Source organism: Neofelis nebulosa, chromosome X (genome assembly GCF_028018385.1).
Source record: "Neofelis nebulosa isolate mNeoNeb1 chromosome X, mNeoNeb1.pri, whole genome shotgun sequence".
Lineage (NCBI taxonomy): Eukaryota > Metazoa > Chordata > Mammalia > Carnivora > Felidae > Neofelis > Neofelis nebulosa.
In genome coordinates this window covers 68,483,420-68,555,508 of record NC_080800.1, presented here as the reverse complement: position 1 = coordinate 68,555,508, position 72,089 = coordinate 68,483,420, and positions in this window count along the sequence as shown.

The following is a 72,089-nucleotide window of genomic DNA, read 5'->3' as shown; positions in this document are numbered from 1 at the left end:
GGAATGTATCCCTGTTTCCAGCTCATTAAGTGAATAAAACATATTTTCATGTTCCAGTAGGCATCACTGTTCTGTAACTAATGGAATAATCTTTAGAAAAAAAGAAAAACAAGACATAAAGTGATAAAATAATTCCAAATAGAATGGAATGAAAATATGTTGCTAGAAACATCCTACCAAAATATTAAGATAAACTGGGAAAGATAAAACTGGGATGAGGAAGTGGTCTTCTTAAGATACTAAATCATTTGCTTATTAAAACCTACTAAATATGTAACAGGTGATCCAGTTGTTTTTCATGCTTTAATTAAATCACCCTAAATTTTTTTTACAAGGTATTAAAATGAAATCAAATAAACAAGTAGATATTCTTTTTTACCTTTTCTCTGTTTGATGGAAAATTCAAATAATTAATTTTGTTCTTTCTGAAAGAATTACCTGCCAGTCTACAAATAGACTAAATATTTTCAAAGATGTTGTTATCTAACCATGAGGCATTCTTGACCATCATCCAAATTCACACCCATTCATTTTATTCTAAGCCTTACTAATTAAGCTTCAGTAGCCTTTCATATATAATAAGAATGGTGCAAGAATGTTGAACCAGCTCAAACCTAAAAAGACAGACAACCAGGGACACTTGGCTGGCTCAGTCAGAAGGGCAAGCAACTCTTGATCTCAGGGTCATGAGTTCAAAACCCACGTTGGGTGTAGATATTTCTTAAATAAATAAATGAAAACTTAAAAAAAGATACAACCAAACATTATCTCCACTAGCCCACAGTGATGGTACCTCTTAACCAAAGGCTCTTTAAAAATCTGATACTAAAAACACAATAAAAACAAAAAAACAAAAACAAAAACAAAAACAGATATCTAGGAGAATGACCAAGAGCTCACAGAAGGAACAACTTCATCAATAGCACAAGATGTCTTGATTTCACTACTTGTTAGTAATGACTATAATAATAGTATCTTATATTTGTATAGCACACAGTACTTTTGCATACATTATCTCAATAGCTATGCAAATAGAAATCATGCCATACTTTTTCTATTCCAGGATTGATCTGTTTATGGAAATACAGCTGCCTGAAACAATGGACCACATTAACGATATTAACATAAGAGGTACATATTGAGTTAGAGCCTATATCTATATAAACTTTTGTCTCTGAAAACAAAAGCAAAAACTTTGTTAGAGCACAACAATGGTAGATACTACTGTATACCAAACAACCCATGTTTTTTATATGAACTATGGTCTGCTGTCCATATATTTATTTAAACTCTTTATGAAGCAAATTATATTTTAAGCCATATACCCACTTAAATATTGCAATGTAAAATATTTTCCCACTGGGTAAAGAAGTGGTTCTTGTATTTTTTTTTATTGCTAATGCATTCACATAAATTCAAACTCAGAAGGTACAAAAGAGCATAAAGTAAAAATAAGTCTCCCTCTTTCCCATTCCTTGTTGAAGCCACCTAGATCTCCTCCTTCAAGGCAGCCACAGTAATCTATTTCTTTTGTCACTTCACAAAGATAATCTGTGTATGTTTAAGCACCAGCACACTTTTTTTTAGTATAAATTCTACCAGCTTCATCATTCTGTACTTTGCTTTTTCCATTTAACAACATATCTTTCAGATAATTGCATTGAAGTAGGGAAAGAACCTACCTTACTGTTTCTTGTATCCAAATATAAATTTGTATACTATTTCTGTCTAAACAGTTGTCCCATTATGGTAGCCATTAGACATAGGTAGATATTGAACACTTGATGTGCTTGTCTGTATTGGTTTGTACTATAAGTGTAAAATAAAACAGATTTCAAAGAATTTGTATTAAAAAAGAAAGTAAAATATCTCAATATTTTTGTGTTGATAACATGCTGAAATATTTTGGATTTTTTGTTAAAAACATATAATTAAATTTTATTACCTGCTTGTCTTTTAATTATTTTAATGTGATTATTGGAAATTTTAAAATTATGCATGCAACTTACATTGCATTTCTATTGGATAGCACTGATATAAATGGAGTTTCATTTATTTAAGCAGTCCCTATTAGTGGACATTGAGAATCTTTTAATTCATTTGCTATTGCAAACAATACTGACATTATTAACATTTTTTAAGGTTTTACTTTTCTTATTTATTTTTGAGAGAGGAAGCAAGTGAGCAAGGGGCAGAGAGAGGAGATAGAGAGAATCCCACAAGGGGCAGAGAGAGAGGGGGAGAGAGAGAGAATCCCACCCAGATTCCACACTGTCAGCACTGGAGCCTGAAGCAGGGCTCGAGATCACCCAATGTGGGGCTTGAGTTTACCTTACATGGGGCTCAAACCCATGAACCGGGAGATCATGACGTGAGCCAAAGTAGGATACTTAAGTGACTCAGCCACCCAGGTGTCCTAACATTATTAACATTTTAAATTATCATTTTGTTGGGCAGATGAAATTCCTGCAAAAAAATGTATGCATATTTTATATTTTGCTAATTAATGCTAAATTGTCCTCTATAGAGGTTACAAAAATTTTCACTCCCATCAACAGTGTATGAGCATATGTTTTTTCCATACCTTGACAAAAATGATGTCATTATTTTTTTCATCTTGGTCTTTGTACTGTGACATTTGCATTTTTTGTGATTTGTTTTGTATTGTGACATTTACATTTTTTGTCGTATTAAGTTACATTTTTTTAATATTTTGAGTATGGTTAAACATTTTTTTCATATTTTAAGCATTTCATTTTATGTAAATTAATTCATTTATCAAATATTTATGGAGTGAATACAATATTCCAAATTTTTTATGAATTTTATGACATAAGAGTGAACAAAACAAAAATATCTCTTTTCATACTGTTTAAATTCTGGTGGAAAAAATAGTATATTAGAGGGAGAAAAATGAAATGGGAAAAAGAAAAACTATGGCAGATAAAACAGATTTCAAATGTAGTTTAAGTGGAGTATGACCTTTCTCTTAATTTTCCTTTTTGAAATTTTAATTATTTTTCTCTTAACTCTTTATAATTACTTCTTTCTAATAACATCACCCCTGTCACAAACGCAAACAATATACATAAGAATGTTCTTCCACACACACACACACACACACACACACACGTCTTGAATGCTCAAAAAAACTTTAGAGCAATATAAGTGGAACTTACCTAATAATTCTTCAGCCAGGAAGAAGAACTTGAGCCAAATTCTGAAGGATGATTTGAATAGATGGAAAAGAACATACATTATAATGCAGAGGATAAAATAAACCTCACATTTTGAAGAAAGATATGTCTAACCAAGACGAGGTAAAATTTTGGGGGAACAGTTAAAGGGAGGATTGATTAGAAAAAAATCAGGGCAAGACTCTGGAAGGCTTTATGGCTAAGGAATAGAGACTATAACTGACAATGGGGAGCCACTGAGAGTTTGTGTACTGTAAAATGACAGGTTAAGAACATTATGTCAGAATAATTATTTTAGTATTTTCTTAGTTATGGTTTATAAATATTCCAGTACCTGCTTTACTTTTTCATTTTCTAAACTTATTGATATCCTTGTATGTCTCCTAATGTAGAGCTCCAAACAGAGCTTCAAATTTGCTCATATTCTGATAGCCTGAGATAATGACTACAGTGTTCAATATATTTTAAAATACATGTTTGAGATTGAACAGTTTGAATTCCAACTTAAGGAAGATGGAGCTTCTTGATTATTATAGAAAGTAAATGTAATGACTTTTTCAGTTGCAACCATGAGAGCTTAATTTTTTCAGTAATAAATGCATCTATAAAAATATTAAAGAGATTGAAGAAAAAGATGTGTTTGAAAAAAATGAATTACTGAAAAAAATTAAATTGTTATGACTAAAATATTAAGTGTACAGTCATTTCAAAAAACGTAGAGATTCAAGCCTAAGGAATTTACTCACATTTGCAAGATGTCATATTGAATTTTTGATACTTATTCAACTCTTATTTTGCACATTTGACTTGTTTGAATTATTAAATGACTGTGTTATGTTCCAGTTTTATAGTATTCTGCCATATTCCAATTTCATATGCATATTCTGTATGTGCACTATTAGACTCCTTTTCTAAGGTATGATTAATAGTGTCTAGTTATCAATATTTAATGAATTGCTAGCAGAAGGAGAGTGTTGAAAAATTAACAGGAGACTAGATAGGGTCCTCTAACTAAAATGACTACTAATTCTACTTGCCTTTTCATTGAAACCAAGCTTGCATAAAAGTAAAAGTTTCCTACATTTTTGATTTGATGGCCCTGGAATATATTATCCAAGTTAGACTTCCTCATCTTATGTGAAACAGAACTTAAATTGGACTTCCTTTTCTGGGCTATTATTATAAATCCTGTGAAGCTATCAAATTCTTTCCAACTGTCAAATGTATTATTCTTGTTAACGTGACAACCTCTGCTCTAAAGATCATAGATAAACTAAATTGTTAATAGTCTTGAGCTCTGAATAAAGGAGATAATGCCAGGATTGAATAAGCCAGACATAGTGAGAAATATATTGGGTCAGCGACTAAGGCTTAAATATCCCTATAGGAGGAAACTTGGAATCTATCCAGCCAAACACACTTGCTAAAATTAATATCATAATGTAGCTCTACACCAAAGACTACAGGAATATGATGTAGGAATCATCAGATCATATTTTCTGAGAAACAATATACAATATCTATGCAGGAGAACCTTTTCGCTGGACTGGGGATAAATGGCTGTTTTACATTTTAAATCTGTGTACAATGTTGGTGAGATTGTAAATTGATATGGCTATTGTGGAAAATAGTATGGAGATTCCTCAAAATAAAAATGGAGGTAACATATAATTCAGAAATCTTACTTCGGGGTAAATACCAAAACAATTAAAAGCAGGTTATTGATGAGACATGTACACACACATGTTAATAGAATCACTATTCATAATAGGCAAAATATGTAAACAAACTAAATATCCATCAATGAATGAAAGAAAATACAATAAAATATTATTCAGCACCCCCCAAAAAAGAAGGAAAACCTGCCACTGGTGACAACATGGATGAATCAAGGGCACATTACACTAAGTGAAATAAGTCAGATAGAGTAAGAAGTACACCATATGATCTTACTTATATGTGGAATCTTAAAAAGTTGAACTGATAAAAGTAGGGTGTATTACGGTGGTTGCCAGGGGCTGAGGAATGAGAGACATGGGGAAATTTTGGCTACAGGGTATAAAATTTCAGTTGCAAAATAAATAAGTTCAGGAGATCTAATGCATAGCATGGTACTATAGTTAATAATAATTTTTTCATACTTAAGATTTACTAAGAAAGTATATCTTAAGTGTTTATCCAAGGAATAAATATCACTATAGACACAGGTTGCATATTCTGAACACTAAAGTTTACTCTAAGAGATTTCATCATGTGCAGGAGTAAAAATGTGATTAGCCAAAGCATATTGTGAATGTGGTCACCATCCAAGTTCCTCCATCCTGAAGGTATGCTGCATACAACTGCTATATATTTTAGTATATTTTATTAATACATGGACATTTCTTAACTATTTTTTACTAAATACAAGTGACATTACATTCTGAATTTTTAAATAAAACGTTGGAGTCCATGTTAGTGAAACACTACAATTAATTGAAGATAAACCTGTGCATGTAAATTATATGCTACTCTCTTTTTATGCTGCACTTGTTAATTGTGATCTTGTACTTAATATATTAGATTTAAAAATAATTTCAAGGAAATTTAATGTGATGTATAGCTTCCTGTCTGTGTGTGTCTATCTCTGTGTATACATGGATACATGCATATGTATCTGCATAAGATACAAAAAGAGTGATAGATGAATGTAATATACAATGAAAGAAGGAAGAGCAATGCATGTTCCTATCCACACAATACAAATACTTTAACAAAAATAGATCCTAAGAGTTTATACTATATAATCTGTTATCCAGATTATACTTATATTACTTACATATTTTTTGCACCAGGCACTATTCTAAGTAAACACTTTACCTGCAGACCTTAGCTTATTTCTAACAATACATTTATAATACATAATATTATTTCACCCAATTTAAAGACAAGAAATTTGAAAAATAAGGAGTTTATCTAACTCATCCAATATTATTTACTTAAAAATCATTGGAACCAGAATTTTAACTCAAGAAGTTTCAGCCTGTGGTTCATGAATGCTTCTCCAGTGCTTTTGCCTCACCCACTCCTTTTCTGTTATTGAATTTATCAAAAATTTCATTATGTTCTTATCCCCAAAAAGTGTAGAAATTTTCCATTTTATTTATTTTATTTTAGTGGTTATTTTATAGGCTTACATGTGCATCTTGCTTAAGAAATCCAAATTAATTCAGATTTCAATTATGTTCAGTTTCAATATGAGATTTAGAGCACTTTATTCTAATAACCGTATCCTCCTTAACTTCACTTAACATTATAGTTGTCTAATCAGACAACAAAAGGAAATCAAAGGCATCCAAATTGGCAAAGATGAAGTCAAGCTTTCGCTTTTTGCAGATGACATGATATTATACATGGAAAACCCGATAGACTCCACCAAAAGTCTGCTAGAACTGATACATGAATTCAGCAAAGTTGCCGGATACAAAATCAATGTACAGAAATCAGTTGCATTCTTATACACTAACAAGGAAGCAACAGAAAGACAAATAAAGAAACTGATCCCATTCACAATTGCACCAAGAAGCATAAAATACCTAGGAATAAATCTAACCAAAGATGTAAAAGATCTGTATGCTGAAAACTATAGAAAGCTTATGCAGGTAATTGAAGAAGATATAAAGAAATGGAAAGACATTCCCTGCTCATCATGGATTGGAAGAATAAATATTGTCAAAATGTCAATACTACCCAAAGCTATCTACACATTCAATGCAATCCCAATCAAAATTGCACCAGCATTCTTCTCGAAACTAGAACAAGCAATCCTAAAATTCATATGGAACCACAAAAGGCCCCGAATAGCCAAAGTAATTTTGAAGAAGAAGACCAAAGCAGGAGGCATCACAATCCCAGACTTTAGCCTCTACTACAAAGCTGTCATCATCAAGACAGCATGGTATTGGCATAAAAACAGACACATAGACCAATGGAATCGAATAGAAACCCCAGAACTAGACCCACAAACGTATGGCCAACTCATTTTTGACAAAGCAGGAAAGAACATCCAATGGAAAAAAGACAGTCTCTTTAACAAATGGTGCTGGGAGAACTGGACAGCAACATGCAGAAGGTTGAAACTAGACCACTTTCTCACACCATTCACAAAAATAAACTCAAAATGGATAAAGGACCTGAATGTGAGACAGGAAACCATCAAAACCTTAGAGGAGAAAGCAGGAAAAGACCTCTCTGACCTCAGCCGTAGCAATCTCTTACTCGGCACATCCCCAAAGGCAAGGGAATTAAAAGCAAAAGTGAATTACTGGGACCTTATGAAGATAAAAAGCTTCTGCACAGCAAAGGAAACAACCAACAAAACTAAAAGGCAACCAACGGAATGGGAAAAGATATTTGCAAATGACACATCGGACAAAGGGCTAGTATCCAAAATCTATAAAGAGCTCATCAAACTCCACACCCGAAAAACAAATAACCCAGTGAAGAAATGGGCAGAAAACATGAATAGACACTTCTCTAAAGAAGACATCCGGATGGCCAACAGGCACATGAAAAGATGTTCAACGTCGCTCCTCATCAGGGAAATACAAATCAAAACCACACTCAGATACCACCTCACGCCAGTCAGAGTGGCCAAAATGAAGAAATCAGGAGACTATAGATGCTGGAGAGGATGTGGAGAGACGGGAACCCTCTTGCACTGTTGGTGGGAATGCAAATTGGTGCAGCCGCTCTGGAAAGCAGTGTGGAGGTTCCTCAAAAAATTAAAAATAGACCTACCCTATGACCCAGCAATAGCACTGCTAGGAATTTATCCAAGGGATACAGGAGTACTGATGCATAGGGGCACTTGTACCCCAATGTTTATAGCAGCACTCTCAACAATCGCCAAATTATGGAAAGAGCCTAAATGTCCATCAACTGATGAATGGATAAAGAAATTGTGGTTTATATACACAATGGAATACTACGTGGCAATGAGAAAGAATGAAATATGGCCTTTTGTAGCAACGTGGATGGAACTGGAGAGTGTGATGCTAAGTGAAATAAGCCATACAGAGAAAGACAGATACCATATGGTTTCACTCTTATGTGGATCCTGAGAAACGTAACAGAAACCCATGGGGGAGGGGAAGGGAAAAAAAAAAAAAAGAGGTTAGAGTGGGAGAGAGCCAAAGCATAAGAGACTGTTAAAAACTGAGAACAAACTGAGGGTTGATGGGGGGTGGGAGGGAGGGCAGGGTGGGTGATGGGTATTGAGGAGGGCACCTTTTGGGATGAGCACTGGGTGTTGTATGGAAACCAATTTGACAGTAAATTTCATATATTAAAAAATAAAAAAAATAAAAAAAAAACATTATAGTTGTCTAGTATTTTATCATCACTTATTTTTTGTAGTACATCAAACAAATTTCAACTTTATTTTTAAACCTCCCCATATTAGTCACTGTTGTGACTATATAGCCAATGGTTATATAGATTTAACAATATGCTAAATAATTTCATTTTCACTGTTGCTTCTTTTTTATAAAATAGATTTATTGAGATGCAAATAACATATGATAAAACTCAACAATTTAAACTGTATAATACTGTAATTTGGGTATATTCACAAATCCATGCAATCATGACCATAATCAATGAGAGAATATTTCTGATACCCTGAAAAGGTATAAAAGAAACTGATTTTTACCAGCCAACTCACTATACTATACTCCCCAGCTCTAAGCAATCACTAATCTACTTTCTTTTTCTATAGATTGGACTATTATGGCCACTTTGTATACAAAGAATAATACAATATACATTTTTTGTGTCTGACCTGTTTTATTTAGCATAATATTTTAAATGTTAATCCATGTTGTAGAATATATCAGTATTTCATTCCCTATTGTTGTGGAATTATGCTTTATTGTAGAATTCCCCCTTATTGCTGAATTCCATTACATGGATATTTCCAGTCATCTTGTGATGCACACTGATGTCGTTGCCACTTTTGGCTGTTTTGAATAATGCTGCTATAAATATTTATGCACGAGTTTTGTGTGTTTGTGTGTGTGTGTGTGAGCATATGCTTTCATTTATCCTAGGTAGATGCTTATGCATGGAAATTCTCAGTCCTTTGGGAACTTTGTAATAAATTTTCTAAGAAACTACCAAAACTGTTTTCCAAATTGTTTGCATTATTTACATTCCTGTCAAAATATACGAGGGTTCCAATTTTCCCATATCCTTAACAGCACTTGATCTTGTCTGTTTTTTTTTCCCTAGCCACCATCGTATGTAAGAAGTGTCTTCTCTTTGTGCTCTTTATTTACCTTTTCCTAATGACTAATGACATTAAAAAACTTTTCATGATCTTTTTGATCATCTGTATATCTTCTTTGAAAGAAATATTTAGTCAGACTTTTGATTACTTTTTAACTGGGTTTTTTTATTTTTATTATTGCATTGTCAGAGTTTTTTAAATATTGTCTACATACTATTTCTTTATCAGATATATGATTTTCATATATTCACCCAACTGAGATTTCATAGGGATTGCACTGAATTATTAGATCAATTTGGAGAGTATTGACATGTTAACTTTTATAATTGAGGAACATGGGATAATTCTCTATTTATTTAGTCTTTCTTTTTTCTCAAATATGGTTTCTGGTTTTCAGAAACAAACTTTCCAATGTTGGTTATATTTATTTTAAATTATTTTGTTATTTTTGTTGATATTCTAAGTTGAATTATTTTGTTAATTTAATTTTCAGATTGTTCATGCTAGTGTGTGGAATTACAATAGAATTTTTTGAGAGAGAGAGAGTAGGGAGGGACAAAGGGAGAAGGAGAGAGATAATCCTAAGCAGGCTCCATGCCTAGCATGGAGCCTGATGTGTAGCTTGATCTCATGACCATGAGATCATAACTTGAGCTGAAATCAAGAGTTGAATGCTTAATTGACTGAGTCACCCAGGTGCCCCACAATAGATTTTTGTTTGTTGATCTTATATCCTGAAACCTTGATTCATCTGTCAGTTACAATAGTTTTTAGTGGTTTCCTTGAGCTTCTGTGCATACAAAACCATGTCATCTGCAAATACAGATTTACTTCTTCATATCCAATATGGTTGCTTTTTAGTTTTTATTGCCTATTCCCATGATTAAGACATTAAATATAAGGCTGAATATATGTGGGCAGAGCACACATCCTTTTTGTAAGATATCTGGCATAGAATAAGATGTTAGCTGTGGAATATCCTTTGATGACCACTTCAGGTTCAGGAAGTTCACCTATTCCAGGTTTGTTGAATTTTTATCATGAAATTGTGTTGGCTATGGTAAAATGTTTTCTATTGTCTCTGACATGACAGTGTAGGTATTGTCTTTTATTCTATTAATATAGTTTATTATAACATAATATTTTGTGTTAACCTTAACTTCCTGAGATTAATACCACTTAATGATGTCATACAGTTATTTTTATATGATGTTACCCTCAGTGTTCTAATATTTTTCTGTGGATATTGGCATCTATACTCATGAGATACATATTAGTACGCTATTTTCTTGTGGTATCATTGTTTGGATTTTATATCATGGAAATATTGGCCTCATAGAATCAGTTAAGAAGTGTTTTATCATCTTTATTTTTGGAAGAGTCTGTGAAAAATGGGTGTTATTTTCCTAATATTTGGTAGAATTCACTAGTGAAGGCATCCAGGAATTATGTGAAGTTTTGGATTGCTAATTCAATCTTATTATGGCTATAGGTCAATTTATTTTTGTATTTCTCATTTTGTCAGTTTTACTTTTCAATTGTTTCTTTGTAGGAATTTGTCCATTAACTGAAAGTTATATAATTTGTTACCATACAGTTACTTGTAGTATTCAGTTAAAAACTGCTGTGTTCATAAACTTGGTTGTGATGGTCACATTTTTTTTCCTCCAGATTTTAGTAGTTTTAGCCTTTTAATGCTTGGCCAGTCTAGAGATATGTTACTTTATTAATCATTCAAAGAACCAAATTTTCTTTTTATTTGTATTTTTTTTAATTTGAGTATAGTTCACCTACAAAGTTACATTAGTTTCAAATGTATAATATATTTATTCAAGTTCTCTTTACATTATGTTGTTGTCACAAGTGTAGCTACCATCTTTCATCATATACCACTGCTAAAATATCATTGACTATATTCCCTATGTTGTGCCTTTTATTTCTATGAATTGTTCAATCCATAACTGGTAGACTGTATCTCCAATTCCCTTCACCCGTTTTCCTCACCCCCCAACCCCTCTTCCCTCTGGCAACCACCATTTTGATCTTCATATTTACAGATCTGATTATGCTTTTTGTTTATTTATTATTTTTTTCAAATTTCATATGAGTTAAATTACATGATATATTTTTTCCGTCTGAATTATTTAATTTGGCATATTAAACTTTAAGTCCATCCATGTTGTTGCAAATGACAAGATCTCATTCTTTATATGGCTGCATAATATTCCATTTTATATAAGACTTCTTCCTTATCCATTTACCTATTGATCAGCATTTACATTGCTTCCATATCTTGGTTATTGTCAATAATGCTGCAGTAAACATGGAAGACATATATCTTTTTGGATTAGTGTTTGTATTTCACCAGGAAAACTGGATAGCTACATGAAAAGTAATATAAGTGGACCACTGTGTAACAACATACACAAAAATAAACTCACAATGGATTAAATACTTAAAAATTATATAAGAGAACACAAGCAGTAATGTCTCTGACACCAGGAATAGTGAAATTTTTCCAGATAGGTTCTCTAAGTCAAGGGATGAAAGCAAAACTAAAATATTGGGCTACATCAAAATATAAAATTTTGTACAACGAAGGAAACCATCAACAAAACAAAAACTTGACCTTCTGAATGATGATATTTGCCAATAATACATCTGGTAATGGGCTATTATCCAAAATATATGAATAGCATGTACAAATCAACACTAAAAACTATGATTAAAAAATAGGCAGACAACCTAGCAGACTTTTTTTTCTGAATAAAACATACAAATGGCCAACAGATACATGAAAAGATGCTCAACATCACTCATTATCAGGGAAATGTTAATCAAAACCACAATGAGATATCACCTTACACCTGTCACAATGGTTAAAATAAAATTTTTTAAAAAAGACAAGAAATAGCATCTGTTGGTGAGGATGTGGAAATAAAAGAAACCCTTATGCATTATTGTTGGAAATGTAAATTGGTAAGCCCACTGTGGAAAACAGTATGGAAATTCCTCAAAAACTTAAAAATAAAAATACCTGTGATCCTTTAACTCCACTACTAAATATTTACCCAGAGAACCAAATTTTAATTTTATTCATTCTATTGTTTTCTTAATCTCTGCTCCATTTATTTCCACTCTAGTTTTTATAATTTCCTTCCTTCTGCTTCAGTTGGGTTTAGTGTTCTCCTCTCACCTAAATGAAAAGACAAGTTTCAAATTTGCTGTCATTTTAAAGGTAAGCTGTAACATTTTAAAATGCAGCCCTAACTTTTCCTATAAGCGTTATTTTAACTCTATCCCATATGCTATTGTATGTTGTGTTGACCTTTTAATTCATTTCAATACATTTCCTCCTTTTTGTTAGAAAATTCTTCTTTGACTCATTGATTATTTAGGGTTGTATGATTTATTTTTAACATCTTTGTTATTTTTCTATATATTTACCTTACTAATTTCTTCTTTTATTTTTTAATGTTTACTCATTATTGAGAAGGAGAGCATGAGTTGGGGAGGGGCAGAGAAAGAGGGAGACAGAATCTGAAGCAGGCTTCAGGCTCTTAGCTGTCGGTGCAGAGCCCAATGCGGGGCTCAAACCCACCAACCATGAGATCATGACCTGAGCTGAAGTTGGACACTCAACTGACTGAGCCACCCAGGTGCCCCTATCTTACTAATTTCTAATTTTACTCTATTGTGATTATAGAACATATTTGTTATGATTTCAATCATACAATTTAAATTAGCAGTTTTATACCCCACTGCATATTTTCTGAAACATGTTACATATACACTTCAAAAAATGTGTATTTTCCTCTTAGTAGGAGGAATTTTCCATAGATGTCTATTAGGTATAATTGCTTTTTGGTGTCTTTGAGGTCTGTTTCCTTGCTGATGTTTTACTTCATGCATTTTGGATCCCTGTTGTTTGGTGCTATATTAGTTTCCTAGGGTTGTCATAACAAAATATCATAGACCCTAAGACTTAAACAAAATGAATTTATTATTTTGGAGGCAATATTTGTTTCTTCTAATGGTCATGATGTATGAATCTAATCCTGACCTCACTCCTTGGCTTGTAAATGGATGTTTTCTTCCAACATCTTTCTGTCTGTGTCTGTGTCCAAATTCATTTTATTTTTTATAAGATCAGCAGTCCTATGGTATTAGGGCCAAAATTGATGACATAATTTTAATTTTATTACCTCTTTAACAAATATTTCATCATATATGGCTACATTCTGAGATATTGGAGGTCAGGACTATAGCATATGAACTTTTGAGGGGATGCAATTTAGCACATAAAAGGTGCATATGCATTTATAATTCTTATGTACTCAATTAATTGACCATTTATTATTACAAATGCCCCTATCAGTCTCTAGCAACAATTTGTGTCTTAAGTCTATTTTCTTTGATATTACTATAACCACTCCTATACTTTGTTAACTACAGCTTGCATGGTAAGGCAGTCTCTGACTTTTTATGCAAAACTATTTGAGTCTTTCTGGATTGAATATACCATATGGGTAGATTTTTTTTTAAAAAATTATTCTGCCAATCTCTGCCTTTAGGTTGATGCTTTTTATGCATTTATATTTATTGTAGTTCCTCATATGATAGGGTTTAAGTCTAATATTTTTTATTTATTTTCTATATATCATGTATATTTGTTACTCTGTTCATCTATTGTTCCTTCTTTTGTTTTAATAGATGTTTTCTAGTATACCATTTTAATTCCCTTTTGATTTTTCCCCTGTGATTTTTAAATTATATTTTGTAATTATTTTCTTACAAGCTGTGCTGGGGATTATAGTTAAGTTTTTCCTGTATAAGAATCTCTTTTGGTTGGATAACAACTTAAATGCAAAGATATACAAAAAGTTTGTTCTATATAGCTCCAATCACTCCTTTCTTTCTTCGATTACTATCATAAACATTATATGTTTATACATTGTATGACAAACACTGGTTAATAACCATTGCTTTATGAAATTATTTTATAATGCACATAAGGGACAAAAGTATTACAAGCAAAAACTATGTTTATGTTCTCTTTTAAATTTAGCTATGGAAATACTTTTATGTTAAGATAACATATCATTTTTCATTTAAAATATTTTTTAAAGTTTTTATTTAATTTCCAGGTAGTTAATACACTGTATAATATTAGTTTCAATTGTATAATATAGTGATTCAACACTTCCATAAAACACATGGTACTCATTACAAGTGCCTCCTTATTTCCAATCACCTATTTAAACTGTCAGCCCTACACACCTCCACTCTGGTAATTAATCACTGCTCTCTATAGTAAAGAGTCTGTTTCTGGTTTGCCTCTGTCTCTCTTTTTTTTGCATTCGCTCTTTTGTTATATTTCTAAAAATCTACATATGAATAAAATCATCAGGTATTTGTCTTTCTCTCACTGACTTATTCCACTTGTCAAAATATTTTCTCACTCTATCCATGCCATTGCAAATGGCTAGAGTTCATTCCTTTTTATGGCTAAATAATATTCCATCATATATGTATACTGCATCTTTCTTTTCCATATATCAGTTGATGAGCACTTGGGATCACTCCATAATTTGGTTATTGTAGATAGTTCTGCTTTAAAAATTAGGGTGCATGTACCCATTCAAATTAGTTTTGTATTCCTTGGGTAAATACCTAGTAGTATGATTGGTGGATTTTAAGGTATTGTAATTTTAACTTTTTGAGGATCCTCCATGCAGTTTTCCACATTGATTGCCCCAGTTGGCATACCCAACTGGGGTATGCAAGAGTATTCCCCTTTCTCCACATCCTCATCAACACGATGTTTCTTACATTATTGATTTTAGCTATTCTGCTAGGTGTGAGGTGATGTCTCATTGTCGTTTTGAATTGCATATCCCTGAGGAAGAATCATGTTGAACATCTTTTCATGTGTCTGTTGGCCATCTGTATCTCATCCTTGGAAAAATGTCTATTCACTTCTGCCACTTTTTTTTAACGTTTATTTATTTCTGAGAGAAAGAGACAGAGGGTGAGGGGGAGAGGAGCAGAGAGAGGGAGACACAGAATCAGAAGCAGGCTCTAGGCTCTGAGCTGTCAGCACACAGCCCAATGCAGGGCTCGAACTCATGAACCGTGACATCATGACCTGAGCTGAAGTCGGACGTTCAACCGACTGAGCCACCCAGGTGCCCTTCACTTCTGCCCACTTTTTTGTTGTATTATTTGATTTTGGGTGTTGTGTTTCATAATTTCTTTATACAATTTAAAGACTATTCCTTTATCAGACAAGTGACTGCACATGTAACCTGTCTCCCATTCCATAGGTTGCATTTTAGGTTTGTTGATTATTTCCTTCACTGTGCAGAAGCTTTTTACTTTGAGGTAGTCCCAACTGTTGAATTTTGCTTTTAGTTCCCTTGCCTCAGGAGACATATCCAGTAAGAACTTGTGACAGCTGATCTCAAAGAAGTTACTATCTCTGTTCTCCTCTAGAATTTATATGGTTTCATTGTTCACATTTAGGTCTTTCATCCATGTTTAAATTCTTTTTGTGTATGGTATAACAGACTGGTCCAGATTAATTCTGTTGAACCTTGCTGTCCTGTTTTCTCAAAAACACTTGTTGAAAAAAATACTTTACTCATATTGAATATCATTCCCTTCTTTGTCAAAGATTAATTGAACATATAATTGTGATTTCATTTCTTGGTTTTCTACTCTGTTCCATTGATCTATGTGTCTATTTTTGTGCTAGCACACCATAATGTTTTGATTGTTATATCTTTGTACTATAACTTTTTTAAAAATATACTTTATTTTCAAATTGGTTTCCATAGAACACCCAGTGCTCATTCCAACAAGTGCTCTCCTCAACTCCAATCATCTAGTTTTCCATCTCCCCCACCTTCCATCAATCCTCAGTTTGTTCTCAGTGCCCGAGAGTCTCTTATCGTTTGCCTCTCTCCCTCTCCGTTTGCAACTTGTTTTCCCTTCCCCTCCCCCATGGTCTTCTGTTAAATTTGTCAAGATCCACCTATGAGTGAAAACATATGGTATCTGTCTTTCTCTACCTGGCTTGTTTCACTTACCATAATACCCTCCAGTTCCATCCACATTGCTGCAAATGGCCAGATTTCATTCTTTCTCATTTACAGGTAGTATTCCATTGTATATATAAACCAGATCTTCTTTATCAATTCGTCAGTTGTTGGACATTTAGGCTATTTCCATAATTTGGCTATTATTGAAAATGCTACTATAAATATTGGAGTACATGTGCCCCTATGCATCAGCACTCCTGTATCCTTTGGGTAGATTATTACCAGTGCTATTGCTGGGTCATAGGGTAGATCTATTTTTAACTTTTTGAGGAACCTCCACACTGTTTTCCAGAGTGGCTGCACCAGTTTGCATTCCCACCAACACTACAAGAGGGTTCCTGTTTCTCCACATCCTCTCCAGCATCTAGTCTCCTGATTTGTTCATTTTAGCCACTGTGACTGGTGTGAAGTGGTATCTTAGTGTGGTTTTGATTTGTATTTCCCTGATGAGGAATGACGTTGAACATCCTTTCATGTGTCTGTTGGCCATCTGGATGTCTTCTTTGGAAAAGTATCTATTCATGTCTTCAGCCCAGTTCTTCACTGGATTATTTGTTTTTCGGAAGTGGAGTTTGGTGAGTTCTTTACAGATTTTAGATACTAGCTCTTTATCCAATATGTCATTTGCAAATATGTTTTCTCATTCCGTCGTTTGTGTTTTAGTTTTGTTGATTGTTTCCTTTGCTGTGCAGAAGCTTTTCATCTTCATGAGGTACAAATAGTTCATTTTTGCTTTTAATTCCTTTGCCTTTGGAGATGTGTTGAGTAAAAAATTGCTGCAGCTGAGGTCAAAGAGGTTTTTTCCTGTCTTCTCCTTTAGGGTTTTAATGGTTTCCTGTCCCACGTTCAGGTCTTTCATCCATTTTGAGTTTATTTTTGTGACTGGTGTAAGAAAGTGGTTTAGTTCCACTCTTCTGCATGTTGCTGTCCAGTTCTCCCAGCACCATTTGTTAAAGAGACTGTCTTTTTCCCATTGGATACTCTTTCCTGCTTTGTCAAACATTACTTGGCCATATATTTGTGGGTCAAATTGTAGGTTCTATATTCTATTCCATTGGTCTATGTGTCTGTTTTTGTGCCAATACCATAATGTGTAGATGATTACAGCTTTGTAGTAGAGGCTAAAGTCTGGGATTATGATGCCTTCCGCTTTGGTTTTCTTCTTCAATATTACTTTGGCTATTCGGGGTCTTTTGTGTTTCCATACAAATTTTAGGATTGCTTTTTGTAGCTTCAAGAAGAATGCTGGTGCAATTTTGATTGGGATTGCATTGAATGTGTAGATCATTTTGGGTAGTATTCACATTTTAACAATATTCTTCCAATCCATGAGCATGGAACGTTTTTCTTTTTCTTTGTATTTTCTTCATTTTCCTTCATAAACTTTCAGTAGTTTTCAGCTTACAGATCTATTACATTTTGGGATAGGTTTATTCATAGGTATTTTATGGTTCTTGGTGCAATTGTGAATGGGATCAGTTTCTTTCTTTGTCTTTTTGTGTTTCCTTATTGGTGTATAAAAATGCAACTGATTTCTGTCCATTAATTGTGTACCCTGTGACTTTACTGAATTCATGTATCAGTTCTAGAAGACTTTTGGAGGAATATTTTGGGTTTTCCATGTAGAGTGTCATGCCATCTGAGAAAAGTGAATTTTTGACTTCACATTTGCTAATTTTGATGTCTTTTACTTCCTTTTGTTGTCTGATTCCTGATGCCAGGACTTCCAATACTATGTTAAACAAGAGTGGTGAAAGTGGGCATCCCTGTCATGTTCCTGATCTCAGGGGGAAAACTCTCAGTTTTCCCCATTAAGGATGATATTAGCTCTGGGCTTTTCATAAATGGCCTCTATGATGTTTAAGTATGTTGCTTGTATCCCGACTTTCATGAGGGTTTTCATCAAGAAAGGTTGCTGTATTTTGTCAAATGTTTTTTTCTGCATCTATTGACAGGACCATATGGTTCTTACATTTTCTTTTGTTAATGTTAATATCACACTGATTGATTTGTAAATATTGAACCATCCCAGCAGCTCAGGAATGAATCCCACTTGATCATGGTGAATAATACTTCTTATATGCTGTTTAATTCGATTTGATAGTATTTTGTGGAGAATTTTTGCATCCACATTCATCAGGGACATTGGCCTGTAGTTCTATTTTTTTGATGTGTCTTTGTCTGGTTTGGGAATCAAAGTAATGCTGGCTGCATAGAATGGGCCTGGAATTTTTCCTTCCATTTCTAATTTTTGGAACAGGTTGAGAAGGATAGGTATTAACTCTGCTTTAAATGTCTGGTAGAATTCCCAAGGGAAGCCATCGAGTCCAAGACTCTTATTTGTTGGGAAATTTTTGATGACTGACTTAATTTCTTTACTAGTTATGGTCTGTTCAAATGTTCTATTTCTTCCCATTTGAGTTTTGGTATTGTGTGGGTGTTTAGGTACTTTTCCATTTCTTCGAGGTTTCCAGTTTGTTGACATATAATTTTTCATAGTATTCCCTGGTAATTGCTATTTTCTCAGGGATTGGTTGTAATAAATGCATTTTCATTGGCGATTTTATCTATTTGAGTACTCTCTCTTTTCTTTGTGAGAAGCCTGGCTGGAGGTTTTTCAATTTTTTAAAAAAATTTTTCAAACAACCAACTCTTGGTTTCATTGATCTGTTCTAGTGTTTTTTGGATTCTATATTGTTTACTTCTGCACTCATCTTTATTATTTCTCTTCTGCTTGGTTGGTGGTGTGTTTGCTCTTCTGCTTCTAATTCCTTTAGGTGTGCTGTTAGATTTTGTATTTTTTTTTACTTGTTTCTTGAGATAGGCCTGGATTGCAATGTATTTTCCTCTCAAGACTGCCTTTACTGCATCTGAAAGCATTTGGATTGTTGTATTTTCATTTTCATTTGTTTCCATATATTTCTTTTTTTTCAACGTTTTTTTTTTTTATTTTTATTTTTGGGACAGAGAGAGACACAGAGCATGAACGGGGGAGGGGCAGAGAGAGAGGGAGACACAGAATCGGAAACAGGCTCCAGGCTCCGAGCCATCAGCCCAGAGCCTGACGCGGGGCTCGAACTCCCGGACCGCGAGATCGTGACCTGGCTGAAGTCGGACGCTTAACCGACTGCGCCACCCAGGCGCCCCTGTTTCCATATATTTCTTAATTTCTTCTCTAATTGCCTGGTTGACCCATTCGTTCTTTAGTAGGATGTTCTTTAGCCTCTATGCTTATGGAGCTTTTCCAACTTTTTCCTTTGTTTGATTTCAAGTTTCATAGTATTGTGGTCTGAAGGTGAACATGGTATGGTCTCAATTCTTTTACATTTATTGAGGGCTGTTTTGTGACACACTATGTGATCTATCTTGGAGAATGTTCCATGTACACTTGAGGAGAAACTGTATTCTGTTGCTTTGAGATATAGAGTTCTAAATATATCTGTCAAGTCCATCTGATCCAATGTATCATTCAATACCCTTGTTTCTTTACTGATTCTGTGTCTAGATGATCTGTCCATTGTGTTAAAGTTCCCTGCAATTACCACATTCTTTTCAATTAGGTTGCTTATGTTTGTGATTAATTGTTTTAAATATTCAGGTGTTTCTGAATTCGGTGCAAAGACAATTATAATTATTAACTCTTCCTGATGGATAGACCCTGTAAGTATTATATAATATGCTTCTTCATCTCTTGTTACAGCCTTTAATTTAATGTCTAGTTTGTCTGATATAAGTATGGCTGCTCCAGCTTGCTTTTGACTTCCATTTACCTGATAGATAGTTCTCCATCCCCTAACTTTCGATCTAAAGGTGTCCTCAGGTCTGCAATGAGTCTCTTGTAGGTAACAAATAGTTGGGTCTCAAGGGTTTTTTTTTTTATCCATTTTGAAACCCTATGTCTTTTGATTGGAGCATTTAGTCCATTTACATTGTTATCATTGAAATATATGGGTTTAGAGCCATTGTATTATCTGTAGGTTTCATGCTTATAGTGATGTCTCTTGTCCTTTGTGGTCCTTGCAACATTTCACTCACAGAATCCCCCTTAGTATTTCTTGTAAGGCTGGTTTAGTTGTGATGAATTCCTTCAGTTTTTGTTAGGGAAAACATCTATCTCTCTTTCATTTCTGAATGACAGGCTTGCTGGATAAATGTTTCTTGGCTGCCTATTTTTCCTGTTCATCACATTGAAGATTTACTGCCTTTCCTTTCTGGCCTACCTAGTTTCAGTAGATAGGTTTACTACTCCCCTTATGCTTCTACCTTTGTTTGTTGAGGCCCATTTTTTCCTAGCTGCTTTCAGTATTCTCTCTTCATCCTTGTATTTTGCTAGTTTCATTATGATATGTCATGCAGAAGATCGATTCAAGTTACATCTGAAGGGAGTCCTCTGAGTCTCTTGGATTTCAATGCCTGTTTCCTTCCCCAGATTGGGAAAGTTCTCAGCTATGATTTTTTCAAGTACACTTTCAGCCCCTTTCTATTTCTCTTCTTCTAGAATTTCTATGATACAGATATTGTTCCATTTGATTGTATCACTTAGTTCTCTAATTCTGCCCTCTTAATCCTGGATATTTTTCGTCTCTTTCTCAGCTTTCTCTTTTTCCATAATTTTATCTTCTAATTCACCTATTCTCCCCTCTGCCTGTTGAATCCACACGTGGCAACTCCATTCTATTTTGCACCTCATTTATAACATTTTTAATTCCACATGACTATGTTTTAGTTCCTTGATCACTGCAGTAATAGATTCTCTGCTGTCTTCCATGCCTTTTTCAGGCCCAGTGATTAATCTTGTGACTGTTATTCTAAATTCCTGTTAAGTTATGTTGCTCATATCTGTTTTGATACATTTTTTAGCTGTCACTTCCTGGAATTTCTTTTGTGGGGAATTCTTACTTTTCATCATTTTGGCTATTTTTCTGTTCCTTTTGAGTTTTAAAATTTGTTATGTGTTCTGCATCTACATGCACTGCTATATTAAAGGAGGATCATACACTGTCCATGCCCTGGCCCTTCAGGAGGTGTTTTTTTGGAGTGTTACTTGTTTTCTGTTGTTGTGACTTTGGTTATTTCATTTCTCTACTCATAGTGATATTTCAGACCCTCCATGAGGTGTGCTTTGATTTGTTCCTTGAAGTAGCCCTGGGACATGAAGGCTGGGCCATAGGGGACAGGGAGACAGGCTCTGCACCAAGAGATGATGCTTACAATGCTCCACTGTGCTGTCCCTCCATTCTGGGATCCCTTTGTAATATAACTTATAGTGTGCAACTATGATGGTCAGGTTTGCTTTTCTTTTTCAAGGTGGTTTTGGCTTTTCAGGGTCTTTTGTAGTTCCATAAAAAAAAAATTCAGGATTGTTTGCCCTAGCTCTGTGAAAAATGTTAGTGGTATTTTGATAGGGATTGCATTAAATGTATATATTGCTTTCGGTAGTATAGATATTTTAAGAATGTTTGTTCTTCCCATCCAAGAACACTGATCATATTTCCATTTATTTGTGTTATATTCAATTTATTTCATCAGTGTTTTATAGTTTTCAGAGTAAAGACCTTTCACCTCTTTGGTTAGATTTATTCCTGGGTATTTTATTGCTCTGGGTACAATAGTAAATTATATTGATTCCTTAATTCCTCTTTCTTTTGTTTCATTATAGGTGTATGGAAATTCAGCAGATTTCTGTACGTTGATTTTGTAGCCTGCAAATTTAATGAATTCTTGTATGAGTTCTAGCAGTGGTTTTTTTGGAGTTTTCCAGGTTTTCTTTATATATTATCATGTCATCACTTCTTCCTTGCCCATTTGGATGCATTTAATTTCTTTTAGTTGTGTGATTGCTATGGATAGGGCTTCCACTAATATGTTAAATAATAGTGATAAGTGTAGGCTCCCTGTCTTGTTCCTGACCATTGAGGAAAACCTCTCAATTTCCCCCCATTTAGAAGTATATTAGTTGTGGGCTTTTCATAGACAGTACTTATTATGTTCAGGTATGTTCCCTCTAAAACTACTTGGTTGAAGGTTTTTATAACAAATGGATGTTTTACTTTGTCAAATGATTTGTCTGCATTTATTGAAATGATCATATAGTTCTTATTTTTTCTTTTATTTAAGTGATATTTCATGTTAATCGGTGAAATTGAATAATCTTTGCAACCCAGGAAAAAAATCCCACTTGATAGTGCTGAAGGTTTTTGTAAATGTATTATTGGATTCGGTTTTATACTCTTTTTTTGATAATCTGTGAGTCTACAGTCAGCATGGAAATTGCCCAGTAGTTCTCTTATTTAGTGGAACCCTTAACAGATTAAGTGTCATGATAATGCTGGTCTCATGGAATGAATTAGGAAGTTTTCCTTTGTTTTCATTTTCTGAAAATAGTTTGAGAAAAATAGGCATTAAATCTTCTCTAAAGGTTTCATAGAATTCACCTATGTATCTATTTTGTCCTGGACATTTTTTTCTCTGTTCCTCCTAGATCTGGATGTTTGTTTCATTCCCCAGATTAGGGAAATTTTCAGCTATTACTTCTTGAAACAAATTTTCTGCCCTCTTTTCTCTCTTCTCTTCTTCTTGGACTGCTATAACATGAATGTTACTACATGTTATGGTGTCACTTAGTTCCTTATATCTATTCTCGTGTTGCATAAATCTTTTTTCTCTGTTCTTTAGCTTCATTATTTTCTGCTATTTTATATGTTAAGTCATTAATTTATTCCTCTGAATCTTGCAGCCTCTTATTCATTTCATAATGTGTTTCTGATCTGATTTATTGATTACTTTTTAAATCTTTTTACTGATTCTTTTTAAATATTTTTCTCTGTGGTAATGGTCTCACTGATGTATTTTTTTTCTCAAGCCTAGTGACTATCCTTATGATTGTTGCTTTAAATACACCATCAGGAATATTGCTTATGTTTGTTCACTGTGATCTCTGGATGTGGGACTTTTGTTGTTATCATTTGATATTAATTCCTCTGGTGTTGAATTTTGTCTAAGTCTATACCTTCATCTCCGTGTTAGAAAACCAGTTATATAACCTGTTCCTGAAAGTAATGGCCTTATAAATAAGTCATGTGTTGCCCAGAGCGTAGCACTTCAGGGAGTGTCTCTAGTGTGTCCTGCCTGCACTCTACTGTTGTGTTTTGGCTACTCTATCTTTCAGGCCTTTCCTCTGCAGATGATCTTGCCTACTTTGGGAAATATTTGGTCCCTGGCCTAAATGTGGTCAGTTTTAACTAGGTGTGCTCTGGTCTGCTTGTGAAATGAGACCTGTTACCTCTGCCCCCATACCTGAGGTCATGCAGAACTCTCTGGTTGGGAGATGTGTTGTAGGTAGGGTTTTGTGCTGATATTATGGGAAAGAGGCCCCTCATGCTAAGACTGAGGAAGATTTGATTGAGAAGGGCCCTTCCACCATAGCACAGGGGCATGGTCCTTGGTGTCAGCAAGAGAGGCACCCAGTGTCAGTGTTGTGCTTATTCCCACATGTGGCTCTCTTTTTTTCTGCTGAGGGGCAGAAGAGGGAAATGATACTGTTACAGAACCAGGCTGGATCACTGCTGGAAAAAAAAACAAGCAGCACTCTATCTTGGTGGATCAGAGTTTTATTTTATACCAGTAAGCTCAGAGGAGATCCTTCTCATGAGATCTGAGCCTGAGCACAAGCATGGGGGACAATTTATCATCTGTTACTTCTGCATTCCACGTTAGTAGTAATTTGGTGTACACAGCAAGCAGGGCAGGAAGAAGAACCCGGAAGAGGAGTCTCTAAACTAGGAACTAGAGCTTATGTTATTCCCTTCTGCCATCTTATGGTATATAACTTAACTTATTTTCCCAACAATACCAGACAGATCCTTTGTTCATAGAGATATATTATAGCAAATTTTGCCTCTCAAGGACACATTTTAATAAGAGGGAATAATCTCCCACTGTGTGCCCCAGGTACTCTTCACATCACTGTTTCAGTGCTGTTTGTCCCCTAGTGGTTTTCTTGCCTTCTCTCCAGGATCTGTGCAGTGTTCTCCAAGCCCACTGATCTTTAAAGCACCAGGCTTTGAGCATTGCTTAATGCAAGAACTCATGAAATTCAGCCCCTCTTGGCCAGACGGAGTGTGTTCCGACAGCAAGCGCGACTTAGCGTCTGGGAGGTCAGAAGTTAACAGCTCTGCTCAGAAAGCGGGAAGGCTGGAGGACAAAGGGAGGGAGAGCTGCTGAGCCCCCGGACGGACGGCAGAGCTCAGCTTGGCGGGGAACAAAGGCGCTCGCCAGCGCCATCTCCCCCGCCCATCCCCCAGCCAAAATCCCAAAGAGAACCAGTTCCTGCCAGGGAACTTGCTCGCTCCGCTCAAACACCCAACTCTGTGCTTCTGCGGAGCCAAACCTCCGGCAGCGGATCTGACTCCCTCCCGCTGCCACAGGGCCCCTCCTGAAGTGGATCACCTAAGGAGAAGCGAGCTAAGCCTGCCCCTCCTGCCCCCGTGCACCTTGCCTACCCACCCCAGCTAATACGCCAGATCCCCAGCACCACAAGCCTGGCAGTGTGCAAGTAGCCCAGACGGGCCACGCCACCCCACAGTGAATCCCGCCCCTAGGAGAGGGGAAGAGAAGGCACTCACCAGTCTGACTGTGGCCCCAGCGGTGGGCTGGGGGCAGACATCAGGTCGGACTGTGGCCCTGCCCACCAACTCCAGTTATACACCACAGCACAGGGGAAGTGCCCTGCAGGTCCTCACCGCTCCAGGGACTATCCAAAATGACCAAACGGAAGAATTCCCCTCAGAAGAATCTCCAGGAAATAACAACAGCTAATGAACTGATCAAAAAGGATTTAAATAATATAACAGAAAGTGAATTTAGAATAATAGTCATAAAATTAATCGCTGGGCTTGAAAACAGTATACAGGACAGCAGAGAATCTCTTGCTACAGAGATCAAGGGACTAAGGAACAGTCACGAGGAGCTGAAAAACGCTTTAAACGAAATGCAAAACAAAATGGAAACCACGACGGCTCGGATTGAAGAGGCAGAGGAGAGACTAGGTGAACTAGAAGATAAAGTTATGGAGAAGGAGGAAGCTGAAAGAAAGAGAGATAAAAAATTCCAGGAGTATGAGGGGAAAATTAGAGAACTAAGTGATACACTAAAAAGAAATAATATACGCATAATTGGTATCCCAGAGGAGGAAGAGAGAGGGAAAGGTGCTGAAGGGGTACTTGAAGAAATTATAGCTGAGAACTTCCCTGAACTGGGGAAGGAAAAAGGCATTGAAATCCAAGAGGCACAGAGAACTCCCTTCAGACGTAACTTGAATCGATCTTCTGCACGACATATCATAGTGAAACTGGCAAAATACAAGGATAAAGAGAAAATTCTGAAAGCAGCAAGGGATAAACGTGCCCTCACATATAAAGGGAGACCTATAAGACTCGTGACTGATCTCTCCTTTGAAACTTGGCAGGCCAGAAAGGCTTGGCACGATATCTTCAGTGTGCTAAACAGAAAAAATATGCAGCCGAGAATCCTTTATCCAGCAAGTCTGTCATTTAGAATAGAAGGAGAGATAAAGGTCTTCCCAAACAAACAAAAACTGAAGGAATTTGTCACCACGAAACCAGCCCTACAAGAGATCCTAAGGGGGATCCTGTGAGACAAAGTACCAGAGACATCACTACAAGCATAAAACATACAGACATCACAATGACTCTAAACCCGTATCTTTCTATAATAACACTGAATGTAAATGGATTAAATGCGCCAACCAAAAGACATAGGGTATCAGAATGGATAAAAAAACAAGACCCATCTATTTGCTGTCTACAAGAGACTCATTTGAGATCTGAGGACACCTTTAGATTGAGAGTGAGGGGATGGAGAACTATTTATCATGCTACTGGAAGCCAAAAGAAAGCTGGAGTAGCCATACTTATATCAGACAAACTAGACTTTAAATTAAAGGCTGTAACAAGAGATGAAGAAGGGCATTATATAATAATTACAGGGTCTATCCATCAGGAAGAGCTAACAATTATAAATGTCTATGCGCCAAATACTGGAGCCCCCAGATATATAAAACAGTTACTCATAAACATAAGCAACCTTATTGATAAGAATGTGGTCATTGCAGGGGACTTTAACACCCCACTTACAGAAATGGATAGATCATCTAGACACACAGTCAATAAAGAAACAAGGGCCCTGAATGATACATTGGATCAGATGGACTTGACAGATATATTTAGAACTCTGCATCCCAAAGCAACAGAATATACTTTCTTCTCGAGTGCACATGGAACATTCTCCAAGATAGATCATATACTGGGTCACAAAACAGCCCTTCATAAGTTTACAGGAATTGAAATTATACCATGCATACTTTCAGACCACAATGCTATGAAGCTTGAAATCAACCACAGGAAAAAGTCTGGAAAACCTCCAAAAGCGTGGAGGTTAAAGAACACCCTACTAACGAATGAGTGGGTCAACCAGGCAATTAGAGAAGAAATTAAAAAATATATGGAAACAAACGAAAATGAAAATACAACAATCCAAACGCTTTGGGACGCAGCGAAGGCAGTCCTGAGAGGAAAATACATTGCAATCCAGGCCTATCTCAAGAAACAAGAAAAATCCCAAATACAAAATCTAACAGCACACCTAAAGGAAATAGAAGCAAAACAGCAAAGGCAGCCTAAACCCAGCAGAAGAAGAGAAATCATAAAGATCAGAGCAGAAATAAACAATATAGAATCTAAAAAAACTGTAGAGCAGATCAACGAAACCAAGAGTTGGTTTTTTGAAAAAATAAACAAAATTGACAAACCTCTAGCCAGGCTTCTCAAAAAGAAAAGGGAGATGACCCAAATAGATAAAATCATGAATGAAAATGGAAATATTACAACCAATCCCTCAGAGATACAAACAATTATCAGGGAATACTATGAAAAATTATATGCCAACAAATTGGACAACCTGGAAGAAATGGACAAATTCCTAAACACCCACACTCTTCCAAAACTCAATCAGGAGGAAATAGAAAGCTTGAACAGACCCATAACCGGCGAAGAAATTGAATCAGTTATCAAAAATCTCCCAACAAATAAGAGTCCAGGACCAGATGGCTTCCCAGGGGAGTTCTACCAGACGTTTAAAGCAGAGATAATACCTATCCTTCTCAAGCTATTCCAAGAAATAGAAAGGGAAGGAAAACTTCCAGACTCATTCTATGAAGCCAGTATTACTTTGATTCCTAAACCAGACAGAGACCCAGTAAAAAAAGAGAACTACAGGCCAATATCCCTGATGAATATGGATGCAAAAATTCTCAATAAGATACTAGCAAATCGAATTCAACAGCATATAAAAAGAATTATTCACCATGATCAAGTGGGATTCATTCCTGGGATGCAGGGCTGGTTCAACATTCGCAAATCGATCAACGTGATACATCACATTAACAAAAAAAAAGAGAAGAACCATATGATCCTGTCAATCGATGCAGAAAAGGCCTTTGACAAAATCCAGCACCCTTTCTTAATAAAAACCCTTGAGAAAGTCGGGATAGAAGGAACATACTTAAAGATCATAAAAGCCATTTATGAAAAGCCCACAGCTAACATCATCCTCAATGGGGAAAAACTGAGAGCTTTTTCCCTGAGATCAGGAACACGACAGGGATGCCCACTCTCACCGCTGCTGTTTAATATAGTGCTGGAAGTTCTAGCATCAGCAATCAGACAACAAAAGGAAATCAAAGGCATCCAAATTGGCAAAGATGAAGTCAAGCTTTCGCTTTTTGCAGATGACATGATATTATACATGGAAAATCCGATAGACTCCACCAAAAGTCTGCTAGAACTGATACATGAATTCAGCAAAGTTGCAGGATACAAAATCAATGTACAGAAATCAGTTGCATTCTTATACACTAACAATGAAGCAACAGAAAGACAAATAAAGAAACTGATCCCATTCACAATAGCACCAAGAAGCATAAAATACCTAGGAATAAATCTAACCAAAGATGTAAAAGATCTGTATGCTGAAAACTATAGAAAGCTTATGCAGGTAATTGAAGAAGATATAAAGAAATGGAAAGACATTCCCTGCTCATGGATTGGAAGAATAAATATTGTCAAAATGTCAATACTACCCAAAGCTATCTACACATTCAATGCAATCCCAATCAAAATTGCACCAGCATTCTTCTTGAAACTAGAACAAGCAATCCTAAAATTCATATGGAACCACAAAAGGCCCCGAATAGCCAAAGTAATTTTGAAGAAGAAGACCAAAGCAGGAGGCATCACAATCCCAGACTTTAGCCTCTACTACAAAGCTGTCATCATCAAGACAGCATGGTATTGGCATAAAAACAGACACATAGACCAATGGAATCGAATAGAAACCCCAGAACTAGACCCACAAACGTATGGCCAACTCATTTTTGACAAAGCAGGAAAGAACATCCAATGGAAAAAAGACAGTCTCTTTAACAAATGGTGCTGGGAGAACTGGACAGCAACATGCAGAAGGTTGAAACTAGACCACTTTCTCACACCATTCACAAAAATAAACTCAAAATGGATCAAGGACCTGAATGTGAGACAGGAAACCATCAAAACCTTAGAGGAGAAAGCAGGAAAAGACCTCTCTGACCTCAGCCGTAGCAATCTCTTACTCGGCACATCCCCAAAGGCAAGGGAATTAAAAGCAAAAGTGAATTACTGGGACCTTATGAAGATAAAAAGCTTCTGCACAGCAAAGGAAACAACCAACAAAACTAAAAGGCAACCAACGGAATCGGAAAAGATATTTGCAAATGACATATCGGACAAAGGGCTAGTATCCAAAATCTACAAAGAGCTCATCAAACTCCACACCCGAAAAACAAATAACCCAGTGAAGAAATGGGCAGAAAACATGAATAGACACTTCTCTAAAGAAGACATCCGGATGGCCAACAGGCACATGAAAAGATGTTCGACGTCGCTCCTCATCAGGGAAATACAAATCAAAACCACACTCAGATACCACCTCACGCCAGTCAGAGTGGCCAAAATGAAGAAATCAGGAGACTATAGATGCTGGAGAGGATGTGGAGAGACGGGAACCCTCTTGCACTGTTGGTGGGAATGCAAATTGGTGCAGCCACTCTGGAAAGCAGTGTGGAGGTTCCTCAGAAAATTAAAAATAGACCTACCCTATGACCCAGCAATAGCACTGCTAGGAATTTATCCAAGGGATACAGGAGTACTGATGCATAGGGGCACTTGTACCCCAATGTTTATAGCAGCACTCTCAACAATAGCCAAATTATGGAAAGAGCCTAAATGTCCATCAACTGATGAATGGATAAAGAAATTGTGGTTTATATACACAATGGAATACTACGTGGCAATGAGAAAGAATGAAATATGGCCTTTTGTAGCAACGTGGATGGAACTGGAGAGTGTGATGCTAAGTGAAATAAGCCATACAGAGAAAGACAGATACCATATGGTTTCACTCTTATGTGGATCCTGAGAAACGTAACAGAAACCCATGGGGGAGGGGAAGGGAAAAAAAAAAAAAAAAGAGGTTAGAGTGGGAGAGAGCCAAAGCATAAGAGACTGTTAAAAACTGAGAACAAACTGAGGGTTGATGGGGGGTGGGAGGGAGGGCAGGGTGGGTGATGGGTATTGAGGAGGGCACCTTTTGGGATGAGCACTGGGTGTTGTATGGAAACCAATTTGACAGTAAATTTCATATATTAAAAAATAAATAAATAAAAAAAAAAAAAAAAAAAAAAAAAAAAAAAAAGAAATTCAGCCCCTCTTGTTTTCCAAGCCAATGGATTAGGGGAAAAGTTATCCGTGTGCATTCCACTGTGTGGTCCTCTCTTTCTCATTCTATAACCAGGGCTCCTTCCCCTCCATAGCACCCAGGATCCATTTCTTCCCTAAACCAGGTCTCCAAATTTCCCATCTTTTTTGATGTGACTTCTTCTCTCTTTAGTTTTTGAGTTTGTTCTTTCAGTCTTTGAGTCAATTTCTGGGGGTATTTAGGATGACTTTATAATTATCTAGTTGATTAGGATCTAATTAGGATTAGATGAGCCTAGGTTCTTCCTCTTTTGCTTCTTTCTGCTCCTATGTGATTTAATGATTTTAAACAATCATACAGAATGTATTTAAGATTGTGTCTATAATTGAGATCAGTTAAATATCATTGAATGCTTGCAACTTCAATTTAAAAAAGAAAAAAAGGAAAATTGCCATGTACCTATATTAAGCATAGAGATGATAGATTGTGTTCATTAACAAGGTCATGGATTGGAGGAACAAATATTGCTAAAATTTCTATACTACCCAAAGTTATCTACAAATTGAATGCAATACCTATCAAAATATGAACAGCATTTTTCACAGCACTTGAACAGATTCTCCTAAAATTTATATGGAACTAGAAAAGACCCCAAATACCCAAAGCAATTCTGAAAAATAAAAGAAAACCTGAAGCCATCACAATTGCAAACTTCAAATTATATTACAAAACTGCAGTGATTAAAACAGTATGGTACTGGGGCAAAAATAAACAGATCACAGGAACAGGACAGAAAACCCAGAAATAAACCCATAATTCCATGATACATTGATCTTTTACAAAGCAGGAAAGAATATCCAATGGAAAAAAACAGTCTCCACAAGAAATGGTGTTGTGAAAACTATTAAGTTACATACGAAAGAATTAAACTGGACCGTTTTCTTATACCATACACAAAAAAAATAAACTCAAAATAAATTAAACATCTAAATAAATTAAACATAAATGTGAGACTTGAAAACATAAAAATACTAGAAGTGAACACAGGCAGTAGCTTCTTTGACATCAGTCATAGCAAATTCTTTAAGACATGTTCCTGAGGCAAGGGAAATAAAAGCAGATATAAACTATTGGGACTTCCTCAAAATAAAAAGCTTCTGAACACCAAAGGAAACAGTAAATAAAACTAAAAGGCAACCTACAGAATGGGTGAATATGTTTACTAATGGCATGTCCTATAAAGATTTAGTTTCCAAAATATATAAAGAACTGATACAACTCAACACCAAAAAATATATAAAAAATAATGCAATTAAAATGTGATCAGAGCATATGAACAGGTATTTTTCCAAATAAGACCTCCAGATGGGCAAGAGACACATGAAAAGATGCTCAACATCACTCATCATTAGGGAAATACAAATCAAAACTACAATAAGATGTTGCCTCACACTGGTCATAATGGATAAAATCAACAACACAAGAAACAACAGGTGTTGGCGAGGATGTGGGAAAAAAAAACCTTCCTGCACTGTTGGTAATGCAAACTGGTGCAGCTACTGTGGGAGACTGTATGGAGCTTCCTCAAAAATTTTAAAAATGGAACTTCCCTTCTATCCAGCCATTGAACGAATGGGTATGCCCAAAGAATAGACAATACTAATTCAAAGGGATACATGCATCCCAATGTTTGTTACATCATTACTTACAATATCCATAGAGATATAGAAGCAGCATAAGAATATTTTGATAGATGAATGGATAAAGGAGAAATTATATATGTATATATATATATATATACACACACACATATATATATGTACATATATATATATATATATATATATGGATATTATTCAGCCAAAAAGGGGTGAGATCTTGCCATTTCGAAGGACATGGATGGAGCTAAAGAGTAAAATTCTAAATGAAAGAAGTCAGAGAAAGTCAAATAACATGATTTCACTAATATGTGGAATTTAATAGATATAAACCCAGAAGCAAAGTGGGGTAAAGGGAGAGTGAGAAAAGCCAAGAAATAGGCTCTTAAGTATTGTGGAAAAAATGATAGTTACCAGTGGAAAGGCGAGTGGGGGGAAGGGTTATATAGGTGATGAGGATTAAGGATTGCACTTGTTGTGATGAGCACTGGGTGATGTATGTAATAGTTGAATCACTATATTGTACACCTGAAACTAAAGAACTCTGTATGTTAACTATCATGGAATTAAAGTAAAATAACCTGAAGTTTAAAAAAAAACAATTACAAAGGCTGTGTTCTGATTTAAAAAAATAATTGATGCAGAAATTACTGGTAGATGAAAGTTCTTCTAGAATAATAAAGGTCAAAAGTTGGCTTCAAAAAATTTAGCCAGGAAAACATAAATTTAGTGGATAAAACATAAAGAATATGTGTCAGAAATCTTTTGCTGTAATTCCCTATAATATCTCAAATTATTAACCTTCCTCAGTGTCATATACTGATTTGTAAGACTACATAAGAATACTTATGTCATTCCAATATCATAGGGTTGTTGTGATGATCACATAAAATCATGGGCATGAACAAACTCTATAAACCCTATCACAGTGATAGCACTGTCTGAGCACTGCCTGGGTTTGTTGATTTTGGTCATCTTTGTGTCCTATAAATTTTCCCTATTCTTACAAATATCTTGGTTACTTTTTCTCTTTGTATAATAGTGTAGATTTACAGACTTTGCAAAGTAAAACAAACTGTAGCATTAAATACAATATTTGTTTTGCGAATTTGAAGGTTTTGAGAATATCACAGTGTGAGATGACTATTGGTGATATGTTTGTATGAAGTGAACTATTTACGTGTGATTTGAAGGACACAATAAAACTTGCCTTTCTACTATCTTCCCCACTAGCGTATTTCCATGAAAGTATTTTTGTGGTTAAATATTTGACCTTTGTGAGTGTTTTGCTTAAATACAAATATTTTAACCTGCCACTCATTATAATATCAAATAGTAGTTGAATGAGTTTATAAAATTAACTAGTGGAGATTGGAGCAGGAAGAAAATACAGACAAATTAAATTTGGGAGGCAATTGGAGGAGTGAAATGTCTAAAATACAAATTGGTTTTTAAGGAAGAAAGCTTAGTAGATAAACTGTGAAAACCCTGGGCTGCTGGAAGCTTACAGGAAGTGTTTGAGTTATTAGTGGTTTAATGGGGGTTGGGAAAAGGAAAGACAGGTCACTAAAAGATGAGATGTAAGCCACCAGAACCAAACTTTTCTATTCACGTTTTTTTTCCTTTCATGCTAAACCTACTTCACAAATTCCTCGAAGTAGACATCTGCATCAACAAGCTTTTATTAGGCAAAAAAAAAAAAGTTATATCTTATGTTCAACCTATAGAGAAAACCAAAGAATTTAGCAATCTCTCTACCTACAAAGATTTTTTTTAAATGCAGTGCTTTCTTGCTATCCTAATCTGATCATGCACTTTAGCCATAAATGGCAGACAGAAAAATCTAATAAAACTACTTTTGTATACCAAACAATACAAGATCCACTCAAGGTAGCACCAATCTCATAATCTACAAATTCCCATTTTATTAAGTCCACTAAGGAAAACAGTACTGAAGTGCCCATTCAGTGACACTGGAGTTGTGAGAGGTTTTCCATCTGATTGCAGTACTTTCTGTTAATTATTAATGAAGGGATCTCCTCACAAAAGCTGCCATTCAACTGTCCAGGCTGAGGAGCTTAGGCATTCTGGATGCAAAAGCTCTCAACCATTGGAAGCACTTACTTCAAACATCTCATTCAAGGTTTAGAATTCTTTTGTTGGTAGGTAGGGTCTGTGAGATTAAAGTGGAAAGACTATCATGAATACAGGACCATGGGACCTTTTGAATTAAAGCCTAGAAATTCCATCTGGCTCATATCTGAATAGGTAGTTTCTTTTAAACTTCCTTGTAAATTACAAAATTTATATGGCAATATCTTCTCGTTTATAATGATGCATTTCATCTATCATATATTGGCCTTATTTGACTATAATTTGACAATTATAACTAAAGTAAAATGCTATACAATTTATTTTTTTATTCAAAACAACTCAGAAGGTGAAAATATTTCCCAACATATTTTAGGTTTGGGTGTGTGAAGCTACCTTTTATAGGTTAATTTTTCTTCCTAGATATGATTCCTATAATTCCCATGAGTTGCTCCTGGGTTAACAGTAATATCTGGAGCTATGGTTTCACTCTGAATAACTGTTTTCCATAATCTTATTTTATTTGAAAGCCATAAACCAATATAGCATTACAAATTAACCATACTTTAGGACATAATACACATATTTAAAGAGCTAAAGATTTATTAACTAGTGACAAATTAATATATATTTATAAGGTAATTATAGTTTTTTTGTTTGTTTTTTACATAATGTGATAGAAATTTGCTATAACCACAATAGATGACCTCTGGGTTGTATGATTTTCTATTTCATCATATGGAATTCTGTTTCCTTCCTTTTTAAATATTGCCAATTTGTTATACTAGCCTGATCATTTCTTCTACAGATTCATACTTTTCATATCAGGTAAAAGTAACTTTTGAAGAAGGCACTCATGCCTCACTCTAAAGCCCTCCGTGGTGCTAAGAGATCTGCCTCAAGTGAAAGAAGCTCATAGCTAAATTATTTAGGATTCCTTGGCGGTGGTCCAAAATTGAAATTCTTGATGTTATGTTCAAGTACTTAGAAAACAATATTTTATACTAAGAAACCAAGGTAGACCCAACGTACTTTCTCCAAACAAATTTGATGAGTTTATTTTTGGTCACAGTGACACTCTCTTGGGTGAAATACCTGTCCATAACTTTTGCCTTTCTAATTGGATTGTTTAGATACATTTGAGTATTGAGAGCTTTTTATATCTTCTATATACTCATCCTATGTTGGATATGTGGATTGTGAATATTTTATCAGTCTTTATTTGTCTTTACATCCTCTTGATGGGGTCTTTTGGAGAACAAAAGTTTTCAATTTTTATGAGGTTACAATCTACCTTTTTTTTTAATTTAATGGATTGTGGTTTCGGTAATAAGTATAAGAACATTTTTTTTTTACCCTAGCCCTAGAAGCTAAATTTCTTCCTATGTCACCTTATCGGAAGTTTTAGTTTTACATTTTACACTTAAGTCTGTGATCCATTTTGAATTAATTTTTATAAAAGATATGAGACTTAGGTCAAGTTTCTTTTGATTTCCTTATGAATATCTACTTGTGTCAGCCCCATCTTTGAAAAGTCTGTACTTCCTCTATTGAGTTGCTTTTAAATTTTGTAAAAAAAAAAAAGTAGTTGAGAATATTTGCATGGACTTATTTATGGATTCTCTACTTTTTTACATTGATTTATATGTCCATGCCTCCACAAATATCACACATTTTCTTCATAAATTTTCTTTTTAATTATTTTTTAATGTTTATTTTTGAGAGAGACAGAGACAGAGTGCAAGTGGGAGAGGCACAGAGAGAGAGAGAGAGAGGCACAGAATCCAAAGCAGTCTCCAGGCTCTGAGCTGTCAGCACAGAGCCCTACATGGGGCTCAAACCCATGAACTGCTAGGTCATGACCAGAGCCAAAGTCGGACACTTAACTGACTTTTTTCCACACATCTTAATGTAGCTTTATAGAAGTTTTAGAATTGGATAAAGTGTTTCCTCCCACTATTCTTTTTTGTAAAAGAGTGTTTTAGCTATTCTAGGGCCTTTCGTTATACATTTTATAAGAATCTTGTCTAAGTCTACATAAATCCTTGTTGGTGTGATAGTAATTTTATTAAACTGGTATATCAATTTGAGGAGAATTGTTATCTTTTCTAGATTGAGTCTTCTAATCAATAAACATATGTCTGTCCATTTATTTAGGTCTTTGATTTTCTTCATTATCATTCTGTAATTTTGTAGCATACAGATCCTGCCCATAGTTTGCTAATTTTACATCTAAACATTTCATATTTTTGGAATGATTGTAAATGGTATGGTATTTTTAATTCTGATACTATGCTGAACTAATTTAATAACACTTATTAAACACTGGTTAACAACAAAAGGACAAAAAATAACAAGTGTTGGAAATGATGTGGAGGAAAATGAACCCTCACAAACAGTTGTTAGGAATGTAAATTGGTATAGCCACTATGGAAAACAGTAAGGATGATCCTCAAAAAGTTAAAATATAAATAGCATATGATACAGTAATTCCACTACTGGGCATTTACCCAAGAACACAGAAACACTAATTTGAAAATATATATGCTCCCCCATATTTGTTGCAGCATTATTTGTAATAGCCAATATATGGATAAACCTGAGTCCATTGATAGACAAATTGATAAAGAAGATGTGCTAGATGGATAATCACATACTATATATATATATATATATATATCACATATCACATGATGATATATATGGCAAATATATGATTGAAACCATAAGTGGAATAAAAAATGAATAAACAAATAAAAAGCAAATTCAGACCTGTAAATACAGAGAGCAAATGGATGGTTGCCAGAGGGGAGGTGTTTGGGGGAGGAGAGTGGGAGACACAGGTGTACAGTTATGGAATGAATAAGTCATGGGGACAAACAGGCACAGCATAAGGAAGCTCTCAATAGTATTTTTTTCATGGAGACTTTTATTAGTTTCAGGTGTACAATATAGTGATTTAACAGTTCCATACATCAATGGGTGCTCATCAGGACAAATGCATTCCTTAATTCCCATCACCTATTTAACCCATTCCCCCAACTTCCTCCCATCTGGTAACTATCGCTTTCATCTCTATAATTAAGAATCTGTTTCTCAAATTGTCTCTCTTTTTCTCTTTTTTACCCTTTGCTTGTTGATTTTCTTTCTTAAATTCCACAAATGAGTGAAATAATAGTTGTTTTTCTCTGACTTATTTCTCAGCGTTATACTCTGTATCTCCATTCATGTCCTACCAAATGGCAAGATTTCATTATTTTATATATATATATATATATATATATATATATATATATATATGACTGTGTTTACAAAATTATATATATACATATATATAAAATATATACTTTATATATATATATGTATGTATACTCTGTATCTCCATTCATGTCCTACCAAATGGCAAGATTTCATTATTTTATATATATATATATATATATATGACTGTGTTTATAAAATTATATACATATATATAAAATATGTACTTTATATATACATATATATGTATACTTTATATATATATGTTATACATATACATATATATATATATATATATATATATGACTGTGTTTTCCACAGTGTCTGCATCAGTTTGCATTCTCACTAACAGTGCACAAGTGTTCTTTTTTCCCCATATCCTATACAACACCTGCTATTTCTTGTGTTGTTGATTTTAGCCATTCTGACAGTTGTGACGTGATACTGGTATTTTCATTTGCATTTCCCTGGTGATAAGTGATGATGAGCATCTTTTCATGTGCCTGTTGGCCATCTGATTATCTTCTTTAGGCAAATGTTTGTTAATTTCTTGTGCCCATTTCTAATCAGATTATTTGCTTTATGGAGCCTGATTTTTATAAGTTCTTTATTTCAGATACTAGCCCATTATTGGTTATGTCATTTGCAAATATATTCTCCCATTCTCTAGGTTGTCCTTTAGTTTTGTTGATTGTTTCATTTGTTGTATAGAAGGTTTACTTTTAATGAAGTCCGAGTAGTTTATTTTTTTATTTTATTTCCTTTACCTAAGGACACATATCTAGAAAAATGTTACTACAGCCAATGTCAAAGAATTTACTTCCTGTGTTCATTTTTAGGATTTTTATGGTTTCAGGTCTCAAATTTAGGTCTTTAAATACATTTTGAGTTTACTTTGTGTTCTGTGTAAGAAAAGTGAACCAGTTTAATTCTTGTGCATGTTGTTGCCCTGTTTTCTCAACACAATTTTTTGAAGAGACTGTCTTTTTCCCATTGGATATTCTTTCCTGCTTGGTTGAATATTAATTTATAATACACTTTTGGGTTTATTTCTGGGTTCTCTATTCTGTTCTATTGACCTATGTGTATCTTTTTGTGCCAGTACCATACTGTTCTATTACTACAACTTTGTAATGTAGCTTGAGGTCCAGAATTGTGATGCCTTCAGCTTTGGTTTTGTTTTTCAAGTTTTTTGTTGTTTTTGTTTTTGTTTTTGTTTTTTCTATTTAGAGTCTTTTGTGGTTCCATACAAATTTTGGGACTGTTCTAGCTATGTGAAAAATGCTGGTGGAATTTTTCTAAGGATTGCAATAAATATGTAGATGGCTTTGGGCAGTATATACATTTAAAAATATTTGTTCTTCCTATCCAGGAGCATGGAATATTTTTTCCATTTTTTTGTGTCTTCTTCAATTTCTTTCATCAGTATTTTATAATTTTCAGAGTACAGATCTTTCATCACTTTGTTTAGCTTTCTTCCTAGGTATCTTATTTTTGGTGCATTTTAAATGGAATTGTTTTCCTATTTTCTCTTTCTGCTTTTTTATTACTGAATATAAACATATTTCTGTACATTTTTTTGGATCCTGCAATTTTACTGAATTCATTTATCAGGGAAGTTTTTTAGTGGAGTTTTTTGGGTTGTACATATTATCAAGTCTTCTGCAAATAGTGAAAGTTTTACTTGTTTCTTTCCAATTTGGATGAATTTTATTTAATTCTGTTGTCTGATTGCTATGGCTAAGATTTCCAATTCTATGTTGAATTAAAGTGGTAAGAGTGGACGTCTTTGTCTTATTCCTGACCTTAGGGGGAAAGGCCTCAGTTTTTCCCCATTAAGGATTGTGTTTGTGGAATTATCTCTAGAGAGTGCATTGTAAGTCCTCAAGGGTGAATGAGGTAGTTGATGAAATGTCAGCAAAGTTCTGGTCTCAAGGCTGCCACTATGAGACACAGAGCCCCATGATTCCCCAAAAGACAGTTTAAATACAATACCTGCTGTAACTCCCTGACAGTCCTTGAAACCACACGCACTCCCTTCATCCCTTCATGTAGCCACCAGAAGTATGTCTGGCTAATGTCTAAAAATCCTTTGTTCTCTCTTTCCTTGTTTTGATATTCTTTGATACTTCTTTCTAAATAAAGACTATGTGCAGTCTGCTGCTGCTACTGTTTCACTGGCAGAGGTGACACTGCATTTCTGCTGGGTCTAAGTGTCTGAGAACTTTTTCTTCAGTGCATGGCTATGAGTGGTGCCCAAACAGCAACCAGCAGAATCTAATGGCTCCTGGCTGCACACCTCATCTCTCAAGCCCAAAAAGGGACAAGGATGTCCACTCATTCAGGTAGGAACTACAGGCACTCAATGCCCACGATGAGATGAGAAAAATATCCCTAATCCTTTCTGTTTCTATCTGGCATAGAGAATCCCTTGTCTTCTTGTTTCTTTTGCTCTCACTGTTCTTCCTTCCTAATAGACTCAGGTTATTCCAGCTGGTTGTGAGGGCCTCTCCCTCACTCATTTCTTGAGTTAATGACTATAATGATTATAGCCAACTATCTCTGGCTAATCTACCTCAGGATGGAGACTAACAAATATTCTCAAACAGCTGCTGAAACTCCTTTTGTCTCAGGGTATTTCCCTCTCTTTTCCAACCCGACATGCACTGCCCATTTCCATTTGTTGGTAATAACATAAATAAATGAAATAAAATAAAATAGAAAAAAACTGTATCTGCTCATCTATCCAAGCTGACAGACTTTAAGACTGGGAGACCTCTTTATCTGTCCTCTGGGTTCTTATCCATCTCCAACATTCTTAGTGGCACCTCCCCTCTTCTGCCTTTCTTTCCCTCCTCCTATTTCTAAACCATCTCCGGTGCAACTTACATGACTGACTTCTACATCTTCTGGGTGTCTCTGGCACCCTGGGATTCTCTTCCTTCCCTCACTACCCTCACTGTCAAGGATCGAAGAACACCTCCTTAATCTTAGATGGCCCACTTCAGATTTCCTTACTGCTGCCTCAGGTAATAACTTGACAATGATAAACAGATGGTTTAAGTTTTAAATGGACCCAGATAAAATATATATGGTGTTTAAAATAATTTAAGTTTATTGATTTAATTGATAGATGTGCATTTAGAATTATCAACATTAAATATAAAACTTTTTCTACCTAGGTTTACTGAAGATCAAATAAGCTCATGTTATCTCTATTGCAATTTGTTAAAAAGATGACTTAAAATGAAGGCTAATTATGTCTCAAAGGTTTTTACAGGTAATTGTTAAGATAGCTTTCAAGGTCTTTGAAACTTTAAATTGGATTAAATTCATTGGACATTCAGACATTTTCCAAATCAGATGAAATGCTGAAGCATTCATTATGAAACATAGGTTTAAGTTTTTGACTTATTGCCAAGAAACTAAGGATATTTAAATCTGTTAAAAAAGCTGCTTTATGCTTAGGTGATTCATAAGTTTGCCATCTAAAAAAACTCTGATGTAACAAGACAGTTCACAATTGGTTACTACTTAGTTTTCACTGGAGGCTAAAGTTTCTAGGAGTTAAAATTCTGCTAAGTGTAATTAAGACTGATGGAAATAGGAAAGCAACTCTGCATGTAGAAAAGTAGGAGATATGTAAAATCTCATATAAGGAATGGGAATACATTTTTTTGAGGTAAAAAAAAAGGAATTTTGCCCTAAATAAGACTAGTTGTTTGGAGGGAAGTGTCTTAGGACAAAATATAAAAGCAAAGAAAAGTTGTAGAAAGTTTGTGAAGGAAATTTTTGGAAAAGAATTTTATGTATTGTTAAGATACACTGATACAAGATTAAAATTCTGCTTTTCTCTCTGTTCGAAAGACAAAACTTTCTTGTATTATAGATCTATTCTTGATAAAAAAAAATAATGTAAACAAAGGTCTTTTCTCTTTTGTCTGTCAAGAAAACCAAAGTTTTATGTTTTGTCTTTATCAGGTCTTTGATTACTTAGTTAAAACTTGTCAATGTTAAAGAATCTAGGTTTTACTAACAATTATATAACCCTACATATTTGCCTCTAGAATCTCTTATTGCTACCTTGGTTAAATAAATAATTAATATTTGTAATTATCTGTAATCCTATTTGGGATGTATTTTATAACTTTCTAAGGTTTTAACAAACTTCCCAAGATTTAAGTTGTAAATGAAATCTTTTTGACCAGTTGGGTCTTTTTATTTGATGTGTTACTTAAAATACCCTGTCAAACAAATAATTGTAAATCTTAATTTGTATTGCTTGAGTAAATGCTATAATTGCTCAATTATATCTGTAATTCCTACATTTTAATATGCTCTGATATAAGGTCATCACTTGGTATTCTGATTATCAAAATGTTATATGTCACAAAAATAAACAAATTTCCTTATGAATTATATCATAATAAACTCTCATATCAGATTGTTAATCATGTCAATTTTTAAGTTTTTGTCATGTATAATTATTGTTCTGATGCTCTAATAAGATGTATTTCATCTTCATGGAGATTTATAAAAAAGGACTTTTAGGACAAACACAGGTATTTAACATCTTTAAGATCATATAACAAATGGGTAAAATTTTGAGAATTAGAAAGCTGCATTCAAACTAAACAAGAATTAGTAACATGGGACTAAATAAATGAAGGAAAATTATAGTTTTTATGACTCTTGTTGAAAATATTGCCGGTTCTCTAATGTTTGCTCTTCCACATTAAGGAAACGTTCTCTTAAGATACCCATAACATGCAGAAATATGATAAAGTATTCATTTGTAAACAAACCAAAGCATTTAACTTTTCTTCCTACCTAAACCATCTAAAATTCAAAACCTCTCAGTAAGTGTTCTTTCTTTCATGGCAATTACAGTTATTTGCATGAGTTCAATAAAAATCTGTTCTTCTTATAATAGGACACCATTAAAAATACTCATTATTTTACCAAGATTTTAACTAAAAAGTCATATTTTAAAACGTCATGCATAAACTCAAATATAACCAAACATTTAAAAAAACTAAAATTAACTTTATAAAACATAAAGCCCCTTAAAAATATTTGCCTAATACCTTACTTGCAAAATTCCCAGCAACCTTACCAGGTAACTGAACAATGTCACTTATCATTCTTCTTTCACCATAACACACACTCTCTATCCAAACAATTTTCTATTCCTCTTTCTCAAATAAAAAATGTCATTCATTTCTTCCCAGAATGCCAACAATTCCCCCCTCCCTACTTGCCCCACGGAGTAAATCCTTAGAATCTAACAGCCAATCAATTATGGTAAATTGATATTACACACAGATTATCTTTTGGTAAAACTCAATGTGTACATGTATCTACAGACACTTTTTATGGATACATATGGGTTTCTGTCCGGAGGAGGGAACACACCTCACATGATATTTTTCATTTATTTATATGTTTTACAATTCTGGGTGTACCTAAAAAGATCAAAACTAATACACAACAATTGCAACCCTTCTTACAACAATGGAATGTACACCACTCCACTGGAATTCCTTATAACCCACAAGGTCAAGCCATCGTGGAACATGCAAATGGCCTCCTAAAATTCTTTTTATTAAAACAAAAGGGAGAAAATGCCACCTTTAGGGCCAGGTCAATGAAAGCCCTATTCACATTAAATCATTTGCAATTAGACAGAAACTTTCACTCTCAAACATTTTCAAATGGAACAGGAGCTACCAAAACCCAAGGTATGGTATAGATTGCTTAATGAGGGCTAACCTGGAAGGGTTCAGTGCAATCGTTAATCTAGGGGAGAGGTTATGCTGATGTGCTTTCTTCTCAAGGTCCTGTGTGGGTACTTGCTTGGTTAATAAAACCACATTATGAGCTGGAATGAGGGACTCAAGAATCTAATACCGAACTTCAAACTGATGACAGTGACCCCTCCCAGCGGGATGTCAAATCCAAAGAAGATTAATCACTCAGTCATCTGACACATCTCCTGGGGTGATGTTAAAAAATTAACCTCATGGGTCAAAGACGTTCTAATCAACATGGGCATGCCTGTGACCCCTGAAAATATGTTCCTATCCGTCAACCCTTGCCTTACTGCCAATTCAGCTAATGTGTCTATATTCTTTACCTGTTCCTTCTGCCCACTCACACTCTAACTTACTGGGCTCATCTTCTTAGCCCTCCTATGTTTGATTTAGTCTCTTGGGAAGATCCTGAAATTCCTTACTCATGTAATGACTCCTCTATTACTGGAGGATACTGGATTCCCATTAACGCTGATGATTTATCTAACTATTGATCCCACAGGCTCTCAATAAATTGGACTTTTTCTCATGTGGACATCTCTCTATGTTTATATTATAATCCTAGTACTTGCAATACTAATCAAAGCCTCTGTGCCCCTCTTCACAAACAATGGTATATGAATAGCATACTTAAAACACCAGAAAATTAATCTTGGGTAAGTACTATCAAATGTCAAAAATTTTTTTCTCACAATAGGAGTACGAGGAAACCTGAGGGAAAATGAGTACCAAAATCTCCAGTGCCACTATGTACCAGACCCTGGCTGGCGATGGAGTCCTATGATGGCTTCTCATTGGACCTCTGAGGTTCTTTTAATTTTACACAAATATCCTTATTTAACAGTACAATCTTTGAAAATTGGGGACCCAAAGGACTGATGGTGATGAAAAGTAGTAGAACTTGGGAAGGACATATCTGGAATTGGTCACTTTCTTTCCATTATGACGCTTCTAACCCCGTATGGAATCCCTGATTTGTGGGTCTGATACTGAGACTCAAATACTCCACTAATACCTATTCTACTATTAAAACTTCCTCTTGGTGGATTGGCCTGCCATTTATTCAAAGAAAATTTAGACATGGTTTCACTACATTTATACATGACAAATTTAACTGGTCCTATGATGTTAACAGTACTCTTATATGTACTACAAGGCCATACGTTTTCTTACTTGGATCTGCAGCTCCAATTTTTAATGACACATATACTATTTTCATGGGGAACAAAATATGGGTGACCCTCTGTTTCTCTACTACAAACATATCACATTTACATATAACTTTTGTCTATATAGCCAAACAAAAGGCACAACTCTGGTTGCAAATCCAATTAAATCGGCCTTGGCAAGGGGGGTCCCAGTTGTAAGAGCTTGTCTCTGCATTAGAAAAAAGAAAGAGAACCAAAAGGTTTGTAGACAGTTTGTTGGTGGCTATTTTGGCCATTACAGCACTTGCAACAACAGCAGCTGCTTCCTTAGCTATGTTATTACAGACCACACACCAAATAAATCAATATATGCAAAATACTACATTAGATTTAGAGGAACAAGTTAGGATTGATCAACAAATCCTTGCCTGACATCAAACGTTAGAAGCCACTATTGTCTGGCTAGGAGAACATCAACAGGCTTTATGGACCAGATCACAACTTGTATGTGACTCAAGTTTCACAACCTACTCTATCATTCCCACTTTATACAATGGGCCCTGGAATCAAATACATTGACATCTTAATCAGGCATTCAACTCGCCCCTGAAAGTTTCCATTGAGAACTTAAAAATCAGATGGCAAAAACAATTACAAGAGCTTTAACAAGAAAGTCAGTAGGCCATAACTGACACTCTCAATGATATTTCTAAATGGATCAACCCAAAAAATGGGTTCTCTGGTTCAATCTACACTCCTGGTTTAACACTATTGTAATACTACTACTAATCTTGTTTTGTTGTTGTTGTTGTTGTTGTTGTTGTTGCAGTTGTCAAAATGATATCTCTTTGATCCTCTAACAAGTCACCCAAGTTGTTCTTCACCAATACCCAGATTCTCACCATTTCCATAACAATGCCTAGTCCTGCTAATAAAAACCAAAAGGGGGTATATGTGCAGCTATATCTAGAGAGTGCATTGTAAGACCTCAAGGGTGAATGAAATTAATTGCTGAAATGTCAGCAATGTTCTGATTACAAGGCTGTCAAACGTGATAGTATTATGAGACACAGAGCCCCATGATCCCCCAAAGGACAGCTTAGATACAACACCTGCTGTAACTCCCTGACACTCCTTGAAACCACACACACTCCCTTCATCCCTTCATGTAGCCACCAGAAGTATGTCTGACTAATGTCTAAAAATCCTTTGTGCTCTCTTTCCTTGCTTTGATATTCTTTGATATTTCTCTCTAATGAAATATGAAATAAAGACTATGTGCAGTCTGCTGCTGCTGTTTCATTGACAGAGACAGCCCTTCATATTCGCTCAATCTCAGTGTCTGAGGATTTTGTTTTCAGTGTGCCGCAACAATGTTAGTTGTGGATTTTTCATAAGTGTCCTTTATTATGTTGATGTATGTTCCCTGTAAGTCTAATTTGTTGAGGGTTCTTATCATGAATGGATGTTGTACTTTGTCAAATGTTTTCTGCATATATTTATTTATTTTCATATTTTAGCTTTATTGAGATATGACTGATAAACAAAAATGCATAAATTTAATGTACAGATGTCGAGAGTTTGGACATATGCATACATTCATGATACATTACTACAGCCAATGTACTACACATAGTCCTTACCTCCACAAATTTCTCCGTGTTCCTGTGTTTGTGTGTGTGTGTGTGTGTGTGTGTGGTAAGAACACCTCCTGTGACAATGTATAGAGTTTTTGAATCAGTATGTTGTACACATCAAACTAATGAATGTAACATTGTGTGCCAACTCTATGTCAATTAAAAACCCAACATGAAATCTATCTTCTTAGCATATTTTAAAGTGCATAATACCATATTGTTAGCTACAGGCATTATATATAGCAGATTCCCAGAACTTACTCATCTTGAATAATAGAAACATTATAGACATTAAAAAAATTACCTATTCCCCCCCACCCCGGCCACTGGCAACTGCATTTTATTCTGTACTTCTATGGGTTTGATAATTTTAGATGCTTCACTTGTGGAGTCATGCAGTATTTGTCCTTCTGTGATTAGCTTATTTCAAATTCAGCATATCTTTTTGTTTTGTTATTTCAGGCAAGAGAATAAATCCAATTCCGTGAGTCTATATTGGTATGACACCCCTATGTGAAAATAAAAGTGGTAAAATGTCAATGTAGATTCTGAACAGAGACTTTTACAAGGTAAACTGCCACAGCCCCAGTGAAAGCATGAAGACATAAAACCCTTATTGCTTGTATTTACAAAGCAACCCAGGGTTGTAAGGACAATTTTTACTTTAGCCTTTCATCCAAGAGCTAACCAGCTGTTTGTGAAAAGTCTGTGGTACCCACCCAATGGGTCCTTTGTTAATGGACACATATGCCGCTTTGAAAACACAGCATAATATCCTGTAGGTTCATCCATGTTGTGGATTGCAAGATTCCTTAAGGCTATATAATATTCCAGTGTGTGTGTGTGTGTGTGTGTGTGTGTGTAGCACATTTTCTTTTTTCATCTGAATAAATATTTCATGTGTACTTGAAAAGAATATACATATTTTATTGGTAAATTTTTGAATTCTAAATATATCATCTAAGTCATGTTCATTAAGCATGTTGCTGAACTCTTATACATATTTACTGATTCGCTTTTTCTATCACACATAAAGGTATTTTTTTAATCTCCACCTTATAGTATTTTAAAAAATATTTTCTTTTTATCAGGTTTTTCTTTATAATTTTAACATTAAAGGCCTATATGTGTACATGTTTTAAAATGTTACATCTTCGTGATGCATTTCTTCCTTTACAGGTACTGCTTTCTTGCCTGTAAGTCTGCATTGCCATCACTTACTGCTATTGTTATACAAGCTTCCTTTTGGCTTCTTTTCATAGTATATCTTTTCCGTTGGTTTATTTTTAAGTCTTCTGTTTTGCTGACATGTAAGGTTTTTCTCTGATGAGCATGATATGATACAATTGTGCAATATTCAGTTTGACAATCTTTGTCTTTTGATTAGTCAGTCTACTTATTATCAGGATAATTACTGATATTTGGTGTTAAATCTAACGTTCACTATATTACTATTGCTTCCGTCCTTTCCTGTTCTTTTTATATTCTTGCACCTCCCTCACTTTCTGCCAAGTTTTTGGATTAAGTATTTTTGCTTGGGTTGTTTGTTTCATGGACTTTTATAATTATTGTATTGGTTATCCAGTAAATATTTTTTAAAGTTTTTATTTAAATTCCAGTTATTTAACATACAGTGAATATTAGTTTCAGGTGAACAATAAAGTGATTCAACACTTCCATACAATACCTTGTGCTCATCACAGCAAATGCCCTCCTTAATGTCCATCACCTATTTAACCTATCTTCCCACCCACCTTCCCCTTGATAACCATCAATCAGTTCATCAGTTTGCTCTCTACAGTTAAGGGTCTGTTTCTTCGTTTGCCTCTATTTTTTTTCCTTTACTCAGTTGTTTTGTTTCCTAAATTCCACATATGCATGAAATCATATGGTATTTGTCTTTCTCTGACTGACTTATTTCATTTAGCATAAAGACAAGATTTCGTTCTTTTCTATGACTGTTCAGTTGGTAGACACATGGGATGTTTCTATAATTTGGCTATTGTGGATAATGCTGCTATAAACCCTGGGGTGCATATATCCCTTTGGATTAATATTTTTGTATTCTTTGGGAAAATACCTAGCAGTGCAATTGCTGGATCATAAGGTAGTTCTCCTTGAACTATTTAAGGAACTACATACTGTTTTCCAGAGTGGCTGCACTAGTTTGCATTTCCACCAATAATGCAAGAGGGCTCCACTTCCTCCACTTTCTTGTCAACACCTGTTGTTTCTTGTATTGTTGAGTTTACCCATTTGGACAAGTATAAGATGACATCTCATTTTAGCATTGAATTGCATTTCCCTGTGGTAAGTGGTGATGACCACCTTTTCATGTGTCTGTTGACCATCTGTATGTCTTCTTTGGAGATATATCTGTTTATGTCTTCTGCCCATTTTTAATTGGATTATTTGTTTTTTTGAGTGTTGGTTTTTATATATTATATATAATTTGGATACTAGCCCTTTATTGGATATGTAATTTGAAAATATCCTGTCTAATTCCATAATTCATCTTTTAGTTTTGTTGATTGTTTCCTTCACTGACTAGAAACTTTCTATTTTGATGTAGTGCCAATAGTTTATTTTAAATTTAGTTTCCCTTGGGGCTCCTGGGTTGCTAAGTCAGTTAAGCGTCCAACTTCAGCTTAGGTCATGATCTCACAGTTCATGAGTTTGAACCCCACATTGGGCTCTGTGCTGACAGCTCAGAGTCTGGAGTCTGCTTCAGTTTCTGTGTCTCCCTCTCTCTCTGTCCCTATCCTGCTTGCACTCTGTTTCTCTCTCTCAAAAATGAATACACATTAAAAAAATTAGTATACCATGCCTAAAGGAGACATACCAAGAAAGATGTTGTTAGGGCTGATATCATAGAAATCACGGCCTGTCCTCTCTTCTAGGATTTCTATGGTTTAATTGCTCACATTTATATATTTTTTTCCATTTTGAATTTATTGTGGTGTATGGTGTAAGAATGTTGTCCGTTGCAATATTTTGCATATAACTGACCAGTTTTCTAAATACCATTTGTTGAAGAGACATTCTTTTTCCCACTGTATATTCTTTTCTGCTTTCTCCAAGATTAATTGACCATATAATTGTGAGTTTATTTCTGGGTTTTCTGTTCTGTTCCACTGAACTGTGTCTACTTTTGTGCTAGCACTATACTGCTTTGATTACTACAGCTTTGTAGTATAATTAGAAGTCTGGAAATGAAATACCTCCTGTTTGCTTTTCTTTTTCAAAATTGCTTTGGTTCTTTGGGGTGTTCTGTGGTTCCATGAAAATTTAGGATTGTTTGTTCTAGCTCTGTGAAAAATGCTGGCGGTATTTTGATAGGGATTGAATTTAATGTGCATATTGCTTTGGATAGTATAGACATTTTAACAATATTTGTTCTTGAAATACATGAGCATCTAATGTCCCTTCCATTTCTTTTTCTTACCTTCAATTTCTTTCATCAGTGTATAGTTTTCAGGGTATGGGTCTTCAACTCTTTGGTTAAGTTCATTCCTGGGTATTTTATTATTTTGGTACATTGTAAATGGAAATGTTTCCTCTTTTTAAAGTTTGTTTGTTTGGGGCGTCTGGGTGGCTCAGTCAGTTAAGTGTCCGACTTCAGCTCAGGTCACGATCTCACGGTCCGTGAGTTCGAGCCCATGTCCGGCTCTGGGCTGATGGCTCAGAGCCTGGAGCCTGCTTCCGGTTCTGTGTCTCCCTCTCTCTCTGCCCCTGCCCCGTTCATGCTCTGTCTCTCTCTGTCTCAAAAATAAATAAACGTTAATTTAAAAAAAATAAATAAATAAGTAAAATATTTATTTATTTATTTATTTATTTATTTATTTTTAAGCAACGTCTATACCTAAGGTGGGGCTTGAACTCACAACCCAGAGACTAAGAGTCCTGTGCTCTTCTGACAGCCAGCCAGGCACCCCAGGATTGTTTTCTTAATTTCTCATTCTCTGCTTCATTATTAGCATATAGAAATACAATAGATTTCAGCACATTAATTTTTTTCTGCAACTTTGCTGAATTCAGTCATCAGTTCTAGCAATTTTTTGGTGGAATATAGGGATTAACTTTGTCAACTCATTTAATCCTACAGATGTTTTATACATTTACTGGGAAACTACAAATATAAACTACTAATACTAGGTAATTCAAAAGATGAAAAATAAATAAGATAAAGTTCTTAGCTTTGTAATAGTTTGATGGTTGAGGGCATACACTTTGAAACAAATCATACCTGGGTTCTGATAGCTTATTCACCACTTTTCAGCTATGTAATCTTGAGCAAATTACATAATATCCCTAAACCTCAGATTCTACATATGCAGAAAAGAAATAGTAATACCTCCTTCATGGAGTTTGTCAAAGTAATTAAAGGAAGTGATCATTAGACTAGGGTGGCTCTAATAACTTGGTAGCCTACATAAACAGATAAAAACCTAAGACATAGTCAATGTACTCAAATATGAGAAAATATATTAAGAGCAACCTACCACAAACACAAAAATAAGCTTTTTCTTATTAAGAAAGGGTGCTGGATTTTGTCAAAGGCCTTTTCTGCATCGATTGACAGGATCATATGTTTCTTCTCTTTTTTTTTGTTAATGTGATGTATCACGTTGATCGATTTGCGAATGTTGAACCAGCCCTGCATCCCAGGAATGAATCCCACTTGATCATGGTGAATCATTCTTTTTATATGCTGTTGAATTCGATTTGCTAGTATCTTATTGAGAATTTTTTCATCCATATTCATCAGTGATATTGACCTATAGTTCTCTTTTTTTACTGTCTCTCTGTCTAGTTTAGGAATCAAAGTAATACTGGCTTCATAGAATGAGTCTGGAAGTTTTCCTTCCCTTTCTATTTCTTGGAATAGCTTGAGAAGGATAGGTATTATCTCTGCTTTAAACGTCTGGTAGAACTCCCCTGGGAACCCATCTGGTCCTGGACTCTTATCTGTTGGGAGATTTTTGATAACCGATTCAATTTCTTCGCTGGTTATGGGTCTGTTCAAGCTTTCTATTTCCTCCTGATTGAGTTTTGGAAGAGTGTGGGTGTTTACGAATTTGTCCATTTCTTCCAGGTTGTCCAATTTGTTGGCATATAATTTTTCATAGTATTCCCTGATAATTGTTTGTATCTCTGAGGGATTGGTTGTAATAATTCCATTTTCATTCATGATTTTATCTATTTGGGTTATCTCCATTTTCTTTTTGAGAAGCCTGGCTAGAGGTTTGTCAATTTTGTTTATTTTTTCAAAAAACCAACTCTTGGTTTCATTGATCTGCTCTACAGTTTTTTTAGATTCTATATTATTTCTGCTCTGATCTTTATGATTTCTCTTCTTCTGCTGGGTTTAGGCTGCCTTTGCTGTTCTGCTTCTATTTCCTTTAGGTGTGCTGTTAGATTTTGTATTTGGGATTTTTCCTGTTTCTTGAGATAGGCTTGGATTGCAATGTATTTTCCTCTCAGGACTGCCTTCGCTGCGTCCCAAAGCGTTTGGATTGTTGTATTTTCATTTTCGTTTGTTTCCATATATTTTTTAATTTCTTCTCTAATTGCCTGGTTGACCCACTCATTCGTTAGTAGGGTGTTCTTTAACCTCCATGCTTTTGGAGGTTTTCCAGACTTTTTCCTGTGGTTGATTTCAAGCTTCATAGCATTGTGGTCTGAAAGTATGCATGGTATAATTTCAATTCTTGTGAACTTATGAAGAGCTGTTTTGTGACCCAGTATATGATCTATCTTGGAGAATGTTCCATGTGCACTCGAGAAGAAAGTATTTTCTGTTGCTTTGGGATGCAGAATTCTAAATAGATCTGTCAAGTCCATCTGATCCAATGTATCATTCAGGGCCCTTGTTTCTTTATTGACTGTGTGTCTAGATGATCTATCCATTTCTGTAAGTGGAGTGTTAAAGTCCCCTGCAATGACCACATTCTTATCAATAAGGTTGCTTATGTTTATGAGTAATTGTTTTATATATCTGGGGGCTCCGGTATTTGGCGCATAGACATTTATAATTGTTAGCTCTTCCTGATGGATAGACCCTGTAATTATTATATAATGCCTTTCTTCATCTCTTGTTACAGCCTTTAATTTAAAGTCTAGTTTTCTGATATAAGTATGGCTACTCCAGCTTTCTTTTGGCTTCCAGTAGCATGATAAATAGTTCTCCATCCCCTCACTCTCAATCTAAAGGTGTCCTCAGATCTAAAATGAGTCTCTTGTAGACAGCAAATAGATGGGTCTTGTTTTTTTATCCATTCTGATACCCTATGTCTTTTGGTTGGCGCATTTAATCCATTTACATTCAGTGTTATTATAGAAAGATACGGGTTTAGAGTCATTGTGATGTCTGTATGTTTTATGCTTGTAGTGATGTCTCTGGTACTTTGTCTCACAGGATCCCCCTTAGGATCTCTTGTAGGGCTGGTTTCGTGGTGACAAAATCCTTCAGTTTTTGTTTGTTTGGGAAGACCTTTATCTCTCCTTCTATTCTAAATGACAGACTTGCTGGATAAAGGATTCTTGGCTGCATATTTTTTCTGTTTAGCACACTGAAGATATCGTGCCAAGCCTTTCTGGCCTGCCAAGTTTCAAAAGAGACATCAGTCAGGAGTCTTATAGGTCTCCCTTTATATGTGAGGGCACGTTTATCCCTTGCTGCTTTCAGAATTTTCTCTTTATCCTTGTATTTTGCCAGTTTCACTATGATATGTCGTGCAGAAGATCGATTCAAGTTACGTCTGAAAGGAGTTCTCTGCGCCTCTTGGATTTCAATGCCTTTTTCCTTCCCCAGTTCAGGGAAGTTCTCAGCTATAATGTCTTCAAGTACTCCTTCAGCACCTTTCCCTCTCTCTTCCTCCTCTGGGATACCAATTATGCGTATATTATTTCTTTTTAGTGTATCACTTAGTTCTCTAATTTTTCCCTCATACTCCTGGAATTTTTTATCTCTCTTTCTCTCAGCTTCCTCTTTTTCCAGAACTTTATCTTCTAGTTCACCTATTCTCTCCTCTGCCTCTTCAATCCAAGCTGTCGTCGTTTCCATTTTGTTTTGCATTTCATTTAAAGCGCTTTTCAGCTCCTCGTGACTGTTCCTTAGTCCCTTGATCTCTGTGGCAAGAGATTCTCTGCTGTCCTGTATACTGTTTTCAAGCCCAGCGATTAATTTTATGACTATTATTCTAAATTCACTTTCTGTTATATTCTTTAAATCCTTTTTGATTAGTTCATTAGCTGTTGTTATTTCCTGGAGAATCTTTTGAAGGGATTTCTTACGTTTGGTCATTTTGGATAGTCCCTGGAGTGGTGAGGACCTGCAGGGCACTTCCCCTGTGCTGTGGTGTATAACTGGAGTTGGTGGGTGGGGCCGCAGTCCGACCTGATGTCTGCCCCCAGCCCACTGCTGGGGCCACAGTCAGACTGGTGTGTGCCTTCTCTTCCCCTCTCCTAGGGGTGGGATTCACTCTGGGGTGGCGTGGCCCGTCTGGGCTACTTGCACACTGCCAGGCTTGTGGTGCTGGGGATCTGGCGTATTAGCTGGGGTGGGTAGGCAAGGTGCATGGGGGCAGGAGGGGCAGGCTTAGCTCGCTTCTCCTTAGGTGATCCCACTTCAGGAGGGGCCCTGTGGCAGCGGGAGGGAGTCAGATCTGCTGCCGGTGGTTTGGCTCCGCAGAAGCACAGAGTTGGTGTTTGAGCGGAGCGAGCAAGTTCCCTGGCAGGAACTGGTTCTCTTTGGGATTTTGGCTGGGGGATGGGCGGGGGAGATGGCGCTGGCCAGCGCCTTTGTTCTCCGCCAAGCTGAGCTCTGCCGTCCGGGGGCTCAGCAGCTCTCCCTCCCTTTGTCCTCCAGCCTTCCCGCTTTCTGAGCAGAGCTGTTAACTTATGACCTCCCAGACGCTATGTCGCGCTTGCTGTCAGAACACAGTCCGTCTGGCCCCTCCACTTTTGCCAGCCAAACTCGGGGGCTCTGCTTGGCCGGCGAGCCACCCCTCCGCCCTGGCTCCCTCCTGCCAGTCCGTGGAGCACGCACCGCCTCGCCGCCCTTCCTACCCTCTTCCGTGGTCCTCTCGTCTGTGCTTGGCTCTGGAGACTCCGTTCTGCTAATCTTCTGGCGGTTTTCTGGGTTATTTAGGCAGGTGTAGGTGGAATCTAAGTGATCAGCAAGATGCGCGGTGAGCCCAGCGTCCTCCTACGCCGCCATCTTCCCTCAATCCCTATTTTAATTCTTTAAATATTTGGCATAGTTTTTCATTGAAGACAAGTGAGCCAGGTGTATTGTTTTATGAGAGTTTGTTAAAAATGAAATAAAGTTATTTGATATTGCTTATGCAGATCTTAGTTGAGTTTTAGTAGTTTTTCAGGAACTGTTCTATTTCTTCTAAAATGTCAAATATATTAAAGTTTTTTCTAATGTTTCCTTATTATCCTTTTCATTGCTATAAATTTATTATTAACCCCCACTTCAATCCCAATATTGGTAATTTGTGTCTTTTAAAAAAAATGTCAGACTTGCTAGAAGTTTGTCATATTCATTCATTATTATTTTTTTTAATTTTAAATTTTTATTTTTTGAGAGAAAGGGGAAGGGGCTGAGGGAGAAGGAGAGAGACTCTTGAGCAGGCTTCCGCCCAACATGGATTCGGGGCTTGATCTCACAACCATGAGATCACGACCTGAGCCAAGATCAAGAGTTGGACTCTTAATCAACTGAGTCCCCAGGTGCCCCTCATTCATTTTTTTAAAAGGCCATTAAATTTCATTTTACAGAAGAAATTGGATACCTTTTCCTTTTTTATTACTATCTCCAGTGTATATATATTACTATATACATATCTCCATTTTATTACTGTTTTGTATTTTTCTGTTTTGTATATTCTGATAATGGGGAACAACTTCTAATATTAGGGAAATGATGTCTTATACAAAGATTATAACTCATAATTATTATATGGCTGATGTTTCATGTTCTATTATTCTCTCTTTCTTACAAGGTTAACTTAGGCTAAAATCTCTACCTCCTATGGCTCACCAACAATGGCTCAGAATTTTCTGCTCATTCAATCTGATTAGGATGTAGTAGTTTCTAAATTTTTTAAGTTTATTTATTTATTTTGAGAGACAGAGCACATGGGAGGGGAAGAGAGAGAGAGAATCCCAAGCAGGCTCCATGCTGACAGCACAGATTTTGGTGTGTAGTTTGATCCCATGAACCTAACCATGAGATCATAACCTGAGCTAAAATCAAGAGTCCAACACAATTGACTGAGCCATTCAGGTGCCTCAATAGTTTCTAATTCGATGGTATAGATGGTTTTCCAGATTTGAACTTTGTTTTGCCTAATGACTATAATCTATGATTAAAAATAATCATGATGTTGACTGCATTTAGGCGAATAAAATGACTCCAGAATAAAGTCATTGTCTTCTTTCTTTCTTTCTTTCTTTCTTTCTTTCTTTCTTTCTTCCTTCCTTTTGTTTCATCGACTCCCAATGACAGTCCTTGAAAATAATTGTAGTGGAGGTTCCACAAGTTTTAAAACAAGTATTTTCAATTTTTCATGTAGCCCAAAGAATGAATCATATAGAGGTTTGATAAAGTTCACAAAGTTATCCTTTTACTTTGACTTTTTACTGAGACTTAATAGACTTGAAGATATATATTCAAAATAATGCAAATTATTGATAAATAAAACATTTCAGGATAAAGGATCTATGGGGGGGAATCACACAATAAAAATGACTCTTCATAGTAAGAATTTGGAGGGGGTCCTGGGTGGCTCAGTCAGTTAAGTGTCTGGCTCTTGATTTTGACCCAGGTCATGATCCCACTGTTCATGGGATCAAGCCTGCATAAGACTCTGTGCTAGCAATGCAGAACTTGCTTGTTATTCTCTCTCTCTCTTTCTCTCTCTCTCTCTGTCTTTCCTCCACCTTCTCAAAATAAAAATAAAAGTTAAATAAAATAGTAAGATGTTGGATATAATTGATTTAAATTAATCTAGGAGGAAGATAGCATAGTAGTTGTTAGTCAAGGCTGTGTAATTAGATTAAACAAAATTAAAATCCTGTCCTTGAGTAAGTAATTTAATTTCTGTAAGCCCCAATTTTTTAAATGTTTTTAACATTTATTCATTTTTGAGAGACAGAGAAAGACAGACGGTGAGTAGAAGGAGCAGAGAAAGAGGGAGACACAGAATCTGAAGCAGGCTCCAGGGGCTGAGCTGTCAGCACAGAGCCAGACACAGGGCTCAAATTCATGAACCATGAAATCATGACTTGAGCCAAAGTCGGACACTTAAGGGACTGAGCCACCCAGGAGCCCTGCTTCAATGTTTTTAAAATAGCACTGATAGTATCTACTAAGGATTAATACACATGAAAGAATTTTGAAAACAACATATTATATAAATGTTTAGAAGGATTACATTTTGTTCTTTCATAAGACCCTTCCACCACTCTGAATCTCCTCTACAGATGTGACTCTGGATTTTCTTTATTTATCTTGATCTTAAACCACAGTGAATCTTACCCTTTGACATTCCTGGAAGTTGAGATCTTTCCAAAACTTGCATAATACCCTGCAGAAAGTCTGTTCTTTCATGTCATTTGTGTTGATCCAACTTTGTCATTTTTATTTAATTTCTATTCAGAACTAGCTAATGGGATTTGGCTAAATTTTATAAATGATCCCCCCCACCCCCAGTTCTTTCCTCTGTTTTATAGAATTTGCTAGTTTCTCTTTAAAATTTCTTTTTTTTTTTAATTTGGGAGCTTCTACTGAAAACAATCTTTATAGAAGCCAATTAGGGTTTAGTGGTCTAAAGGATTAGGTCTCTTTTATAGGTCTGAAGTGGCTGAAGTAATTGATTACATGTATTTCAACCATGGTTTGCATTAATTATCAGAAGAAGATTTTGCAATTAGGTCTTGTTCATTAAAAATTCCTTGATGTTATAATTGCCAAAGTTCTCAAGCAATGCTAATGAGGTCTTTAAACAAGAAAAGCTTTGATAGCTCAGTCCCTGCATGAGAAGTGATTTTTATCATCAGTTCTAAGTAAACAAATGCTTGTTTGATGATCCATTGGGTCAAATAAGCAGAGGTGTCAGGAACTTAATGGAACCTTTGCCTCGCAACAACATAGTTTCAGACACTTGTCATCTTTCATAGTAATAGGTAATCTTCAAATGGGCACAGTAGTGCTGATTTAAGGAAAAAAATTTTTGGAAGCAAATGCAACACAATGTTAATAGGGAATGTGTTTACACAATGGAATTAGAATGATTTTCATTTTGCTTTTTGTGTTTTTCTAAATATTTCAAATATCCTGTGTCAAGCATGAATAATTACCTACAAGACCAGGTCTCCTGCTCATTTTTGTAGGCTTCAGAATGGGGAGTCTTATCTTAGCCTTAACTGTAATTTATGCAAAGACTTTAGATGGTATCTTTGCAGTTGATATCTGCTTCCTGAATTAATTCAGGGAAAAGATTCCCTACTTTCAACTATCATAATACAACTGGAATTGAAATGTGAATATTTATTGATTGTATTATCTGCTTGGCTTTCAGTTCACACAAATCTCTAAACTTGTTATCTAAAGAAAGACACTTAGCCCTCATTTAGTCACTTAGGCTTTACCTCTGCCTGTAGTGAGGGGTTGCCCTAGTTCAACAGCTCACTGTCTCACTATCAAGTCAGGCATTATAAGTTTTACTTTTATCTTTATCGGGCACTGTTGTATAGTAGAAATTGTAAGAACTTTGGAACCATAAAAACCTCAGTTCATAAATCTAGTGCCCCAATTCTGTATCTGTTTAAACTCTGGGAAGCCACTTACACTGCAGTTTTCTCCTTCGTTCAATGATGGTAACATTACAACAGCAATTATCTCTTGGGTTTTAAGGCCTTAATTGAATAATATTTACATAGTATTTTGTCTGATTCTTTGCTTTTAATTTATAATACTTACTAAAGAAGAATGACAATTATAATTAATATTATCCTCATATTATAAGGACAAATGCAAATTAAAAATAAGAAGCTTAATTCTCTCCTTTGAAAATGAAGATAGAAATTTTTCTTCTCTCATTTTTCTCAGATAATTTACCTTAGGGAACTTGTTGTAAGTGCTTTCTCATCTCTTTAAAAAGGGAACACCTTGAGAGCCATCATTTTGGAATGCAAATATTAAGAGAGAAAGCTCCTCTCCTAGTTCCAGTGGGATAGTGAGAGCCTAACAACTGTGAGTGCCTTGCTCCAATTTGCAAAGTACCTTTTGTTAACAAACATGAGAAGTTTTCTTTTCCTCTGGATAAAACCAGTAACTTAATATAAATGGTCATTCCAATTACCAGGTTAAGTTAGAATGAACCACGTATGATAAAGCATTCAACAAAATAAGAATAGAAGGAAACTACCTTAACATAATAAATATCATGTATGAAAAACCCACAGTTAACATCACACTCAATGGTGAATAAATCTTTTTCACTAAGATCAGAAATAAAGCAAGGAAACCTCATTTTGCAGCTTCTGTTTGACCTAGTACTAAAAATTTTAGACAGAAAAAATTAGGCAAGGAAAAGAAATACAAGAAATCCAAGGAAAGGAAGAAGTAAAGTTATCTTTACAGATATAACCTTACATGTACAAAATCACAAAGACTTCACCAAGAAAATGCTAGCACTAATAAGCAAATTAAGCAAAGTAGCAGAATTCAAAGTCAACTAAAAAATCAATTTTATTTCTATACACTAACAATGAACAACCACAAGAAATTTAAAATATATATATTTACAATAACCTAAAATAATCCCTTAGGAATTAAGTAGGTGAAAATTTGTATAAGGCAATATATATAAGATAGAGGCAAAATATAAAAGTTAAGATATAAAAAAATGGAAGCACACCTCATATTCATGGATTGGAAAAAATTAATACTGTTAATATGTCCATATTACCCAAAGTGACGTACAGATTTAATGAAATCCCTTTCAAAACCCAATGACTTTTGCAGAAATAGAAAAATCCATCTTTAAATTCATATGGAATCTTAAAGGACCCCAGACTGTCAAAACAATTATGAATAAGAACAAAGCTGGAGGACTTACATTTTTTAAAAAATTTCAAACTTACTACAATGCTGCAGTAATCAAAACAGTATGGTACTAGCATAAAGATAGATATACAAATCAATGGAGCAGAATAGAGCCCAGAAATAAACCCTTACATAAATGTTCATAAAGTTTTTAATAATGGGGCTGAGAACTTTTAATGGAGGAAACCATAGTCTTTTCAACTAACGGTATATGGAAATATGAATATCCATATGTAAGATTAATTTAGACCTTTATCTCACACCATATACAAAAATGAACTCAAAATACATCCAAGAACTAAATGTAAGTATTATAAAATGCTTTGGGAAAAAGCATAAGGTAAAATATTCACAACATTGAATTTGGCAATAATTTCTTAAATAAGGCAATAAAAGTAAAGGCAACAAAAGAAAAAAATAAAATTAAACTTATTTTTTTAATTATACATCAAAAGACACCATCAACAGTAAAACGACAAGACACAAAATAGGAGGAAAAAAATTCAAGTCATATATTTGATAAGGGATTAATATCTAAAATATATGAAGAACATTTAAACCTTGACACCATTAAAAGAAACAATCCAATTCAAAAATGGGCAAAGGACTTGAATAGACATTTCTTCAAAAAAATATATACATGTGGCAAATAAGCATACTTAAAGATTCTCAAATTCACTAATATTAAGAGAATATAAATCAAACCCACGAGCCTATTAGAATGACAATATCAAGGAGAGAGAGAGAGAGAGAGAGAGAGAGAGAGAGAGAGAATAGTGTTGGCAAGAATGTGGAGAAATTAGAACATGAGTGCACTATTGATTGGAATGTAAAATGATATAGCTGCAGTGGAAAACTGGCAGTTCCTCAAAGAATTGAAAATACAATTGCAGTTTGATCCAGCAATTCCACTTCTGCATATATACTCAAAAGAATTGGAAAAAGAGGCCCAAAGATATTTGTGCACACATTTTTATTGTAGCATTATTCACAATAGCAAAAAGATAAAAAGAAACCAAATTTCCATTGACAGAAGAATAGATAACAAAATGCTATATTTACATATAATCAAATATTATTCACCCTTAAAAAGAAAGAAAAAAAATTTTTTTTTTTCTGGAAGATGGCAGCATAGGAGGACGCTGGGCTCACCGCGCGTCCTGCTGATCACTTAGATTCCACCTACACCTGCCTAAATAACCCAGAAAACCGCCAGAAGACTAGCAGAATGGAGTCTCTGGAGCCAAGCGCAGACTAGAAGCCCACGGAAGAGGTTAGGAAGGGCAGAGAGGTTGTGCGCGCTCCACGGACTGGCGGGAGGGAACCGGGGCAGAGGGGCGGCCCGACAGCCAAACAGAGCCCCCGAGTCTGGCTTGCAAAAGCAGAGGGGCTGGACGGAGTGTGTTCCGACAGCGAGCGTGACTTAGCATCTGGGAGATCATAAGTTAACAGCTCTGCTCAGAAAGCGGGAAGGCTGGAGGACAAAGGGAGGGAGAGCTGCTGAGCCCCCGGACGACAGAGCTCAGTTTGGTGGGGAACAAAGGCGCTGGCCAGCACCATCTCCCCCGCCCATTCCCCAGCCAAAATCCCAAAGGGAACCAGTTCCTACCAGGGAACTTGCTCACTCCACACAAACACCCAACTCTGTGCTTCTGCGGAGCCAAAACTTCTGCAGTGGATCTGACTCCCTCCTGCTGCCACAGGGCCCCTCCTGAAGTGGATCACCTAAGGAGAAGCGAGCTAAGCCTGCCCCTCCTGCCCCCGTGCACCTTGCCTACATACCTTGCCTACCCCAGCAAATACACCAGATCCCCAGCACCACAAGCCTGGCAGTGTGCAAGTAGCCCAGACGGGCCACACTACCCCACAGTGAATCCCGCCCCTAGGAGAGGGGAAGAGAAGGCACACACCAGTCTGACTGTGGCCCCAGCGGTGGGCTGGGGGCAGACATCAGGTCGGACTGCGGCCCCGCCCACCAACTCCAGTTATACACCACAGCACGGGGGAAGTGCCCTGCAGGTCCTCACCACTCCAGGGACTATCCAAAATGACCAAACGGAAGAATTCCCCTCAGAAGAATCTCCAGGAAATAACAACAGCCAATGAACTGATCAAAAAGGATTTAAATAATATAACAGAAAGTGAATTTAGAATAATAGTCATAAAATTAATCGCTGGGCTTGAAAACAGTATAGAGGACAGCAGAGAATCTCTTGTTACAGAGATCAAGGGACTAAGGAACAGTCACGAGGAGCTGAAAAACGCTTTAAACAACATCCAAAATAAAATGGAAACGACGACGGCTTGGATTGAAGAGGCAGAGGAGAGAATAGGTGAACTAGAAGATAAAGTTATGGAAAAAGAGGAAGCTGAGAGAAAGAGAGATAAAAAATTCCAGGAGTATGAGGGGAAAATTAGAGAACTAAGTGATACACTAAAAAGAAATAATATACACATAATTGGTATCCCAGAGGAGGAAGAGAGAGGGAAAGGTGCTGAAGGGGTACTTGAAGAAATGATAGCTGAGAACTTCCCTGAACTGAGGAAGGAAAAAGGCATTGAAATCCAAGAGGCACAGAGAACTCCCTTCAGACGTAACTTGAATCGATCTTCTGCACGACATATCATAATGAAACTGGCAAAATACAAGGATAAAGAGAAAATTCTGAAAGCAGCAAGGGATAAACGTGCCCTCACATATAAAGCGAGACCTATAAGACTCGTGACTGATCTCTCTTTTGAAACTTAGCAGTCCAGAAAGGATTGGCACGAGATCTTCCATGTGATGAACAGAAAAAAATATGCAGCCGAGAATCCTTTATCCAGCAAGTCTGTCATTTAGAATAGAAGGAGAGATAAAGGTCTTCCCAAACAAACAAAAACTGAAGGATTTTGTCACCACGAAACCAGCCCTACAAGAGATCCTATGGGGGATCCTGTGAGACAAAGTACCAGGGACATCACTACAAGCATAAAACATGCAGACATCACAATGACTCTAAACCCGTATCTTTCTATAATAACACTGAATGTAAATAGATTAAATGCGCCAACCAAAAGACATAAGGTATCAGAATGGATAAAAAAACAAGACCCATCTATTTGCTGTCTACAAGAGACTCATTTTAGACCTGAGGACACCTTCAGATTGAGAGTGACGGGATGGAGAACTATTTATCATGCTACTGGAAGCCAAAAGAAAGCTGGAGTAGCCATACTTATATCAGACAAACTAGACTTTAAATTAAAGGCTGTAACAAGAGATGAAGAAGGGCATTATATAATAATTACAGGGTCTATCCATTTGGAAGAGATAACAGTTATAAATGTCTATTTGCCGAATACAGGAGCCCCCAAATATATAAAACAATTACTCATAAACAGAAGCAACCTTATTGACAAGAATGTGGTCATTGCAGGGGACTTTAACACCCCACTTACAGAAATGGATAGACCATCTAGACACATGTTCAAAAAAGAAACAAGGGCCCTGAATGATACATTGGATCAGATGGACTTGACAGATATATATATACAGAACTCTGCATCCCAAAGCAACAGAAAATACTTTCTTCTTGAGTGCACATGGAACATTCTCCAAGATAGATCATATACTAGGTCACAAAACAACCCTTCATAAGTATATAAGTATTGAAATTATACCATGCACACTTTCAGACCACAATGCTATGAAGCTTGAAATCAACCACAGGAAAAAGTCTGGAAAACCTCCAAAAGCATGGAAGTTAAAGAACATCCTACTAAAGAATGACTGGGTCAACTAGGCAATTAGAGAAGAAATTAAAAAATATATGGAAACAAACGAAAATGAAAAGACAACAATCCAAACGCGTTGGGATGCAGCGAAGGGAGTCCAGAGAGGAAAATACATTGCAATCCAGGCCTATCTCAGGAAACAAGAAAAATCCCAAACACAAAATCTAACAGCACACCTAAGGGAAATAGAAGCAGAACAGCAAAGGCAGCCTAAACCCAGCAGAAGAAGAGAAATCATAAAGATCAGAGCAGAAATAAACAATATAGAATCTAAAAGAACTGTAGAGCAGATCAACGAAACCAAGAGTTGGTTTTTTGAAAAAATAAACAAAATTGACAAACCTCTAGCCAGGCTTCTCAAAAAGAAAAGGGAGATGACCCAAATAGATAAAATCATGAGGGAAAATGGAATGATTACAACCAATCCCTCGGAGATACAAACAATTATCAGGGAATACTATGAAAAATTATATGCCAACAAACAGGACAACCTGGAAGACATTGACAAATTCGTAAACACCCACACTCTCCCAAAACTCAATCAGGAGGAAATAGAAACCTTGAACAGACCCATAACCAGCGAAGAAATTGAATCGGTTATCAAAAATCTCCCAACAAATAAGAGTCCAGGACCAGATGGCTTCCCAGGGGAGTTCTACCAGACATTTAAAGCAGAGATAATACCTATCCTTCTCAAGCTATTCCAAGAAATAGAAAGGGAAGGAAAACTTCCAGACTCATTCTATGAAGCCAGTATTGCTTTCATTCCTAAACCAGACAGAGACCCAGTAAAAAAAGAACTATAGGTCAATATCCCTGATGAATATGGATGCAAAAATTCTCAATAAGATACTAGCAAATCGATCTCAACAGCATATAAAAAGAATGATTCACCATGATCAAGTGGGATTCATTCCTGGGAGGCAGGGCTGCTTCAACATTCACAAATCAATCAACGTGATACATCACATTAATAAAAGAAAAGAAAAGAACCATATGATCCTGTCAATCGATGCAGAAATGCCTTTTGACAAAATTCAGCACCCTTTCTTAATAAAAACCCTTGAAAAAGTCGGGATAGAAGGAATATACTTAAAGATCACAAAAGCCATTTATTAAAAGCCCACAGCTAACATCATCCTCAATGGGGAAAAACTGAGAGCTTTTTCCCTGAGATCAGGAACATGACAGGGATGCCCACTCTCACAGCTGTTGTTTAACATAGTGTTGGAAGTGCTAGCATCAGCAATGAGACAACAAAAGGAAATCAAAGGCATCCAAATTGGCAAAGATGAAGTCAAGCTTTCACTTTTTGCAGATGACATGATACTATACATGGAAAATCCGATAGACTCCACCAAAAGTCTGCTAGAATTTATACATGAAATTAGCAAAGTTGCAGGATACAAAATCAATGTACAGAAATCAGTTGGATTCTTATGCACTAAAAATGAAGCAACAGAAAGACAAATAAAGAAACTGATCCCATTCACAATTGCACCAAGCATAAAATACCTAGGAATAAATCTAACCAAAGATGTAAAAGATCTGTATGCTGAAAACTAGAGAAAGCTTATGCACGTAATTGAAGAAGATATAAAGAAATGGAAAGACATTCCCTGCTCATGGATTGGAAGAATAAATATTGTCAAAATGTCAATACTACCCAAAGCTATCTACACATTCAATGCAATCCCAATCAAAATGGCACCAGCATTCTTCTCAAAGCTAGAGCAAGCAATCCTAAAATTCATATGGAACCACAAAAGTCCCCGATTAGCCAAAGTAATTTTGAAGAAGAAGACCAAAGCAGGAGGCATCACAATCCCAGTCTTTAGGCTCTACTACAAAGCTGTAATCATCAAGACAGCATGGTATTGGCTCAAAAACAGACACATAGACCAATGGAATAGAATAGAAACCCCAGAACTAGACCCACAAACGTATGGCCAACTCATCTTTGACAAAGCAGGAAGGAACATCCAATGGAAAAGAGACAGTCTCTTTAACAAATGGTGCTGGGAGAACTGGACAGCAACATGCAGAAGGTTGAAACTAGACCACTTTCTCACACCATTCACAAAAATAAACTCAAAAAGGATAAAGGACTTGAATGTGAGACAGGAAACCATCAAAACCCTAGAGGAGAAAGCAGGAAAAGACCTCTCTGACCTCAGCCATAGTAATCTCTTACTCGACACATCCCCAAAGGCAAGGGAATTAAAAGCAAAAGTGAATTACTGGGACCTTATGAAGATAAAAATCTTCTGCACAGCAAAGGAAACAACCAACAAAACTAAAAGGCAATCAACGGAATGGGAAAAGAGATTTGCAAATGACATATCGGACAAAGGGCTAGTATCCAAAATCTATAAAGAGCTCCCCAAACTCCACACCAAAAAACAAATAACCCAGTGAAGGAATGGTCAGAGAACATGAATAGACACTTCTCTAAAGAAGACATCCGGATGGCCAACAGGCCCATGAAAAGATGCTCAACGTCGCTCCTCATCAGGGAAATACAAATCAAAACCACACTCAGATATCACCTCACGCCAGTCAGAGTGGCCAAAATGAACAAATCAGGAGACTATAGATGCTGGAGAGGATGTGGAAAAACGGGAACCCTCTTGCACTGTTGGTGGGAATGCAAATTGGTGCAGCCGCTCTGGAAAGCAGTGTGGAGGTTCCTCAGAAAATTAAAAATAGACCTACCCTATGACCCAGCAATAGCACTGCTAGGAATTTACCCAAGGTATACAGGAGTGCTGATGCATAGGGGCACTTGTACCCCAATGTTTATAGCAGCCCTCTCAACCATAGCCAAATTATGGAAAGAGCCTAAATGTCCATCAACTGATGAATGGATAAAGAAATTGTGGTTTATATACACATTGGAGTACTACATGGCAATGAGAAAAAATGAAATATGGCCCTTTGTAGCAACGTGGATGGAACTGGAGAGTGTGATGCTAAGTGAAATAAGCCATACAGAGAAAGACAGATACCATATGTTTTCACTCTTATGTGGATCCTGAGAAACGTAACAGAAACCCATGGGGGAGGGGAAGGAAAAAAAAATAGGTTAGAGTGGGAGAGAGCCAAAGCATAGGAGACTCTTAAAAACTGAGACCAAACTGAGGGTTGATGGGGTGTTGGGAGGGAGGGTGGGTGATGGGTATTGAGGAGTGCACCCTTTGGGATGAGCACTGGGTGTTGTGTGGAAACCAATTTGATAATAAATTTCATATAAAAAAAGAAAGAAAATTCTGGCACATGCAACAAAATGGAAGACTTTGAGAACATTTTGTTATGTGAAATAAACCAGTCATAAAATGGCAAATACTGTGATTAAATTAATGCACAACTCTTAGAATATTCAAAATTATAAAGGTAGAAATTAGTATGGTGGTTTCCAGGTGTTGTGGGGGAGGTTAGAATAAGAGTTATTGTTTAATCAGTAAGATTTTCAGTTTTACCAAATGAACAGTGTTCTGGAGATGCATGGCTGTGATGGTAGCAGATTAATAATGAATTTAATACCAATGAAATATATTCTTAAAAATAGTTAAGGTGATACACTTATGATGAGCACTAAGTAATGTATAGAATTGTTGAATAAATGTTTTCACCTAAAACTGATCTGATATTGTAAGTTAATTATATTTAAATAAAATGGTTAAAATGGTAAATGTTATGTTGTTTGTATTTTGCTAAAAAATGGAAGAAAAAAGCATAAACCCCTTATATAAATGCATAACAGACATATTAAAGTGAGAGTATATATATCACAAAAGAGAGATCCACCAGATGTGTCCCAGTCCTGGAAATTTTTCTTTCCCTAAAAAAATAATTGATGTCAATTCACGCAGGATCAATCCAGTGGAAAACATTTGAGCTTCTGTTTGATGAACCAGAGTACTCACAGGTGGATCAAGTTAGGTGCAGAAGAAATGGCTTACTCTTGGACAAAGAAGTGTGGAAGAGAATGGGAGACTCTACCATGCACTTCTTCCTGACCTTTGTAATCTGACATAAAGATTTGTGCTTTAAAGAAAGGTGTGAGAAAGTAATGTCAAAAAAAGAATTTGTTACCCAACATCATAAAAGAAATTTCTGTAAGACCTAACACTAAAACTCAGGTCTTTTAAATTATGTCACATGCTAACTGCACACTTACTCTTTCTCTAACTTTCCTTGTGTGTCTGTGAGTTATAGATGGTAATGTAGAGATAAAAGCATCTATTATTATTAGAGATTTCTGAAGAGCTTAATTAATTATATGAGAATATATTTCATAATGTAATATAGACAGATACATCACCTTTATATATCCAAGAGAAAAGATATCTATTTTAATATTTTAGACAAACATCTATGTCTACATTGTTTAAGACATATCTTAAAACACATGTAACTATTTTTCTTTATAAAATCTTACTAACTTCAAAGACTAAAACATGCTCATATGCACAGTCAAATGTAACAATAACAGAACACAGTGAAATGTAACAATAACAGAACAAAATCTTGTGGCTTTTCCCTTTATGATCTGAAGACCACACATCTTCCTGGAAGTAGGAAAGCCCCTCTCCTTTGGTGCTATCAAACAGCATCTATTATTTTTATGTGAATGACTCCTAAATTTGCATCTCAAACACATACATGTCCCTCATGTGACTACATTAGTGTTTTTCAAATGCTTCTTGGAAACAGATATCAAAATTGTATAATTAAGCATAACTTTGAAGCCATCTAATGCAACTTGGTGTCCTAGGTACTTCAAAGTCACTGTCACATCTTTTTTCTTTTTTTATTTGAGAAAGACAGCATGAGCAGGGGAAAGAGGGAGGGGACGAGAGATAGACAATACCAAGTAGGCTCCATGCCCAGCATGGAGCCTAATATGGGGCTCAATCCCATGACCCTGAGATCATGATCCAAACCAAAATCAAGAGTCAAACACTCAATCAGCTGAGCCACACAGATGCCCCAACAAGAAATTCATTATAGATATAATTATATAAGCAGGTAGAAGGAAAAAGGATAAACACAATATACAGCACAATAAAAAGAAAGCAGGAATGGATATATATTTTTCTGAGAAAAAAATAATCACCAGGGAGAGAGACAAAATGATAAATATATCAATTCTTCAAGAAAATAGCAGTTCTAAATGTTTGTTCATGAAACTGAACTGAAAATATGTAAAGCAAAAAAGATGAATTAAAAAGGAAATAAATAATAATTTTATGTAAAGACTTGACATCTCTTTTGCACCAATTAATAAAACTAAACTCAATTATAAAAATACAAAACTCAACATCAACCAGAAGGGTCTAACTTACATTTATAGAATATTCCACCCAACAATAGCAGAAGACACATATTTTCTAATACCTATAGAACACTCATCAAAATAAACTATATCCTGAGTCATTAAAAAAAAACTCCCATATTTAAAATAGTTGAAGTCATATAAAGTTTGCTCCCTGATAATAGAATCAAATTACAAAACAATAACGGGAAGGTAATAAGAAAATCCCCATACAGAGAGAAGCTAAGAGGACATTTCTGAAAGAAAAAACAATCCATGAGATAAGCAAGAAGTCATAACACAAATGAAAAATACATTGAATTAAATTAAAATTAAAATTAAAATTCACCATATCAAAATTTGTGGGACATAGCCAAACAGCATTATATTAAACATTATATTAGGAAAACAAAATAAAAACTGTAATTTAAAATGTCACCTTAGGAAACTAGAATAATAAGAGCAAAATAAAGCATTCAGAAGGAAGAAAAATAAACATATAATTTAATATCATTGGAAAGAGAAAAAGTAGAAAAATGACAGTAAATGAAAAAGCTGGTTCCTTGAAAAAATCAATAAAAACAAACAAAACCCTAGCTAGACTGACACAGAAAAATTGACACAAATTACCAATATCAAGAATGAATTTGAAGATATCTGTATAGGTGCTGCAGAGAGCAACAGGATCATTAGAAGATTATATCTATACCTATATCTATCTATCTATCTATCTATCTATATGTCTACAAGCATACATTTGACAACTTTTGGGGCACTTGGGTGGCTCAGTTACTTGAGCATCTGACTCTTGATTTTGGCTCAAGTCATGATCCCAAGATCATTGGGGTTGAACCTTGCATCAGGGTTGTTCTGAGCATGGAACGTGCTTAAGATTCTCACTCTTTTTCCCACTGCCGCCCTCCCTGTCTCTTTCTCTCTCTCTCAAAAAAAAAAAAAAAAAAAGACAACTTTTGATAAAATGGTCCAATTCCTTCAAAAGTACAATTCATCTCAGTTCACCAATATGAAACAAATAATTTAAATAGCCCAAAAATTGAGGAAATTAATTTCATAACTTAAGATATCCTCCCACAAAAAGAAGACTGCAAAGCCAGAATGTTTCATTGGAGAATTCTACCTAATAATTAAAAGGATATCGCTTCACACTTGACATAATGGCCAAAAAACAAAACAAAACAAACAAACAAAAAAAATAAAACACCAAACAAAACAAAACAAAACAAAAACCCAAAAACGAAAACAAAAACAAAAACAAAAACAAAAACATAAGCAAAAAGTGTTGGTAAGGATGTGGAGAAGAAATCCTACTGCACTGCTGGTAGAAATGCAAGCTGGTACAGTCAATGAGGAAAACAGTGTGGAGGCTTTTCTAAAAATTAAAAATCACTTTAAAAAACTCTTGTGAAAGTCAGGACAGAAGGAACGTATTTAAACATCATAAAAGCGATGTATGAAAAGCCCACAGCTAATATAATCCTCAATGGGGAAAAATTGAAAGCTTTCACCCTGAGATCAGGAACACGACAGGGATGTCCACTCTCACTGCTGTGGTTTAACATAGTGTTGGAAGTGCTAGCATCAGCAATCACACAACAAAAGGAAATCAAAGGCATCAAAATTGGCAAAGTTGAAGCCAAGCTTTCACTCTCTGCAGATGACATGATATTATACATGGCAAATGCAATAGACTTCACCAAAAGTCTGCTAGAACCGATACATGAATTCAGCAAAGTTGCAGGATACAAATTTAATGTACACAAATCAGTTGCATTCTTATACACTAATAATGAAGCAACAGAAAGACAAATAAAGGAACTGATCCCATTCACAATTCACCAAGAAGCATAAAATACCTAGGAATAAACCTAACCAAAAATGTAAAAGATCTGTATGCTGAAAACTATAGGAAGCTTATGAAGGAAGTCGAGGAAGATACAAAGAAATGGAAAACATTCCTTGCTCATGGATTGGAAGAATATTGTTAAAATATCAATACTACCCAAAGCAATCTACACATTCAATGCAATCCCAATCAAAATTGCACCAGCATTCTTCTCGAAGCTACAACAAGCAATCCTAAAATTTGTATGGAACCACAAAAGACCCTGAATAGCCAAAGTAATATTGAAGAAAAAGACCAAAATGGAAAGCATCACAATCCCAGACTTTAGCCTCTACTACAAAGCTGTAATCATCAAAACAGCATGGTATTGGCACAAAAACAGACACATAGACCAAAGAAATAGAATAAAGACTCCAGAATTGGGAGCACAAAAGTATGGCCAACTAAACTTTGACAAAGCAGGAAAGAATATCCAATGGAGAAAAGACAGTCTCTTTAACAAATGGTGTTGGGAAAACTGCAGAGCAACATGTAGAAGGATGAAACTAGACCACTTTCTTACACCATTCACAAAAATAAACTCAAAATGGATAAAGGACCTGAATGTAAGACAGGAAACCATCAAAACCCTAGAGGAGAAAGCAGGGAAATACCTCTCTGACCTCAGCCGCAGCAATTTCTTCCTTGACACATCCCCAAAGAAAAGGGAATTAAAAGCAAAAATGAATTCTTGGGACCTCATGAAGACAAAAAGCTTCTGCACTGCCAAGGAGACAATCAACAAAACTAAAAGGCAGCCGACAGAATGGGGAAAAAAATATTTGCAAATGACATATCAGACAAAAGGCTAGTATCCAAAATCTATAAAGAGTTCACCAAACTTCACACCCAAAAAACAAATAATCCAGTGAAGAAATGGGCAAAAGACATGACTAGACACTTCTCTAAAAAAGACATCCAGATGGCAACAGGCACATGAAAAGATGCTCAACGTCGCTCCTTATCAGGGAAATACAAATGAAGACCACACTCAGATATCACCTCATGCCAGTCAGAGTGGCTAAAATGAACAAATCAGGAAACTATAGATGCTGGAGAAGATGTGAGGAAGCAGGAACCCTCTTGCACTTTTTGTGGGAATGCAAACTGGTGCAGCCACTTTGGAAAACAGTGTGGAGGCTCCTCAAAAAATTAAAAATAAATCTACCCTATGACCCAGCAATAGCACTGCTAAGAATTTACCCAAGGTATACAGGAGTGCTGATGCATAGGGGCACTTGTGCCTCAATGTTTATAGCAGCACTTTCAACAATAGCCAAAATATGGAAAGTGCCTAAATATTCATCAACTGATGAATGGATAAAGAAATTGTGGTTTATATATACAATGGAATACAACTTGGCAATGAGAAAGAATTAAATATGGCCCTTTGTAGCAACATGGATGGACCTGGAGAGTGTGATGCTAAGTGAAATAAGTCATACAGAGAAAGACAGATACCATAAGTTATCAATCTTACGTGGATTCTGAGAAACTTAACAGAAGACCATGGGGGAAGGGAAAGGAAAAAAAAAAGTTAGAGTGGGAGGAGGGCAAACCATAAGAGACTCTTAAAAACTGAGAATAAAATAAGGGTTGATGGAAGGTGGGAGGGAGGGGAAAGTGGGTGATGGGCATTGGGGAGGGTACCTGTTGGGATGAGCACTGGGTGTTGTATGGAAACCAATTTGACAATAACTTTCATATTAAAAAATGAAAAATAAAAAAAAAATAAAAATCAAATTACCATATAAGCCAGCAATTTCACTATCGGGTATTTAACTTTATTTATTTATTTTTGAGAGAGAAAGAGAGAGAGAGAGAGAGAGAGAGAGAGAGAGAGAGAGAGAGAAGCCCAAGCCTGATATACACTGTCAGTTTACAGCCTGATGTGAGACTTGAACTCATGAACCATGAGATCATGACCAGAGGTGAAACCAAGAGTTGGACACTTAACTTGCTGAGCTACTTAGGCACTCCCATTACTAGG